We start from the raw sequence: 72,089 nt of genomic DNA, 5'->3' as shown, positions 1-72,089 counted from the left end.
TGTGACTTCCAGCGGCTTCTCCCAGCATGGCACAGTGTAGTGTGTCTGCTGTGCAAGGGGCCAGTGGTCAATGCTGTCCTCAGTAAGTCTGGGTCTTAGCCATTGTGCAGCAAAGGCTGCCTCTGCTTTGGGTGCTCATCAGGTTTTCAATATTCATCTTTATTAAATTACCCTGAATGCACACATGAGGTTTCTGAATCACAGCAGATTTCTTCTTATGCTCATGGCACAATCAACAGTCAGAATGACATTGGCACATTACTCTCTCTACATTGGCAATACTGCAGGCAATGTGATAAGAGCCAGACAGGAAATATATCCTACACAAGTGGCAGGCAGCTCTATATGCAGGACAAAGAAATATGAATGTTCTCTTTTATAAAGAGGAAAGAGACGATTTTTCTCCCTCTCCTGCTGGGAGAGTCTAGTTGGGGACAGGATGCAAAGGATCCTTACTCTAATCCTTTGTTATGTGAATAAATCTCTCCAGGGGGAGGATAACCCAATGCCTATGATTTTAACAACCTAAGTTTCTTCCTGGCTCCAAGTTTTGCCCCTTTTGAAACATACATAAAGAGGGAGATAATGCTTTAACTTAGGTGCCTAACCAAAAAAATGTCTAACCTTTTTGCTCTTGGGGAGATAAGAAAAGCTTTATTGTATGAAGCAATTAATTCCACTATTAGAAAAACAAGTGACTGCAGATTGAAATCCTCATTTTATATGGAAAGTAAAATGTTCCCTGGGGAAATAAAAGCCAGTATTGTATTCTTACAGTGTGTGTATTTCCATGGCTCAAGAAACTGAGATTTTCATAGGAACACTGAAAATTCCAGAGAAAAAATATCTTCCCATATTCCTCTTGCTTAGCCCTAGGGAAAATGGTGTTCCTTACATGAGAATTATCTTTATTAATTGTTACCCAATTTCTCTTTGCTCCAGGTCCTTGCTGTAGTTAATAATTCTTAATGGTAAACTCCCTATTCAAATTACTGTGTGGTTTTTGTTTTCCAATTGGATGCTGACTGATATAGATTGATAATTTATCTTCTCATTCATGTGTTTCATTAAGGCATCCAAAGAATTGCTACTTCATGTTCAATAGATCCATTTTGCACAATTTCATCAATATTGCTGATAAGCGTGGTGTTTTATGAAATGTCATGGCATGCAAGATGCCTGGGGTCAATATTATGAGACAGCAGCAGAGTTGTCATAACTTTAAGGCAAGACTGTGGAAACAGACAATTGACCCTCCAGGGGGAAAGCAACTGCTTCTGGTTGTCCTTAAAATTGGCATGAAGAGGATGAGAGTGGATCAAGAAGATGTGGTAAATATACACAATGATATATTACTCAGCAATCAAAAATGATAAAATACATGCCATTTGCAGCAATATAATGCAGCTGGAAGGGGTAATGCTAAGTGAAATAAGTTAGGAGAAAGATGAATACTGGGTGTGTCACTAAAATGCGGAAAATGAAAAAACCAAGCTAAGAATCAGAAAGAGACCAACTTAAAAACTAACCCCTGAAAGCTGACTATAGAACTGAAGCCTCCAGAAGGTAAGAGGGTGTTGGGGAGGGGTTAGAACAAAGAGGGAAGGAAGCCCAATGGACTATATTGGTGGACTATAGGTGACTTGATTGCAGGTGCCTTATAGTGGAGATACCTGATGGGAAAGATCCTAATGTTACCTCAATTAAAAGAATAAATTGATTTCCAAAATGTGGCATAGAGAAAACGGTTTTACCCAAGGCAATAGCTACATACCAAATGCCAGGTGCTATGTTCATTTGCCTCAGATGAAACACTACATCTGTAGCAGCAACGGCAATTGGTGCCAGTTGGTTAAGTTTACAATAGTCCACAGTCATTTTCTAACATATATCTGACTCCTTCACAGGACAAGCTGGAGGAATTAAATGGGATTGGGATGATATTATCACTGATGTTTCTTGCAAGTGTTTTACGGTGCTGTCAATCACTACAATTTTAACAGTAACATGATGCTGCTTCTGTCTACTACCTTGGTAGAAAGAGGACATTTTATGGGCTTCCACTTAATATTTCCTGCCAGTGTATCAGGGAGCCACCACTGCGGGAGGGGGTTATACCCATTGCTAAGAATTCTCATTTACATTCAAGAAGTGAGGAGATAGCTACAGAGTCTGTCCTTGAGTCAAGTGACCTGGTGTGTCCTTGAGTCAAGTGACCTGGTGTGTTTGCTTAGTGACCTGAGCAAACCCTGCATCTTTCACCTGACTTGAGTCCACACCCTGGGACATCAGAGTTCCTCAGCCAATTTCCAAACCTCTGTCAATTCACAGATCCAGAAACCCTTGATTGAAAGGGAGGCCACCTCTCCTGGGGAAGTACCCTGCAACCTTTCCCCAAAGGGACCTGTGCACATACCCTAGAGCAACTGCATTGAGGAATAAGAAATACAGGAACCTTTCAGGGATTACTTGACATTGAACCTGAAAAGATGCTAATATCTTGAGACCCAAAATCTCACTGTGGCCCCCTCAATCAAAATGAGGGTCAGGTTAGCAGAATGCCATGCCTTATAGATGTCAGTCTGTCTAGCATTACTCTTGAGCACCTAACCTTCCAGAAAAGAGCAAGAATAGGCCCCCAAAATGGCATCATTCTTTATAAGAACCAGTCTGGCAAGCAGGTTGATTATCCTGGACCTCTTTCATCATGGATGGAGCCGAAATTTGTCTTTGCTGGAATAGACACACATTCTGGAAATGGATTTGCTTTCCCTGCCCATAATGCTTCTGCCAGTACTACCATCTGTGGACACTCAGAATGCCTTCACCATGACCATGACATTGCCCCCAGCAATGTCTCATCTCAGGACCTCATCTCAGAGTAAAGGAGATACAGCAATGGATGTGTGGCTGTGGAATTAACGAGTCTTACCACACAGTCCTTCATCCAGAAATAGTGAATGTATTTGAAAGATGAATAGCTTGCTAGCAATTCTGTTACATCGCCAGTTGACAGATACCCTGAGGTACTAAAGTTCTGTTTTAAAGTAGGCACTGTATGTTTTGAATCAGACAATTATATAGTCAGAATTCATGGGTCTAGGAGTTAAGTAGCAGAAGTGACTTCTTTCACTGCTATTATGCCTAATAACTTACCTGCAGAATTTTTCTTCCTGACCCAGCATCCTTGAATCCCACTGGAAAATAATTTCACCAGGGAATACAAAAAAAGTGGTTTGATTTCATTAGCAGATAAGACTGGCATCTGCTGTTTGTGGCCCCAGCTGTCACTGGTTTCAATTTGTAGAAGGTTTAGAAGTTTATTAAGTCTTGTTTTATGATTTGTGACTTTTTTTCCTCTTGGTTCCATAGGCATTTAAAGGAAAGTATATTTTGCCATTGATAGTTGAAATGTTCTATAAATATCATTATGTCAAGTTGACTAAAACTATGGAACAGCTGTTCTATGTGCTTATTTTTCTTCTACTCAATCAATTTCTAAGAGAAGAGTACTGAAATCTCCCATCAGAATTGAAGATTTGTCTGTCTCTTTTTTTAATTTAGTTTTTATTTACTTTGGAGCTCTATTATTAGGAGCATGAACATTTAAAATTGTTACATGCTACTAATGAATTAGCCCTTTACTTTCATGAATAGTTATGGTAATATTTCTTGCTATCTATTTCTGACAATAATTTTTTTAATTTTTTTTAATTTTTGACATCATTGCTCATTCTTAAACAATATTTGCTTCCCCCCACCCCCTCAGGTATAGTCCCATAGAGTTTCCTTCCCCAATGCACCTGTGCACCATCACCTCAGTCCCCTGTGCTCCTCCCTCCCTCCCTCTGACCCCTTTCCCTCCTCCTCCCCTGCAGGATGTCTCTGATTTATAATTGTCTGACAATTTTTAAATGAAAATGAAAGACTTTTTTGATAAGTGAAAATTGATATAATTTCTTCACTACCAGAAATGCTAAAGGAAGTCTGGAAGGTATACCACTTCAGAATAATTACTTTATGTGATTTATCTTCCTCTATCTTTTTCTTTGTTTTATCCATTCTGACAATGCCTTTTCATTGAAGTTTTAATATATTTAGGTTGAATATAACTACTAATACAGTTGGGTTTAAGTCTACTGTCCTGCTATTTTTTTCCTATTTTGTCCCACTTGTTACTTGTTCTTCCCTTTTTACTTCTTTTGTATTAAATAAATACTTTCTAGTATTCTATTTTATTTCTCAGTTGTCTTCTTAGTTATGCACTGTTGGATTATTCTTCTAAAGCCTTATGGATTAACATGTGCATTCCAAATTCATTACAATCTTTCTTAGATTGAAATTGTACCACTTCCGGCCTCCCCAGTGACGCAGTGGGTTGAGCGCTGCCCTGTGGAGCTGTCTGCAGCCTCTGCAGCACGGGTTTGATTCCCAGCCAGCCAGGAAGATTGCCATATGGTGTGGCAGACCTTTCCCGTCTCACCCACTGCTCCCCTCAGCAGTGCTTTCAGTCCATCTGCCTGTTCTGCTTTCTGCTCTCTATCTGGTGAATCCTCTCACCCTCCAATGGCTCTGGCCTGTACCCCAGCTCTTGTATAAAAATAAATAAATCTTTAAAAAAAAAAAAAGAAGAATTTGTACTACTTCTTGTTAAACAAAGGCATCTCATAACAGTATAATTACATTTGCCTCTTTCCTTCTATACTTGTCATATGTATGACATCTATATATATATATCATTAACCTCATAATACTGTCATATTTTTCTTTAAATGATAATATATTGTTTAAAATAATGAGAGAGAAAAATCAATCAAGATAACCCATTATATTTACCATTTTCAGTGATCTTTACTCCTCTTTGTTATTCTTGAACTTGCATTGATGTCATATCTCTTCAACCTGAAGAACTTCTGTGAGCATTTCTGATAGTACATAAATTATTTCAGTTTTCACTTAACTGATAATATCTTTACCTTCATTTTTGAGCTATATTTTTGCTGGCTATAGAGTGACTAAAAGTGCCATTCAATTATTTTCTGATTTCCATTGTTTCTGATTAGAAGTCACATTATTATTGATATGTAATGTGTAATATGATACTATTTACATTGTCACTTTAAAAAATTTTTATCATTGTTTTTAAAGATTTGACTCTTGTATATGGATTTCATGTTCTTTTTATGTATCTTGCTTGAAATTCTTTGAGATTCTTGAAACTGTACATGCATATTTCTCAGTAATTCAGGGCTATTTGGTCAATATGTCTTCAAATATTTTCTGATATATTTTATTATCTCTTTTGGAGACTCCAGTTACACGGATATTAGAATTTTTATACTAATGCATTATGTAGACAGCTTTTATTTTGACTATGGGTCATATTTTTCTGCTTGTTCCCATGTTGAACATTTTGTAATTGCTACTGGGCATTATGGATAACATGTTACAGACATTCTAAATTCACTCATCTTGGACATTTGTTATCTCAGAGTAGGTACAATATCAAAAAGTCTCCCCATAACACAGTATTTTGACTTGTTAAATCATTAATAAAAATAATGCTAATAAGGTATTATTACCACTTACCATAGCACCCATCACATCTAAATTTCCCAAATGTTATCTCCCTACCCACAAAATTACACATACATCTATCTGTACATACACACACATTCACACATCAGCAGCAGCAACAAAACTGATTTGGTTCTTGCACCCTTTAAATACGCTCTTTTAGAAGTTAAGCCCCATGTGCCACTTATTATCCATCTACCTTTCACTTGATTTTCTCTCTCCTCTTTAGTATCTTCTAAATCTTCCTCCCTTCTCTCTATCCTCCCAGAAACATTTGTCTCCATTAAGAAAATGTTTTACTCTACTTGTGATTGGGAGTGCTGCAACTATTTTCTCCCCTAATCCATCATGCTTTGCAAGTAAGGAATGTAGAAAGACATCAAATGGAACTGGTCTTTCTCTAGAGAAACTACAAAGTCAACACGAGAAAAACCATATTTCAGCACCTTTCAGATCCGTAATCTGCTTCATCATTTTTCTTAAATGGTAAATTTTGAAATATCTTAATTCTAGCTTTATATTTCATGTTATCCAGCAATCAGTTTTAAGTTTGTTATTGTTCTGGTTATGGCTAAAACAATCTGGTGTTAATCCAGTTTCCTTCAAAAGAAGGATTTTTATCCCCCAGCCAGTTTTAAGTGGCTAATTAGTAAATAAATCAATAAATATAAACTGAGCTTATGGAGCAAGTGAGAACTGCTGATAGGCAACAACAATAATGTCAAATATGTTCCTAAGTTTGTAACCTCTATTCTGCTATTTTCTATTAGTTTACTTTAGCTGAGAGACACCTATAAGGAATGCAGAGGGAATATTATAGGATTGTTTTTACCTTATACTGAATATCTACACATTCATCTACCCAAAGGTATGTTAAATACCTACTATTTGCCAGGTTAATATTTAACAAGACAATGGCCATTGAGATGAATAAAATGCCCCACTTTCAGCCCTAAGCTTCCAGGCTGTCTGCTCAGTCTCCTCCCTGTTTCTTGCTCAGTCCCCTTCTCTCTGGGGCTTTAGTTGACCCAATATCACAATAAGTTAATTAAATATCATGTCTCTATGAATTTTTTTCTAGTTGGCCAGAAATTTAAGTATTATGAACAGATTACAGGAGACAGCAATAAAACACTCACTGTTTCTGATTCAGTCTAGTGGTGGGAGGGGTCTTCCATGACCAGAGGCCCACTCACTCACACTGTGGTGCTTCTGTACAGGCTGCTTCTTCCAATGAGTCTAATATCCTGCAAAGTGTGTCACACAACTGACATTATTAGTGGGAGTTCACGCGAGTGTTTGGGAGGAGGGTAGGGATGGTGTTTAAACTGTTAGGGGAGAAGGGATGGGAGTAGGCAAGAAAATCCTCAGTAAAAAAAGAGTGACTTCTGATGTCCACCTCTCACCCCTCAGCCTCCCCGCTGAGAAACACATCTTCATTTCTTAACTTAGTGAAAAAATAGCAGTGCCCACAGAGGCATAAATGGACAGGCCAAAGAGCACTTCTCTAAGAGAATGTAAGGAAATTTTGGGAGGAAAATGATCTGTGAAGGGGGGTCAGGTCTTATTTCATATTTCTGTTGTGATTTTTTTTTAAAGATTTATTTATTTTTGCACACAAGAGCTGGGGTGCAGGCTAGAGGTGTGGGGGGTGAAAGGATCCACCAGAGACAGAGTGGAGAGCAGAACAGGCAGACTGACTGGAATACACTGTTGAGGGGAGCAGCGGGCAAGACAGGAGAGGTCTGCTGTACCATGTGGGTCACTCCCTGGCCGGGGATTGAACTCATGCTGCAGTGGCTGCGGACAGCCTCATAGTGCTGTGTCTTAACCTCTTGTACCACCAGGGAGGCCCTCTGCTAGGATTTGAGGTACTATGTACACCAGACAAAATTCTTCAGGAATAGTATAGAAAAGTCACATTCAGACTTGTACTTGCAATTTGGTGAATAATTTTAAAATGTTCAAAACTCTCTAAAGTCCATCCATGTACCTTATAAAGACCATCAACCTCAGTTGAAACACATCTTCTAGAAGGATCTCAGAAGCTGGAAAATCAGGGTCATGAGGGAGACTGCAAAGAGCCTCAGTTTTCAGCCACTGACCTCCCCACATGGGGATCTGTGGAGCAGACCACTGAGCAGATGCACCAAGACGATTTCTGTGACTCAAAACTGAGAGAGAGAACTGACGGATAGAAACTGATGTGGGAATGGATAGCAAGGGTGCCAGATGTTTCCACATCTGTCTCTTAGTATCTTCCAGCTCTGGCTCAGAGTAGAGATAAACTCTAATAGGAAGATTCATAAACACAACTATTCCCACAACCTTCCTCACTACACATATAAAATAATGTAACATGGCTACACTTAGTTTGAAATAAATATCTGAAGAAATATGAAGTTTTCACTATTTACCGAAAAAAGGGATTTCATAGCATTTGCTTTAGATTCTGCCATCCGTACAGCCGACACCTAAGACAACTACTTAATGCCACTGAAACTGCTACATAAAAATTAAAAAGCTAAAAAGCTCCCATAGGTTGACAAAAAGAAGAGCTCTTGTGAAGTGTGCATCTGGATAAAAGTGCAGTTACAGAGAAAAGTCACCAGTCTGTTCTCTCCCTGCTTAGCCTCCAGCAAACTGTAGAAATGTTTGCTTGCTTGCACAGAAATGCATGCTGAAGGAGCTGACATGGCTGGATAATGACAGACACCCCCTTTTTTTTTATGAAGCTGTTCATTTTTCAGTCAGCAAATTAAGGAAACCCTTTCTGCAATGACTGTTACACGGCAAGTGATTTAACTCCTGAGAATGAAAGTCCCGCCCGCGCTGTCTCTGCAGTGTATTCTCCTAAGGTCTCCCACACCTGCTCCAAATGCCTCTCCCTACATCTCCTCACTTGACTAGGTCAAGGATGTGGCAGTCTGAGAGGAACAAGGAGAGGTTTCAAATCTGAAACCTCAGGCACGAAACGACTAGTCTTCCCCCAGCTTGGAAGGATTCTCACAGCCAGTAATGAAATTCACCAGAACAGAAACCTCACTTTCTGCCTTGTCCATAGAAGATGCCTTGTTCTTAGAAAAGAATTTCCATTCTGACATTATTCTTGACAAACATTGTATTTGGTGCATTTGTGCATGTGGCATATTTGTGAGTAGATACACTGGACTAGAAGTCACCTGACAAGATGATTCAATCTGTTAAGAAATACTTCTGCCCACAGCTTTGCTCTGGGCATCCTTGACCTCCCTGTTCCTCAGACTGTAAACAACAGGGTTTAGCATGGGGGTGGTGATGGTACATGTCCCACTCTACTGAGTTCTCCCACATGAGCTTGAAGTAGGTGATGGAGCCACAATTGTCAGAAAGAACACAATGAGGTGGGAGGCACAGGTGGCAAATGTCCTCTTCCCGCCCTCAGCTGAGGAGATTTGAGGATGGAGGAGGTGATCAAGAGGTAAGAGATGGAGATCAGACCCACAGGTACAAAAATCACAAATGAACTTATTCCATAATTGATGATCTCATAGATAGCAGTATCCACACAAGAAAGTTTCATGACTGGATAAATGTCACAGAAGAGGTCCACCACTGAGTCTCCAAAGGGCAAGTTGAACATGGCAGTGACATGGAGAACTGCCATCACCAGAACAGTATCAAAGGACCCACAGACTAATCTAACACACACTCCTTTGCACACAATGACTGTGTAGCTCAGGGATTTTCAGATGGCCATGTAGTATGCATAGCTCATTGCTACGAGCACGTTGTTAGCGGCCAAGAACATCTGGGTTGCACAGTCTGCTGAGGAGATGGGCTGGTGATGAAAAATGAGACTGGAGAACATCTGTGGGACAATGACCAGTGTGTATACAGTCTCCAAACTGGCCAGCATGCTTAGGGAGCACACAGGCATGTGGAGGGGACAGTCAACATAGATGATAGTTATACTGATGAGTTAACTGATGAGTTTAGCTGGAGTTAAAATGAGGATGGTCATAAAGTGGGCAATCTGATGCTTTCCAAAGCCAGAGAATACTAGGAAAATGAATTCTGTCACTTCTGTAAAGTTCTTTCTCTGCATGCTGCTACATCGATGTTTGAAAGCAATAATGACAGAATTCCCATCAGCAATTAGACTTTTCAAGGAGCAATGAGAGCAGAGATAGTGGTTCCAACTCACCCTTTCTGGCCTTGCACATAAAAAGAAGACCACCTGTGTATCTATGGGGCTTATATATGTGAACTTTCTCCCTGGAGAACAAACTACTTCCTGTGCATGAAGACTTTTGACAAATGTCCTCCTTACATACACGCTGATGCTAGGAAGGGGAAGAGGGTATCAAGGAGGAAGTCACATCACATCCAGTCAGTGGTGATATCCTCTTCTTAAAACACCACTTGCCAGGGCCTCCCCTGGTGGCACAGTGGTTGAGCACTGGGCTGCGAAGCTGCCCACAGCCTCTGCAGTGCCGGTTCGATCCCTGTCCGCCTGCGAGGGTCCCACATGGCACGCAGACCTCTCCTGCAAGGTCCGCTGCTCCCCTCAGCAGTGTATTTCATCAGTCTGCCTGTTCTGTTCCCTGCTCTGGCTCTGGTGAATTCTCTCACCCTCCCGTGCTTCTGACTGTACCCAGTGCTTGTACGAATAAATAAACAAATCTTAAAAAACAAAACAAAAAAACACTCGCCAGGGGGAATACTACTAATGTGTGTGTGAGGAAAAGCATGGAGATGAGAACTTCAGAGAGACATGACACAGCAAAATGAAGTATTCAAGGAAAAAAAACCTTGAATAGTCAGAGGATTTGGTGACATGGTAAACCAAGGACTTTTTTAAATTAATATTTTATTTTATATAATTCTTACATCATTTTTCATTTTTGCACAATGTATGCATTATCATTTTTGTTATATTCCCCATAAAATTACACCCCCCCTCTTATTTTGACCCTAGTCCTTCCTCTCCCCTTCTCTCCCCCCACCCCGTAGTGTGTCTCTGGTTTATAGTTGCTTACTGATTTTTATTTTTTACTCTGTACTAATTAGTCTTTTTCCTGGTCCCTTATTTAGGTTTTCTAAATTCCTGCTATGAGTGAGACCATCCGGTCCAACCACTATGGAAAGCTGTGTGGAGATTTCTTGACCTACTAAACATAGAGCTTCCATATGATCCAGCACTTCCACTCCTAGGTATTCACTCAAATGACACAGAAACATTAATTCCAAAGGGCACCTGCATCCCTATGTTTATAGCAGCACTATTTACAATAGCTAAGCTATGGAAACAGCCCAAATGCCCAAAAACAGATGACTGGATCGAGATGTGGTACATATACACAATGGAATATTGCTCAGCAATCAAAAAAGATAAACACATGCAGTTTACAGCAACATGGATGGAGCTAGAAGGGATCATGCTCAGCGAAATAAGTCAGAAAGAAAGGTAAACCAAGGACTTTTATGCACGCTTTCAATTAAGTTCTAGTTCTGAATCTGGAAACCTTATTTCAGAGATGCTATGGTCCAAACAAGTCATCATACCCCCAAAGCATCATCACATCACTGAAATTATTCACTCGAGTCCCACCAAAGAAATCTTTTTTGCTGATTCCAACAGTCCTTTCAAGAAATGAGTTGGGAGGAGAGGACCGTGATTGAGGAAGCATTGCTAATTTCCACTGTCTTGAAAGATTTAGGACAATTCAAGGTATGGAATATAGGTGTCAGAGTTAAGAAGAGGAGGAAGAAGTCCCCAGCTACTTGGGGCCAAACAGGCTTAAAGATTTTAAAATGTGGTGAAGACAGGCTTTGACTTAATTATGAGAAATAACCATACTAGTCCCGCCTGTCAAAAAGCAAGTCACACCAGTTGCATGGACAGTGTGCTGCTGATTCTGCGATTCTCCATATAGTGACTATTCCTTGTTCTCTCTTTTTTCATTTTCAGAATTACTGAAATAAATTTCCTCTTCCAACTCTCATCATTCCCTGAAAGTTGGCTCTCTCATGTTCACTCTTATGAAACTGTTCTCTCAAATCTAGCCAAAGAAATCACCATTGCTAAAAGCTGTCAGACTTCACTTTTTTCTCCTTTTTTCTTATGCTTCTCTGAATCATTTGACACTTCTGAAAACTCTGCCTCCGGGAAGCATTCTCTGACCTTGGTTTCCATGACACTACACTATTTTTCTCTCTTCCCAGAGCTCATTTAGCTACTTCCAATAAACTGCTCATTCCACCTACTGTAAATATATAATTATGTTCTGTTCTCTGGTCAAACTTTGCCCCCCGCTTTTTTTCCCTCTTCATACTTTCCTTACTTTTTTCAGTTATAATTTCCATGTTGATTCCTCTCAAAGTTCTATTTGCATCATCAATCTGTCTCCCAAGCTTATGGTGGATTTCCCTCTGGACTTTTCCACTTGCAAACATAATAAATCTTATGCTTTCAAAAGTAAGCTCAACATCTACCCTTCTTATATTCAGAAAAAAATATTCTGGTCACCGAATGTGTGGAGTTTCCCTATAACAAGCAATTCTCTGTGATTCTAGCTGGGTATCCAAAGATTCAACTCAATTCTGACACCATCTATCAGGAGGTAGCATCAGATCCATAGACTAAGGACTTACTCCTACAAAAACACCCACCCACTCTCCAACACTTCAGACATCAGTCTCAAGCCCAGGCTGTCATTGGTGCTCCTGACTAGCCAGCTATAGATTGGATGTTCCAACAATCCCCTCCTTGGATTTGATTAATTTGTCAGAACAACACATAGAACTCAGAGAAACATTGCTTATCAGACTACCAGCTTATTATATAAAAGGAAATAACTCAGGAATTGTCAGATGGAAGAGATGCATAGGACAGGTATGGAGAAAAGACACAGAGCTTCCATGCCCTCCCCAGATGTCCACATGTTCACCACCCTGGAAGCTGTCTGGAGCCTGCCCTTTTCTGTTAGTATGAAAACTTCATTACGCAGGTATGACTGATTAAATCATTGGTCATTGGTGATTGATTCAGCCTCCAGTCCCTGACCACTCTCTCCCTCCCCCAGAAATTGGGGGTTGGAGGCACTAAAAGTTACAGTCCTCGAATCACACTGTTGGCTCCCCTGGCAACCACCACCCATCCTTGAGTTATCTTAGGACTTTTCAAAATCACCACATTGACATAATAAAAGGGTACTTTATTTCTCTTATCACAGGAAATTTCAAGGATTTCCTGCCAGAAATCAGGACAAAAGAAGCAATTATGTGTATTTCCTATTACAAATCACATCATACAACACATATACCTAAACTTGTATTCAGAATACATCAAGAATTCTTACAACCAAATATTAAGTCACATTTTTAATGGAAAAATACTTGAATATTCCACAAAAGAAGATATGTAAACAGTCAATAGCATGGAAAAGAATGTTCAACATAATAACATCGCTAGCCATCAGAGAAACGTAACACACATACCACCGCACACCCTCCAGAACAGCTAAAATTGAAAGCTTAATAAGTGAACAAGTAACTATAAACTAGAGACACACTATGAGAGGGGGAGGGGGAGAAGAGGAGGGATTAGGGCCAAAATAAGGGGGAGGTGGGATTGTATGGGGAATATAACCAAAATGAAAATGCATACATGGTGCAAAAATGAAAAATGATGAATTATATAAAATAAAATAAAAAATAAAATATTAAATAAATAACAAAAAAAGAGAGAGAGAGAAAATAATAATAATACTTGGTACTGCCAAGTAAGTGAAGGACTGGAGCCCTAAGCATTGGTGGTGGTAATATAAAATGGGTACAACCAATTTGGAAACAAATTTGGCAGATCTTTAGGAAAACTAAATATGTACTTACCCCATGGCTCAACATTTTTTCCAAGGTATGTACACAGAGAAATTTAAGATTGTGACCCCACAACGACCCATAGATGCATGTTCCTAACAGCTTCACTCCGAAAGTTTAAAACTGAAAATAATTCACATGTTTGTGGTGAAGCCATACAATGAAATACTGCTCAGCAACAAAAGAAAGCGATAACTAATACAAACAGCAACACAACTGAGTCTTAAAACATCATACTGGAGGGCTTGGGATCAAAATAAGGGGGTTGTAATTGTATGGGGAATATAAAAATAAAATTTAAATAGAAAAATAAAATTAAATTAAAAAAATCATACTGGTCAAAGCAGACACAAAAGAGTGCAGTCAGAGTCTATTTATATGGCACTCTAGGAAACACAGCTTTAAAACTGCTAGAAAACGCAATATACTCAGTGGTTGCCAAAACAGTAAGGGAAGTGACTGCAAAAGAACAAACACAGGGGAACTTCTGGGGCTGAAGGAATTGTCCTTATTATGGTGGTGGTTATCAAGGTGTACAAATTAGTCAAAGCTCACCAAAATTTATACTTAAAATCAGTAGTTTATTGTATATATATTGCATTTATATTGTGTGCTATTGTCTCATGTAATTTTACTTTGTATTATACAATACATATTGGTCACAAATAAGATTCTATCCTAAATCTTTCACTGCTAGACCCTTAGATTGGCTCATTCGGTGTAAAAAAAAAAAAAAAAAAAAAAAGAAAGCAAGCCCAAAACACGAATGTCTGGGACCTGGGAAATCTGGAAACTGATCTGGTATTTGTTGATATCAAAACATGTCATTCTGGGCAAATCACTTAGAAATTACCCTTGGTGGAGCTCTGTGATAGGAAGAAGCCATACAAGAATTTTTTAAAAGGGAATAAAAACAAAAATAAAAACCACAGTGTGAGACAATGAAAGAGACAGCAAGCGAGGTATTTGCAGATTTGTCCTCTTGGGGAAAAAAGAAGACTGAAATAGGCTGACAATTCAGAGTTGGTGCAGCAAATGTGGTGGTCATGAAGACTGTATTCCAAATAAAATAAGAGATTTAAAATTTTGAAGATGCAAAGAAAAAACAATTACAGAATTCATTGACATGTACAAGAAATCACATGTCTATTACTTAAATCTAAATAAATGAACCTGTTACGAAAAAGGACAAAGCTCAAAGTATGTGACTCAGGCTAATCTCCTGAAAATTGATCTTGTGTTAAATTCCCCTTGCAGAAAACAAATAAACAAACAAAACCTTATGGCCTCTTCTCCAGAGAACTTGAAACAAATTCTTGGAGGAAAATTCTTATAGTGAATTAACTTTGTGGTTCTCCATCCCAGGAGTCCAAGTCCTGGCCATACCAGACTCCGGAGCAAGTGGGAGCAAAGCCTGATTGAGGAAAGATGGGCATGCATTGGTCTCCAGCACCTGTCAATTCTTGTCCAACAGCACCTACAAAAACCTGGTGCCTCTTAACATCACTCCCTCTGTCCAGATACACAGTAGCTTGGGAAAGAGATGTGTGCCATGTACATGGGCCCCTACTTCTGGAAGTTCCGCACACAGAGGAGGAGCAGCTCTTACCAACTTAGACATTGGCATGAATCTCCACAAAAAACCAACAGATAGTCCTGCTCTCCTAGGTCTCTTCCTTAAAAGTTCCTGAGTGTCTTAAGGGAACACACTACAGACAGGTGTCAGGGGGTTCTTTTTGAAAATGGGACTTCTTTATTTTTTCCTAAGTGATTTGTTCTTTGTGATTCCTGTGACCATCTTCTAGGGTGTTTTCTTTCCTAATCCTTGACTTTGTTGATGGAAACATCATGGACAGTTGTATAGGCAAGAACCATCATCTTTAAAAAACGGACTTATTCTCTATAGTATTTCCAAGATAGAGGGCATTTGTGTAAATAAAATTTAGTAATTCCTAGGGACACTCATATGTTAATAAATTCCATTTCATTAGGATAGATTTTCATAGTAAATCATTGCTGGAATATTACTAGTTAGGTTCCTTCTGGGAGACTTTCCAATGGGCATATCATGTTCCTGGCATCTAGAGTTCCCTCTCTTTGCCCAAAATGATCCTTTTCTGACTAATGCAAGTCTTTTTTCCTTGATTCCTTGTATCAGGAAATACTGATTTCATCAGGATTCTTCTGAGATTATAACAAGTGATGTTTTCATTTTTTCTTTGGATACAGGCTGCTTCTTCTCTTCCCTCCATGGAAGTTATTATGGAATGGTGTGAAGACTTTGATGGAGTTTTCCTTCCTTGTTATGCCATAAGCCCATTCCTTCAGCCTAGGGCTAGGTTCTTGATTTAATACACACCCACACCCCAGGATCCTAATCAAGAGGTTACATGGCCTTTTCCCACACAGTACAGCTAAATGTATTTAAATCTCACAGCATTTCAAAAGTCAGAGTAAGGAATTCTCGAGAACCAAAATAAAAATAATTGGTGAGTCTAGAAAAGGGGTAGGCAGGAGACCATTTTCCTATACCCATAACTTTTCTATAAGTTTGAAATCTTGTTAAAATAAAAATGCTTTAAAAAAAAAAAAAAGTTAAGGGACTAGGAATCAGTGATGGCATTGCCCTTTCAGATAAGCTGAGATTGAAAAGAACTCTAGTATCTAAGCCAAAATGAGGAACGTAGACAAAGAACTGAAAAGAGGAAATAGATACAACCACAAAATAAAGGACAGAATAGCAGCAATACACTTTCATATAATCAATAATTACTCTAAATGTTAATGGACTAAACTTATCAGTTAAAAGACTCATAGTATTTGGTTGAATTAGGAAACAGTTTAGCCAAGAGAAGCCTTGATCGAGATAAAGGAAGAGGTCTTGGAAATGACTGATGCTTGGCTGAAGAATTTATGAATGTGCTTCAGATAATTTGTAGAGTCAAGAGTTATGGAAGATATGCAGATCACTATAAACTCAGGGAAAGACTGAATCATTTGAAACATGAGTCAAAATAGAATTTGGGAATTAGATTTACTTTGTCATCCCTAACCATAAATTAGCTGAGAGTAAGATTGAAACATACTGCCCCTTTCATCTTAAGTACCTTAGTGAGTGTTTCCTAAGGAAAAAAAAATTCTGATATAGCACGACAAAACTACAAAGACATTGAGGGAAGAATCACACCATCTCTCTGTTGACCACTTATTGGCAGGAAACAGAAATTAAGACCTAGAATTCAGTTTTCTACATCACAATTCCAGTGCCCTATTCCTTCTCTGATACGTTTGACACTGTTAATGAGTTCCCCCAAGGTCTGAGAAAGACTTCTTCCAGAAAAGTAAAGAGGAGAATTAGATTTCCTTGCCTCTGCTCTCCCTACCTCTCCTTCTTCCACCTGATCAAGAACTTTCCGGAGAGGGCTGTCTCTTCCAGCTGACTTTTTATACACATCCATCTAGAAAATCAGCAAATGCTCATCCCCTTTTTTCCTATATAATTTATATAATTTCTATATAATTTCTATAATTTATATATATAATATATAAATTATATAATTTATATATAATTTCTCTTCTTTTCCCTTTGACCATGGGACACCTCTATCTTCCCAGGCAACATTGAATATCCCTTTTTCCCTCCAAATTCATACTTTATTTTTCTCAAACTAAAAAAGAAAATGGAAAGTTTAGTACAAAGAATATTTTTCTTGAGCCACTGAGGTTAAATTGCCAAGACAGGGTTAATCACCTTCAGTATTCCCTACAAACAAGGATCTTCACTTGCATAACCACAAAAAGCCAACAAAAAAAAATCAGGACATTAACATCTATTCATTTTTGTCATTGAATATTCAAACCCCATTCAATATTTTCCCAGGGGTTCTGATCAATTATTGGAATCATTAAAACAGAAGAATCCAGTTCAGAGACTGGCTTTGCATTTATTGGCTTGTCTTGTAAATTTTCTTCAATATGAATAAATCTTCATCTTTCCCAACCTGGAAGGCTCTAAGGATTACAGTCCAATTATTCTCTTGGACCTCCCAGAATTTGGTTTGTCTTGTGTTTTCTCTGACTCAGGTCATGAATTTTCAGCAGCCTGGAGATGATGCTATGTCTTTTAAGTGCATGTTGTCAGGAGCTACATGATTTGAGCTAACCTATTTCTAATGTCGTCCATGTATATTCTTGATTAAAGTGTTATAAATCAAAATTCTTTACTTTGAAATAATTCTTTTTCCTTCTAAATTAATAAATATCTTGCAGTAAGGTCATTTGAAACTCTATAAATATTTTGTTCTTCATCAAAACTATATATCCACCTATATAATTTTGGACTTGTTTGTTATGTTATTCAGTGGGTTATACTTGTTTTCATTATTTATACTGATTATCTAATTATTTCCAATCTAGTCTGTAGGGTGCTCTGGCTTTGGTGCCTTTTTGACAGTTCCCTATTATTCTTTGATCATTTCTTTCCTTTCTGGCACAAAAGCAAAGTGGTCCAGACTCATTGTAATTTCTCTGCCCCAGACCTGGAATTAGCCATCTCTCTAAGGATCCCTGCTTCCTTTCAGTGCAATATGGTATCTGGAAGGCAAGATCTGGATTTTTTTCTAAGCACATTTGCTGAAAATGCTAACACATGCACACACATGCTGACATACATACATATACACATATGCACATGAACACACATACATTATGTAAACATTCACAAAAACAGCATCTTCTCTAGCTCCCAGACCAAAAGCAAGGAGATGACCATCTGTGAGCTCAGAAATAGAGAATTCAGTGCTAGCATTGGGGTGACAAGATTTCCTCCAAGGTCGAGGAGGAGTCCCCCTGGGTACACAACTGCACCAGCTGGGAGTCTGCCTCACCATTGCTGAGATTGGGATCAACACAAGTGTCTTGGAAGGTGGGTTTGAGGCAGGGCTACTATGTGGGTGCTCACCCCAAACTCTGCTGGGGCAGCAGAATTTTGTAGAGGCAGATTTGATCAGAGCCAGTCCTTTGCAGAAGGGATTGGGGACACGTGGACTCTGGGTTGTCTCCAGAGGAGATCTTGGTTCTGCGTCGGGGTATCTCCTTCAAGCCCAGATCCTGCACTGGCAGGGTCTGAGCTGTTAGGGGGGACATGCTCAGAAGCTCCAAACAGAGTTGCAGTTTTGTTCCAATAGCACAGAGTTACTGGGAAGGCAAGACTGGCTCTGAAAACAATTACACTTGTGCCCTTCAGCTACTACTGTTTCCCTTGAATTTCCTACCTAGTGAACTGCTTAATTTACAGTAAAATACAAAGCCTCCTAGCATCTGCTTGGTATTTTCATGGCCCCCAACACCTCTCATTTGGGGATCAGATTTTGAGTTGTGCTTTCATTTAGATACCGGGGAACAACCAGGATGTAATAAAAAGAAAACTTGTTTTAGGTAGGGGAGATGGGGTGGTCAGGGAAGAGGCCTAACACTTGATACTAGGAGAGTTTTTGAATTTCCCATTCAGTGAAGGTTGTTCCACAACTATGTATGTGTATGGAATTTAATTGACGGCCTGCTAGGTTGGGTTTCCAGGTCACATTTAACAGAAGAAGAAAGGTGGAACAGGGCTGGGGTGCATTACCCATTAGGCTCCTTCTTCTTTGGCAGCCCACCCAGACTGATTCTAACAAAATGCAAGCCTGGAGCTAGGAGAGCAAAGCTGTCTGGGACCACATGTCCAAGGCAAATATTCATCACTGCCAGTGGCCCTGGGACATTACAAAATAATGGGTGATCGTAACAGTGTCCCAAAGTCATCAAGAAAATACTATGTTCTGAAGAATGCACATGTCACCTTTGCTTAAAAGCCTTGTAAGAGTCCCATACACTTATAATAGAAGCTAAACATCTAGGAGCCTGCAGGATGTGAAGGCCCTCGTACAAAACCTTCACCTGCTGACTCGCATGCAGTAAATGCCATTTACTACCATCACTAATAACATAAATGTATACACACATATGTCACTGTTCTTGTCATTCAAGTGTGTGACACACTTCCTGCTTTTAATTGGTGATTAGGGAGAGTAAGTTTCAAATCTCCCTTTCCAAACAGAAAAGCCCCAAAGCTGTTGAACTTCACAGGGCTCCCAGCCAAGCACCACTCAGTGCTTTAGTCCTGGTTTGTACAGAAAGGCGTCAATAAATATAAGAAATGAACCCTGGAGGGGGCCTCCCTGGTGGCGTAAGGGGTTAAGACACAAATTATGAAGCTGTCCACAGCCTCTGCAGCATGAGTTCGATCCCTTGGCCGGCCAGGGAGCAACCCACATGGCACAGCAGACCTCTCCTGACTTGCCCTGCTGCTCCCCTCAGCAGTGTACTTTAGTCAGTCTGCCTGTTCTGTGTCCCACTCTGTCTCTGGTGAATCCTCTTACCCCCCACACCTCTGACCTGTACCCCAGCTCTTGTATGTATAAATAAATAAATCTTAAAAAAAAGAAATGAAATGAACCCTGGAATCAAGATGAATTCAAGATTTTAGTCAAAAGAACAACAACAAGAAGATTTGAAACAACCACAGAAAAATTGATAAGAACAGATGAAAGGCACAGCCATAGCACAGCACAATAACAATGTAGCAACAACAGAAGATTCTAGAAACAAGTGATGAGGCACTCCAACACTTGTTGAAATGATGTCCAAAAAGGCCCAATATGTATGGGAATTTAATATCTACTGGACGTGATAAGCCCCCTCCCCTGAGATGTTAGTGAGGACCAGGTGGGGAGCTTGGACTTTAGCCTTACGTGGTGATAATAATACAGGGCTGTCATCCCTATGTGATGGAGGGGCGAGTGAAAAGTCAGGCTCCTCCCCCGACTTAGCAGTAATAAGGCCACCACTTCAGTCAGCTCAGATCACTTTGGGGCAGTGCCTCTCCCAGCAGGAAGAGGTATCAATTCAGCTCTGGTGAGGTCCCTGGTCCTCACCCCATCCAATAGTGACAAAAACCCTATCACCCCATTGTCAATAGAACCCCATGAAGGGCCTGAGCTCTCCCTCCTTCCCCTTCAGAGCAGTGTCAGAGAAACTGCAGTAAAAACATTTTAAATAAGATCTAGAGTTTCTAATAGTCAAAATATCCAGATTTCCATGAAAAACCATTCATCATACTAGGACCCAGAAAGACTTTAAACTGAAAGAGAAAAGGCAGCCAGCAGATGCCAACTCCAACCTGACATAGACATTAGAATTGTCTGACAAGAGTTTCCGAGGAGCCATCCTCAAACATTCCAATGAGCAATTATGCACATGCCTGAAACAATGAATAAGCACAGAATCTCAGCAACAAATTGGAAGTCTCAGCAAAGAAGCAGAAGGTATAAAGCAGAGAAATTTACTACCACAAAATACAATCACGAAAATAAAAAATGAAAGGATTAGTGTAACAGGATGAAAAGAACAGAAAGAATCAGTGAATTTCAATATCAAACAGTAGAAAGTGTCTTGTCTGAACAACAGAGAGAAAAAAACACTGAAAAATAATGGATAGAGCCATAGGACAGGTAAGCTTATAATTAATGATCCAATGTGCATGTCATTGGGAAGAGGAAAACGAGAATGGAACTAAATAGTATCAAAAGAGATAGTACTGAAAGTTCCCCAAATTTGTCAAAAGACATAAACCTACAACCTCAAAAAATCTGCATAAACTCCAAACAGAATAAACCAAAAATTATCCACATGGAGACCTAGCAGTCAAATGACGTTGGGGGCCTGCTGCCCTCAAGGGAGCTGGAGTTCTCTGAGAGCAACTGTTTACTCTGCATATGGAGTTCCAGAACCTTAGAAGTTCTGCAAACAGAACTACTTCCCAGAACTGACTCCTGAGGACATACCTGCTTGTGCACATGCTCCCCACTAACCAGAAAAACTTGTTTTCAGCAATAACTTATTAATCTGTATAAGCAAAAATGCAATTGCATGCTATTTTCTTGTTTCTTTGTTCATATCTTTAATAAAATCCTGGGCTGGTAGAGTGAAAGGCAGAGCTGCTCTCGATGGTTCTCTCCCCAGTCTCCCCCTGCTGCAAATTCACTTAGACTCTGAGTCTTCGTTAATGGCAGAGAACTTTATAAGCTGTCTGGCTGCCCATGGCAAAAAGACAAAGAAAAAAATTGAAAATAGCCAGTGAGAAGTGATGAAAACAATTTGAATGACAGTGGATTTCTCATCAGAACCATGGACAGGAGGAAACTGCTCAATGTTTTGCAAGTGCTGAAAGAAATGAACTGTCAACCCCAAATTCTGTATCAGTGAAAATAGTCCCAGGAATGAAAGAGACATCAAGACATATTCAAGAAAGGAAAACTAAGAGAAACTGTCACCAGCAGACTTAACTCTAAAAGAGCAGTTAAAAGTTTTGTAAATGGAAAGGGAATAAAAGAGCCTTTGGAACACTAGGAAAAAAAGGAAGAACACAGTTGGCAAAAATGTGGGTGAATAAAATAGACTTTCTGTCTCCTCCAAAGTTTTCTGAATGTGTTTGAAAGTTGAGACAAAGATTATAACCTTGTCTCAATGATTGTCAGTGAATGTATATCGTGAGTGGAGAGGGTCTTAAAGGGGTCTCTGTCAGAGTTACAAGAATATATACATGTGATGAGATGACAGGGGACTACACACCCTCACACACTCACATGCGCCCATACCCACATGTTCACATACACATAGTCACACACAAACACACACTGCATCTACATCAAATTCCTGAATTTGATAGGGTCCTATAAATATATAAGATGCGACCCCCAGGGAGAGCTGGGTTGGGGGTACACCGCCCTCCCTACTGTGTCTGCAACATGTGTCATCTCATTCATTGAGGTTATTACCCTGGTTAAAATCCAAAGAACTCAGAAGACAATAAAAACTTCAACCAATAGCTCTTCTGAATATAGACAAAAAAGTTCTTGACAAAATATGAACAGACCAATTCCAGAGCAATTAAAAAAAAATTGCACACCATAATCAAACAGGAATGATCCTAGGAATGCAAGGCTAATCTAACATCCAAAGATCAGTTAATGCAGTGTGCCAGACAGTGGAACTTCATTCAGTCATTAAAAGGAGTAAAGTACTGGGCGTCCCCTGGTGGCGCAGCTGTTGAGCGCTGGGTTGCGAAGCTGCCCACAGCCTCTGCAGCGCCAGTTTGATCCCCGGCCACCGGGAGAGGGTCCCACATGGGGCGCAGACCCCTCCTGCCGTGCCTGCTGCCCGCCTCAGCAGTGTACTTCTTCGTCAGTCTGCCTGTTCTGTTCCCCGCTCTGGCTCTGGTGAATTCTCTCTCCCTCCCGCGCTTCTGACTGTACCCAGTGCTTGTATAAATAAATAAATAAGTCTTTTAAAAAATAAATAAATAAAAAGCAACTTCCACCCAGCCTTTAAAAAAAAAAAAAAGGAGCAAAGTACTGATAAAGGCAACAACACTGGATGAACCTTTAAAAGCTCAGGCAAGATGAAGAAAGTCACATACAGTCTAATTCCACTTACCTGAAGAGTCCAGAAAAGACAAGTCCACAGAATTATGTTTGTTTAGGGTTGTGAGTGAGGAATGAGCAGTGACTACTCCTAGCACAAGACTGCTTTTAGGGATATGAAAAAGATAAAAGCAGATCACGGCAATAGTAGAGATGGTAGCACAACTCTACAAGCAAACTGAAATCCAGTGAATTAAACACTTAAACAGTAAATTTTGTGAGGTGTAAATTATCTCTCAATAAAGTTGTTTCTAAAAGTCATGAGCGTGTGTGTACATGCATGCATGCGCACGCACACACACCAGCAGCATCAGCAGCAATACAGATGGAACTGGAGTCTGCTCCCTTTTAAATCCGCTTTTCTGCATGCCAGGTTTGTCCTTTACTCCCTTCGCTCAGGGTCATCTCTTCTTGCACCTCCTCTTCTTTCTTTTCTTGCAAAGACATTTCACCACTTCACTAAGACTTTACTTGACTTATTGTTGGATTTCTGAAGCTATTTTCTCCTCTAATCGGTTTCTTATAGGTAGCAAAAAGGGAGTAGGAGAAGAACATAGCCCAAGCTACAGAGCAAGCTGATGAAAGAGACAGCCCGTGGGATTTTGCTTTTTTAGCATGCTGGGTTTTTTCTTTCTTTTCACCCCTAGATAAAGCAAGACTGCAAGGAGGTCAGAGGAAAAACTGGCCAGTCACTTCTGCAAGCTACAGAATGCTTAAAAGGACAGGCAGTTTTCCTCCATCCAGGGCCAGACTAAAGGCCTCCACTATTCAGGCCCCATGCTGGGTCCCCAGATGAGGGATGCAGGGATGCGGTAACCATGCTGTCCTTCTAATAACCACACACTTTCAAGTTTCTGAGCTAGCCACACTATTCCCTTTGCTTCCAGTCATTCTCACCTTACCCAAATTCAGCTCACTGAGCTAAATACCCTAATCCTCCATTCTGGCTTCTGCCTCTTTTGAACTACAGGCATTACTTCATGACCACCCTCCCGCAGCAGCTCCCACCACATCACCTCCCTCCCCATGTACCTCGCCCAACCTCTGCAGGTGCTGTCACTTGTTAGTCTTTCTCAACATCAGAGGTCCTTAAAGCCACAGGTTCACCCTGCCTTAGGATAGTGATGGGTATATTATAAATACTCACTGCTTACATTTTGAGTGAAAGTATGACAACATTTTCTATTAAAAAGAAAAATGCACTTTTTAAATGGAAATACACATGGCAGGCCAATACCCTGTCTAGCTCATTCCCCTGGACACCCTCCCTCCCTACTGTTCCCCATGGTAACCATTAAATTCTTTTACTAAGTCCTGATATATTTTTTCCTGTTTATGTTTTTTGGTTATTTATATCCCACAGATGAGTGAAACCACCCAATTGCAGTCTTTTACTTTCCAACTTACTTCACTTAACATAATCACCTCCATGTCCATCCATTTTGTCCCCAAAGATACTATTTCATCTTTCTAAATAGCTGTGTAGTAGTCCAGTGAGCATATATTCCACAATTTGTCTATCCAGATGTATTTTCTAATGCTCACTTTTTGTCACTCCTCTCTAACTACACAGGACTTGTCATTTATCAAATATTCTGGAATTTTCTTGACTTAAGCCTTTGCATTGTTTTATAACCATTTTGATTAAGACATATTTATATGGCTCCATGTGCATATATACAGTGCTATAATATAAAGTGTACTCCTTACTGTGAGTTTTGATTAAAATAGTTTATAAAACCCTAATGCACAGCAATAGATTTTTATCTTAGGCAGATCAGAGAGTTCTTAGAAAATCTGATGAAAAAAATACATATGTGCTCACACAATATTTTGCACACAATTTCAGAGAGTCCCCAAACCCATGGAAATCCATGTAGAACCCCTATGAATTTGGCTCCAGAACTTTCCCTGTGGTTTGGCGGGTGCTGATCCTCTCTGAGATAAGGGCACTCCCAATAGCACACAGTCTCCTACAAGAGACAAGAGAGATTCCAGGGGACATCACCACCGGGACTCATGACCTTCAGTGTTCTATTGAAGGGAGAGCAGAATATGTCTTAGTTCTACTTTTGAGGTTAAAAAAAAATGACTAAAGTGTAAGCTAGAAAATAAATATTGACCCTGAAGCAGAAATAACAATGAGTCTCTTCTTTCCAAAATATAGAAGAGTGAAAAAACAGTTGATGACTTACCTGGGCTTTTGCAAAGTATTTTCAGACTGTGTCTCTCAGTGGAGATAGCTAAGGATTTCTTAATTAACCACCCATCCAAGAGAAAAGTAGAAGGTATGAGGAGAGAAGAACACTTCCAATATAGAACTCTCATGGGAAAAGATATGTGGCAAAAAGAAAATTTCAGCTCACCACCCAGCAGAAGGGAAAATAGGCTTTGTTGGACTTTATTGAAAAGTGCAGGTCACAGAATGGCAAAAACACTTGCCCAGAATGAGCCACTACCACCACAGAGGGTGACCACGTAGCCACGATGGAATTAGTAATTCCCCAAGGCTTGTGACAAAAAGATAAATGTTTAAAAAGAATTATAGATAAAGGCACAATTCCTTGAAAAGATCACCCTCTCTCCTTTCTTTCCTCAGCGTTGAGAATGCAGGCTAAAAAGAGTTTGTTTCCTTCTGCAAAAGTAAAGAGTGTTCCACCTAAATCACAATATTCAAGAGGTCAGTGGAGAATTCAAGGGGAAAAGGGCTTCTGTTTGCTGCAGCTCTTTTTCAGTCTGCAAATGATAAGGAAAGTCTGAAATGCCTATTCAGGGTCATATCACTGAAATCACTATTCAGGATCACATAACTGGGGCACGTCCCAGGTGGTCACTTGGCTTCTTTGAAGTCACTGCTGTTATCATCACCAGGTCTGTTCTACTCAGAGACAAAAGTCAGCACCACATGGTCAGGTGGAGTGGGAGCTAGAGGATTTTTCGATCAAAGTGCTCCCTTGTGAGAACATGTCACCGAGAGCTCCAGAGTGTCACCGTCTCTGCAGGGAGGGGCACCAGCCCAGAGAACCCCACTTCTGCCTTCCTTCTCGAGCACACAAGGAGGGCAAGATACGTGCTAAACCAGTTCACAGCGAAATTTTCTATCTGGTCTACTTGAGAGATGTGAAATGTTCGTAAGCAGGAAAAACACTGGCCAGGACTAAAGGTCTCCTGATGAAATGAGTCAATCTGTTAAGAAATGTTTCTGCCCACAGCTGAGAACACAGCATCCTTGGCCTCCATGCACCTCAGACTGTAAACAACAGGGTCCAACAGTTCCCTGAGAGGTGATCTATTTTCTACTGTGCTAATCAGCTTGGAATAGAGGCAGCAATGGAGACATAACCATGGTAAACACAGACCACAGTGAGGGGGGATGCACAGGTGACAGAGCCCCCAGATGAGGCATTTCTTAAACAAGGCGGACGTGAGGAGGATGTTGATATTGGAAATGTAAATAAAACCCACAGACCCCTGAATGTCTGTGTGGGAAATAAAAAACAAATCATTTATCTCATGAATAGTCGTGTCAGTGTGGAGTGCTTCGTGGCAGGAAGGATATCACAGAAGAAATGGGCCACCCAGAGTCACAGAAGTACGATTGCAACATGGATGACTTCCGTATAAATGCTATGAAGGCCTCATACCGACTGGGCACAGCTCTCATGTTCACAGACTGTACACCTCAGGGATTTTCAGATGAGCACACAACAGTTGGTAAAGGTCTAAATAACAAAGAATAAGGAGGCTGGTTCGTTCTGAGATATAAGACTAGAGAGCACAGTGCAACTATGACCAGGGTACCCCATCTCCAAACTTGCCAGCATGCTTAGGAAAGAGCCAGGTAATAGGGGGGCCATGATGATGGCATCCAAGCTGGACCCTCAATATGAACAACAGCACCCCAAAACTGGAGCCACCCAGAAGTAAACTCCGCCATCTTCGGCAAGTCTCTTTCTCTATATTCTCTAGTTTGAGAGATACACTCAATGGCTCAACACGGGAAAACCCTTGTTCTGACTTGAGGTCATGGGCAGAGACATGGTATAGGAAAAGACAAGATGAAGAATGAAACAAGATGGCACCTGCTGACACGTGAGAGGCCTGCCCTGCTTCTAGAGAACTTCACTGTCATACAGACTGAGGAGCACATTCCTATTCACGGGAAAGAGAACTTCTCTCTTCAACACACGCAAGTCAGAACTGGGCTGAGTCCCTGCCATTGTACTTCTTCTTTTCTTGTCTCTCCCTCCAGATGTTCTCACAAAGGCATTGTGGATAGGATGGAGATGGCTGTGGTCGGTGAGTTCCAATGAAGGTAAATTTTATACAAACAATTCTATTCTAATAAATGGATAAAATATTCATTAACAATGAAGATAAATTTTATAGCTACTAAAAGGATGTGTGGTTCAAAGAGGAATGATTTAGGGATACAGAGGATAAAGATTGAGAACTGGATACTGCAACACGCAAGAGAAGAGTTTCAGCTGCAGTCTGAATTCGGAAGTGAGATTTCATTGATGTAGCAAGGATGGCACCCAAAAGTAGAAGAAAAACTTGACAGGAATTTTCTTTAATAAATTAGCCCTGAAAGTGGGAACAGAGAACTGAGGCCAGAGAAAAAGACTTTGCTATCAGAAGGACCGGGAAAGCTCTGGGCCATTTTGTAACTGGGAGGTTTGGGAGGGAAAGGAGGAGTTGCCAGCAGCCTGGCATTTAGAGTCTGAAATAGCTACTTTTGTAGAAAGGTCAGTCGTAATCTCAGGTGGACACTGATTTTTCTCTGTCAATGAGTGAAATGTTATGGAGCAGGAAGTAAAGACAATAGCTTGTCGACAGGAGACCATCTATAATCTGTATGGGAAATACATATTGGCTCCTGGGTCCCTTAAAGAGACTTGTGCTTCTTCCCTCTTTATCTTGTCAGAATTACTGAACCTTAGGAAACAGACTCCCTTCTGTTTTCTCCCTCCATCATCCCCTGAAACCTGCCTTCTGCCATGCTCACTTTAAGGAAATTGCTCTTTCAAAGGTCACCAGTGAAGTTTTTATTGCTAAATCCAGCATTCTTTCCACTTAGATCGCTCTCACACATTTGATGCTGCTGGACACTGCCTCCTGGAAACCAACGCTAACTTAGTTTCCATGACACCGCACTCTGGCTTTCTCTCTGCCAAACACTCATTTTGTCTCTCTCCCTGGCTCTTCTTTTACCTCCAACCCCGCAAACACAAATGGCCCCCAATCGGGGCTGGTTTCCCTGGACTTCTCCCTCATCCCTCCACCGCTGGAAGAGATCGTGTGTTTTTGTTTCATTCCACTTGAGTGTAGATTCCTCTGAAACCCATATTTCTAATCCCAAGTGGCGCACACATATTTCAAATCCTCCCTTGGCCTTTTCTGTGTAGGTCACACTATCACTTCAAATTTAGCATTTTAGGAACCAAACTTATCACCCATCTTCCACCTCCTCCAAATGAACTTCTTCTCAACTGTCTATATGCACCAGTAACTCATTTTTCCAAATCAAAGACAATTGTAATTTGAAGTAAAATCTAATTTGGTTCCATGTTTTATATTTTTAATAATTTTGTCTCTGCTCCTTTTTTCCTTTACTTCAGAACCTGCCTTTGATTCTATGCAGCTGCATATCAGGGGGGTAATCAGTCACTCTCGATGTCTCCATTGCCTCTTTTCCATCTATTATAAATAAATGCACTTAAATTTCCTTATGGCAAATAATTCTTTATTGGCACCAAATCTCATTCTTCCCCTTGTTCTCTTTCAGTCTCTGCTTCCAGTCTTTTCCAATGTTGCTATGACTTTGTCTACCCTCAACACCCCAGGCCTTGGAGACATCTCTCAAGTATTCTTTGGTCCCTTGGGTCATCTTCAGCCATTCTCTCACTGCTGCCTTTCCCAGATCTGGGCCTGTGCCACACCCTCTCTCCGACCCTGTGATGTCCTCCCATCCCCTCAGAAGACAATCGTCATTGCCTGCAACCAGCACAGCCAGGAAGACCACCTGAGGCAGCCGGTGGTGCTGCATCTGCCAACAGGCCATGATCTTTCCTTCCTCCCCTTCATCTTCCAGAGCAACCGAGACAGGAATCACCTCCTGCCTGAATGTTCACAGGCAGGAAGCCCCCAGGAGCCTCTCAGCATCACAGGGCTCACCTTGAGAACACCAGCTGGGATTCAGCTTTGAAAGAGACTGGAGTTGCTGGGAACAGAAAACAAGAAGGAAGACTTGAATAATGTAAAGAAAGGGAATTGTTGGGGACAGTTATTGTGTCTTCAAAAAGGCTGACAGGTTTACAAGTGCTGAGAGAGGAGGGAATAAGCAGGCACTGGACATAGGGCAAGAAGGAGGAGATTATGGAATGCAGAGAGTAACACGGCTAGAAAGGGGAGCTCCTATCTGATATTTAGAGACAGAGCGTGTTTGAGGAGTAACTAATAAAGTGACATTTTAAAAAGGAGCAGAGGGAATGAAGAAGAAGGTCAGAGGGATCGTCAGGTGAGTCTCCACTGCATCCCTAGTACCTAATGCAGTGCTTGGGAATTAATAAATAAACATGAGTCTGATGCATTAATCAGTTGTCACCAAAGACAAATGTAGATGTTCCCTCGCTGGCCTCAAAGAAGAGAGGTAACGAGTGAGCTGGCATCTCTGCAGACAACAGGCAATAAGTCACCAGGAAATACGTCACACAGAGAAATGGGGACATCTAGTGTAGGGAGCCACCAGGATGTGCAAAAGAAGAGGCTGAAAACACAAAGCCTCAGAGAGACAGAAAGAGTACAAGCTGATTCTCCTTTCCCTCAGCATGGCCTGGACATATTTATCAGTATTAATTAGTCAAAGGTGAAGGGGCTTTTCGGGGCCTTCAGCATAAGCAGCGTCCCAGATGACCTGCAGAGACCACTCTCAGAACGATGAAAAGGGCCTGAAAGAACAGGCCCTTCTCCCACAGCCCAAGTACAGGGAGACCCACCATGGCTCAGGGGTTCCTGCGAGCAGGGATGAAACAGCATTCCCCACCCCCACATGTTAATGTGGCCTCTCTTCTCATCAAAACACTGCAGCACTCCAGCCTCCCAATTCCCGGAGCCCTGGGCTGAGGTGTGGGCTCTGCCTGTCACTGTAGCTAATGAATAACTCTCATTGATTTTGTAGCCTGAGGCCCTCCCCTGCCTCTGATTGCTGCACAGGAAACTGGGCTGGACAGTCACTTCCACACTGTTGAGCTCTTCACCCCCAACCCTCATTCATTGGTGCAGATACAACTAGAACAGCCTGAGGTCCAAGAGTGTGACTCTCAAAGCTGAGTGGACAGTCCCCACATTGCCTGTCCCCACAACCTAGGCTTCTAGGCCAAGACATGGACAAGCTACTGCTGTGGGTCTCTGTCCTCACCACTCTCTCTGGAGTCCTTGCTCAGACAGGTAGGGAGGTGAGGGCATGGGCCAGGAACAAGGGATGGAAAAAGAGGTTGACTCTGGGGTGCCTTTTCCCTGCACTTATGATGAAGGTCATTATGTTGCTGTTTCTGTTCCACAGACCTCAACAGAAAGGTGTTTGTGTTTCCTAGAGAATCTTCTAGTGACCATGTGAGCCTGAAAGCGGAGCTGGAGAAACCACTACAGAACTTTACCTTGTGTCTTCGAGCCTTTAGTGACCTCGTCCATGGCTACAGCCTCTTCTCCTACAACGTCCGGGGCAAGGATAATGAACTATTAGTTTTTAAAGAAAAAATTGGACTGTATAGTCTACACATTGGAGGAACCAAAGTCACTTTCAAAGTTACGGAGGAGTTCCCTGCCCCGGTGCACCTCTGTGTCATCTGGGAGTCCTCCACTGGCATTGCTGAATTTTGGATCAATTCGAAGCCTTTGGTAAAAAAGGGGTTGAAGCAGGGTTACTCTCTGGGAACTCACCCCAAGATCATTCTGGGCCAAGAGCAGGATTCCTATGGAGGTGGGTTTGATGAGAATCAGTCCTTTGTGGGAGAAATCGGGGATGTGTGCATGTGGGACTCTCTGCTGTCCCCAGATAACATCAAGAGTTTGTATCACAGCAGCACCTGCCTTAGCCCCAATTTTCTTAACTGGAAGGCTCTGAATTATGAGACGAAAGGCTATGTCGTCACCAAACCTCGGGTGTGGAACTGAGGTCCTCAATCAACAAGAACACTTGGGGAAAAAAAAAAAGAACACTTGAAAATGAAATGACCAACTACTAAGAGATCTACTCAAGGCAACCAGACATTCAATCTTATGTCCATCTCTCTTTCTTCTTTCAATTTCCTGTCCACATGTATGCTTAATTAAAAAATACTATTTTATGCCACCTGCATTTGTTTAGTGCTTGATGGTCCCAAACATTTTCTCCTCTATCTATTTATTTGGAAAATGGTGCTTCATTATCCAAAATAAATAAATAAGTGAGGTGACAAAGTATGGGGAGGGAAAACTTTAAGTAACTAAAAAGATGCATCCCAAAGCCAGAGCACTCAAGGAGGGGGCAGTGGCTACACTTAGAAGCTACTCATAATTCTTTTTTTTTTAACCAATTCAAAATGTATGTAGAATTGCAACAGAAAGTCTTCTAGATGGTTTTCCAGCTACAAATCAATGAAAAAGAGGTCTGAGATTATGCCAACGAGAAAACTAAAATGAAGTAAGTAAGCAATTGCTGAGAACCTGAGAACAAGTAATGAGACAGGGAAAAACTAAAAGCAGGAGTGAACACTAAAAATATATCAGTCTGGGATCATTTTGCATAAAGGCAAACATGACTTTTCTCAACAATACCAGTGGCAGGATAGATGAATTTGATCATCTGTCTTGAAGACATAAGATGACTCACCTCTATGAAAAACAGTATGGAGATGCCTTAAAAAACTAAAAATAGAAACATCATAAAATGCAGCAATACCACTCCTAGGTATTCATCCAAAGAACATGAGGACACTAATTTGAAAAGATAGATGCACCCCTATGTTCATAGCAGCCTTACTCACAGTAGTCAAGACATGAAAACAACAGAAATGTCCATCAATAGATGATTGGATAGAGAAGTTGTGGCATATATAATGGAATATTATTCAGCTACTTAAAAGATGAAATCTTGGGCCTCCCCTGGTGGCGCAGGCAGTTGAGCACTGCACTGTGAAGCTGTCCGCAGCCTCTGCAGCGCCGGTTCTATCCCGGCCAGCCAGCAAGGGTCCCACATGGCAAGGCAGACCTCTCCTGTCTCACCCGCTGCTCCCCTCAGCAGTATATGTCATCAGTCTGCCTGTTCTGCTCCCCACTCTGTCTCTGATGAATCCTCTCACCCTCCTGTGCATCGGGCCTGTACCCCAGTTCTTGTATAAATAAATAAATCTTTTAAAAAAACATTAAATCTAGCTTTTTTCCGCCCGCTCCCCCCTCCCCCCGAGCGCCGCTCCGGCTGCACCAGGCTCGCTCCGAGCTCCGGGCTCCTGCTAAGCTAGCGCCGCCGTCGTCTCCCTCGAGCCGCCATCATGATTATCTACCGGGACCTCATCACCCATGATGAGATGTTCTCCGACATCTACAAAATCCGGGAGATCGCGGACGGGCTGTGCCTGGAGGTGGAGGGGAAGATGGTCAGTAGGACAGAGGGTAACATTGATGACTCGCTCATTGGTGGAAATGCCTCCGCTGACGGCCCCGAGGGCGAAGGTACCGAAAGCACAGTAATTACTGGTGTTGATATTGTCATGAACCATCACTTGCAGGAAACCAGCTTCACAAAAGAAGCCTACAAGAAGTACATCAAAGATTATATGAAATCAATTAAAGGCAAACTTGAAGAACAGAGACCAGAAAGAGTAAAACCTTTTATGACAGGAGCTGCAGAACAAATCAAGCACATCCTCGCTAATTTTAAAAACTACCAGTTCTTTATTGGTGAAAACATGAATCCAGATGGTATGGTTGCTCTGCTGGACTACCGTGAGGATGGTGTGACACCATATATGATTTTCTTTAAGGATGGTTTAGAAATGGAAAAATGCTAACAAATTTGGCAATTACTTGGAACTATCACCTGTCATCATAACTGGCTGCTGCTTTTCATTGACACAACACCAGGACAGACAAATGGGACTGATGTCATCTTGAGCTCTTCATTTATTTTGACCTTGATTTATTTGGAGTGGAGGCATTGTTTTTAAGAAAAACATGTCTTGTAGGTTGTCTAAAAATAAAATGCATTTAAACTCAAAAAAAAAAAAAAAAAAAACATTAAATCTTATCTTCGAGACAACAGAGATGGAACTTGAGGTGATTCTGCTAATGAAAATAAGTCAGAAAGTGAAAACATTTACCAGATGATTTCTATCGTATGTGAAATATAAATAACCACAGCCACCAAACTAACAAACCACAACAAAAAATACTGAGACTCTGAAAAATATGGTGGCTATGAGAAGGGGAGGGGGAGAGAAGTGAGGGGAAAGGGAATAGTGGGGAAGATGACACGAGAACTTTGCTGGCAGGTGAAGTGAGACTTACGTCATAAGGCGATATGAAGCTATACTCCCAAAAATTATAAGTCAATAAAATTGTATTTTAAAAATATTAAAGAATGACATAGTCAAATCAAAAATAAAAAATTCATTATTACTTTTTGAACAGAATATTGCTCAACAAAGCCCCAGTTTAAAAGCCTTCTGTGTACTCCCACCTCATATATAATTCAAACACTTTACTGTGACATTGCCCTCCAAAAACAGACCCCACCAGTTACAATTCTTAGCACAGTAACTGCCACTCTAATAACAACTCCACAAAATAATTGCCAGGCACTATTAGTGGTCCTTATTTCTAGTATTACGAAGACAATGGAGTATAGTGCCTAGAACAATATATGAATTACTTTCTCCAAATGCAAGCATCCCAAAGGGAATTTCACTGCATCTAGGAAATAAGGCAGACTTTGCCAACCAATAATGGAGCCAGCATCCAGGAAATCAAAGAGACAGCATCCAGGAATGATTCCGGATGGCAATCAAACTCATGGGCCACTCACCGAGGAGCAAGAGAGGCGGACACCAGTATAGGAAAATAGGGATGAACTCCATAAAGGATCAATAGGGTCAGGGCGGAGGAGAAGGTGGGATCTGGGGAGACTACTGAGACACTGAAGTGAAGCTGCAGGTGCTTCCTAAGAACTTTCAATCTCATCTCTATGGCAGCAGAAACCGTGCTGAACATCAAGTTGGTTAAACAGAGGTTTCACCAACGCAGGAAACTGGTTTCCAATTGCCAGCCAATTGCTTAATGGTGTCTTCAAGTACTTATGTTCTCGTCAACACCAGCCTCTCTAGGACAGCACACACCCCCAATAGAGCACACAGACATGCTGCTTGCCCTCACCCTGCTCAGTAACAGACTCTGCTTTAGTTTAAGAGCCCCTCTACTAAGGAGCCTAAAACAAGCTTGAGAAAGGAAGCCGGTGTACCCACAGTGACATCATCCCATCACTGAATTATTTACTGAGCAAGTGCTCTGTACCAGGCTCTGTGCCAGATGCTGAAAACCCACATTGATTGAGATCATGATGATGGCTTCTTTGGAATTTATATTCTAATACGTCTGTGTCATCTTAACATGGGTTCCTCCAACAATAATCAGTCTGTGCTGTAACCCTAACTCACATCGTCAGGCTTTCTTCTAGCTCAGGTTGCTATCATACACACCCTCTCAACTCTACCTGACTTAGAGGTATTGCTTATTTTTGGTGATACTTTACAGCTTTTTCTGTGGCTCTTACAATCTAGTGTTTGTGTCAAGACCCTTGCTTTTGCGACTCTCTGCCCCTTGGGATGGCTCTCAGGGACAAAATCCAAGATGACCACATGTTAGCTCTTTCTTCTATATGACCAACCCCTCATTCAAAAGAAACACTCATGCATCTGTGTCCCCACAAATGCTAGGGGTCCAAGGTGACCTTAATACAGACATCTTCCTACTTCTTCAGTAGCTTTAGCTTTCTCATGTCTTTGAGTCTCCCAACAGCAAGGAGGGTATGTCAAGCTTTCTGAGCAATTCCCTGGAAACCCCCTCACAAGGTTTGAGGTGAAGGAAGCAGGAAAACCAATACTTACCCTCTCAGGATGTCAGGAACATGATCCATGACTTTCCCAAACCAAGAGCAACAACAGCAACAGCAAAGCAGTTTCTCCAAAGTTCTTTAGAGAAGTTCATTCTTATCCCCACATGCTGACTACTCTACACATCTAGTTCTGGCCAAGGATCTTGAGCTGATTCTTAATTATTTCCTTTGAGAATTCTTCACACAAGTGGATCTGTGTTGTGCTCTTTTTATTATCTAATATCTATCATATCCATGACTGTTCCCGGCTATAGATAGAACAGTTTCATTTTAACATCATTAAAATAGAAATGGGGAGCATCCCCAGTGGTGCAGTGGTTGAGCGTTGGGTTGCGAAGCTGCCCACGGCCTCTGCAGCACCGGTTCGATCCCCGGCTGCTCCCCAGCCACTGGAGGAGGGTCCCACAAGGCGCACAGACCTCTCCTGCTGCCCACTGCTACCCTCAGCAGTGTACTTCGGTCCTTCTACCTGCTCTGCTCCCTGCTCTGGCTCTGGTAAATTCTCTCACCCTCCCGTGCTTCTGACTGTACCTAGTGTGCTTGTATAAATAAATAAATAAATCTTAAAAAAATAAAATAAAATAAAATAAATCTTAAAAAAATAGAAATGGGATTTCTGGTGACTTGCTTTGGGCATTTTTCTGAGGTATAGTGGTTGTCACAACAAAGAGAGCAGCAAAAGTCATGGAGGAAACTACTTGGGTCATTCAACATCCAGAAGGAAATGGAAGGGCCTGGAAGGCATAATGACCCAGGAGCATGATTGGGTTGTGATTTAGAGCCAAAGACCAGGAAGACTGCCACACCCCGTGCACTTATCACTGGGCTGGTGGAAGCTGGAAAGCAAGAATTGCACAATATTGCAAAAGTGGTTAGACCTGGAGTCATTTCTAATAAGAAGGGCAATTTTTTAAAATAAATTTTATTTTTATATTCCCCATACAATTGCAATCCCCTTATTTTGACCCCAATCCCTCCCCTCCCCACACCCCACCCCCCAAAGAGTGTCTCTTATTCATAGTTGTTTGTTGATTTTGATATTTTCTTTCTTATAGTTATTCTTTTTCCTGGTCCCTTATTTAAGTTTTCTAGATTCCTGCTATGAGTGAGACCATCCGGTATTTTTCTTTTTCTTTCTGGCTTATTTTGCAGAGCATGATCCCTTCCAGCGCCATCCATGTTGCTGCAAATTGCATGTGTTTATCTTTTTTGAATGCTGAGTAATATTCCATGGTGTATATGTACCACATCTTCTTGATCCAGTCATCTATTTTTGGGCATTTGGGCTGTTTCCAAAGCTTAGCTATTGTAAACAGTGCTGCTATAAACATAGGGGTGCAGGTGCTCTTTGGAATTGATGTTTCTGTGTCCTTTGGGTAAATACCTAGGAGTGGAATTGCTGGATCATATGGAAGCTCTATGTTTAGTAGGTCCAGAAATCTCCACATAGCTCTCCATAGTGGTTGGACCAGTTTGCACTCCCACCAACAGTGCAGAAGAGTTCCTTTTTCTCCACATCCTCGCCAACATTTGTTGTGGCTAGTTTTTTTAATATGTGCCATTCTCACTGGTGTAAGATGGTATCTCATGGTAGTTTTGATTTGCATTTCCCTGATTACAAGTGATGTTGAACATTTTTTCATATGCCTGTTGGCCATTTGCATTTCCTCTTCAGAGAAGTTTATTTTTAGCTCTTCTGCCCATTTTTTGACTGGATTATTTACATTGTTTTTGTTGTGTTTCATCAGCTCTTTGTAAATTTTTGTGATCAGTCCTTTATCAATAGTGTTGTGTGCAAAAATGTTCTCCCAGTTGGTGGGGTTTCTCTTTGTTTTTGTTATTGTCTCTTTGCTGTGCAGAAGCTCTTTAATTTGATGTAGTCCCAGCTGTTTATCTTTGCCTTCACTATCACTGCTTTGGGTGATGTGTCTGTAAAGATGTCTTTGATGTGCATATCACGTAGTGTTTCGCCTATATTTCCTTCTATGTATTTTATGGTTTCGGGTCTTATGTCTAGTTCTTTAATCCATTTTGAGTTGATTTTTGTGTATGGTGTGAGGTAGTGGTCAAGCTTCATTCTTTTGCATGTAGCGACCCAGTATTCCCAGCACCATTTATTGAACAAACTTTCTTTGCTCCAATGCATAGTCTTTGCTCCTTTGTCAAAGATTAGTTGACCATAAATCTGTGGGTTTATTTCTGGATTTTCTATTCAATTCCATTGGTCTGTGTGTCTGTTCTGGTTCCAATACCATGCAGTTTTGATGATTATGGCTTTGTAGTATAGTTTGAAGTCTGGGAGTGTGATGCCTCCATTCCAAGAAGGGCAAATTTTGAGCCTCCATCTCACATGAGGACCTGGCTCTTACCCATGTAGCTAGAGAAATGCAGGTTGGAGCATCTAGCCAGAGGGCTATAGGAACTGTTTAACCAGAAAAGTCTGGCAAGGACTTTTCCTTGGTGAGAGGGCTGGCAGCTTTCTTTGTTTTAATTGGGAAATTCTGTGGAGAGCTCTGACCTCAAAGTAATGAGGTATCCCTGATTTGGGACATGCCAGCTTAGATTTGAGTTGGGATAAGGCTGAAAAGATGTTTCTGCTAATCTACTTTGGACAGGATAACTATGTGGCCACATCAACCACCTCTTAGGTCTTTGTGGCACTTTCTATACTTTAGAAAGAAAAGGTACCCAAGTTTCTTCAGAGAACAGAAGTGGATCATGACCAGAGTCATCTTTAATCCTCACCTGGATGGGACTAAAGAGATGATTAACTTATAAACAAAGCCTCACTTGTGTCCAGAATTTCTCATTTAGATTTTTTCTTGCTGTGTCATTATCATGTAAGTTCAATATGGAAGATGCCTCCAGCACCACCACAGAGTGCCAACAGCACTCAAGGCACATGGATTGTCACATACAGGCACAATGTCCAGACCAAAACTGATGTCACTCATAGATTGACCAAGACCCATTGTCTCCAAGGGAGGCTCTAACAAGGTCTGGAGTGAAGGGGAAACATCAGACATATCACCTAGATCTCCAGCAGTGTGCAGCAACTTCTCTAGTATGCTGGTGGCATTCTAAGGAGGGTTGAATGTGGAGATGTGTACGAAGCACCCACTTAACACCTGTTCAGGCACAGTGTGACTGCTAGCTGGGGTGATGAAGACAGTGAGAGTGAGAATGATTGCCTGAAACTTCCAAACATCTCTCATAGCTTCTTGGTATAGTCTTACAAATGAAAAGAAATACCCATATTCCATTTTGAGCCTATACCCCTAAATCTAATCCTTACCTTACCAAACCATGTAGGTCTCCTGCTGGCAGGAAACAAGACATAAGTTCTTCTTACACACATTGAGGGGCACCAAAAATGACTTTTATACAAATGCATTTTCACCAATAATCACTAAGCAACACTAACATGAATGAAAAGAACAACAGGGGGTACCGTATGACACTCAGCACATCTTTATCTGAGCTCAGCCATCTTACCCTGAAAAGAACAAAGTAGGTACCAGCCTATAGGAGAGCAGAGCTTGAAGGTGTTCCTTGCATGATTCAAGTGTAATGAGATCTCCTGGCTTATTTCTGGCCTCTCACTCCATGCAAACCCACAGAAAGCACAGTAAGTCTCTTAATAACACACAAAACAAGAGTACACAACAGAAATCCTCCCAAGGGTCACTTTCAAGTCAGAGCCTAAAGGAGCATCTCCTCTAAAGGCAAAGCTAATAGGGCCAGGGTGCCTGTGTCACCTTACATTTCAACCAGAGTCCAGTGAAATTTAAGTGACCTAATGATCTAACATGGCTGACTTAGAACCCAGTAAGACTGAGCTTTGAAAGATACCAAGATTCTGCTGTCCCTTTTAGCACAAAATAATGTCAGTTTTCTCAGCATTGCAGTGATCTTTGGTAAAAAGTCATGATCAGCTGATACACTCTCAAACCAGAAGAGCACAGGCAGAGTCCATAGATTCAAGAAGGACTCTTCAGGACATGAGGAGGCTTTTAGCTCAAAGAAGGGCATCATTCCAGTGTTTATTCCAATAGTTCATTATAACCATCTGTTTCTTAAGAGTCAACCCCTTAATTCCTAGTTCCTTAGATCTACTTAGAAAGGAAAGAGAAGGAAAGGAAAATACAGTAAAGTCTGGCAAGAAGAAATTGTCATTTTTCTTTTAACTGCATACAAAATATAACTACAGATGCTTAGTCCACCTTGCACACGTAAATTATTAAAGCAAAGATTCTGTTTCTAGGCACAGATTTTACTTATGAAGATTTAGATATCTACAAGGGATTTTGTCATCATTTCCTCCTTTTGCAAATGGTGTTTCCTTTACACCCTCAAACTGTGTTTTTTCCCCTCCATTTTATTGTTCTTTTTCCTCTAGTAGGAATACTGGCTTCATGACTGAAATTTTGATGCATGAGCACATTTCAGTATTCTCACTCCCCCACGGGGCTTTGTCCTTCTGGAATGTATAAATCATTTTGAAAGCTCCTTTCTGTTCTGTACGGTGCTTTTGAGATCATCTACTGGTGTGTCCCTTACACAGAAAGCCTTCAGGGTTCAGCCACAGAGAGGGGCTAGATTCGGGACATGGAAAGGCTGCAGCTCCCCTGCCCAGCTGTGGTCACTTCTGCCTAGGCAAATTCAAAACAGCAACCAGTCAGAAAGGAGGAGGTGGCCATCTAGTGCTAAACCAGTCCTTAAGTTCATTGACATACATCCCAGCTTCTGAGAACTCACCCCAGCCAATCGCCACCGGCGGCACCAACCCACCCACTGCTTACGCCTTTGGCTGCGCAGCCTGTGCAGGATCTTCTCTGTCTTCCCAAGGTCAACACAGGCATCCACCACACCTGATTTCGTCTAGTAAAGTGGAAGATGTCCAGGGAGGGCTCAGAGGGTAATTTACTTCTGCATCCCATATTTCCCCAACTCTTTCACTGGGGCTCTCCCACTTCTGGAGAGAGTGACAGTCCAAACTTGTCCTTTGAGTCATAAACTCCTCTATAGTAACATCTCAGGATTGCTTCTGTACTTCAAAACGAGAGAGCTTATCCAGTGAGATGGGTTGGTAATCGCACTTATCTATGAGGGCTGCTGAAGGTCCCTGAAGAGGTAACGAGAGAGTTGCACGCACAGTAAACTCCTGATGTGAGGGGAATGGGGCTGAGAGGCACATGGAGAATTGGGGGTGAGTGATGACCCCCCACTCTGGGGGTGTGGCTGGTCAGTAATCACACCCCATGGGGAAGACCCCAGTTATTGCAGGACTTCTGTTAGTTTTAGCTAAAGAGAATGCTGAGATTTCAGGGGTGCTGGAGAAAGACCTGCAGTAATCCCATGCCCCCCACCCATTTCCCCCCTACACTGTGTCTCACCTCCCTACACCACCCACCTTCCCTACACAATTAAAGAAACAGTTCTGCTCTGAAGGGCTGTTTTGAGCTGACCTGAACTTCTTTATGCATTTGTTTCCCAAGTTTTAAGAATGTTTTGTCTTCATTGTCCATTCAGTCCAATTCAAACGAGTGCCCTGAGCAATCAAGTTACTCTTTTCTACTTCTTCCACCAGAGCTTATTGGTCCATGTTCCTTAGTCATCAGCCATTCTGCTGTACCTTTTAATATATTTGAAGAAAGTAAATTCATATTTCATGAAGCAGGTGTACAAGTCTAAGACTGGGGTGAGAGCAGCACTTTTAAACCCTTATGTGAGGTACAAGGATTTTTCTTTCTCTGACTCAAATCAGTTTAGTGCTTTCTTCCACTTCCCTATAGCCAACATGTCTATGGTTTTTCTGGCTCCATTTCTCCTTAACTGCTTTTGTCATTCATTGCAATAGGCTCATGGGGAAGGGAAAGCACAAGTAATGGATGGCATGTTAGCAGAGTTCTTCCCCATGTACTCCCTGTACCCAGCCTTTAGAGCCCGTCTCTATAGAAACCGTGGCCAGCCTGTGATTCATCGTTCAATCTAACATCTATGCTCAGCTGTCTTCCTCCTTGACTTCTGCAACTACTCATAAGTCATGCTTTTATGCTCAAAATTAAAATATGTTAAAATAAGTCATAATCCTCACTATAAATAAAACAGTGTAAGAAATAGAAGTCTCATAGACTCTAACCCCTACTCCAGTCTAGCTAGTGACCCCTAATAGTAGACATTGTACATGTACAAATATTTATATGCATTCATACAAACACACACACATACAGTCACCCCCCCCCATACACACACACATACAGTCACACATTGGACACATACATGCCACATACTCATTTTATCCATGGACAGAACACCATGTCCCTGTTCTTTGAATAGTTTTCTTGTTGTTGAAGGACCCACACATCTGGGTGCATTACAGGAGTATAATCCAAAAGAACTTTTACCGAGAAAGGAAATGTGGAAATCTGTGCCAGTCCCATATAGTAGCCACTCACCACAGTTTGCTCTTTGGCATTTGAAATGTGGCTAGTGTGACTGAGGATGTGAATTTAAATTTTAGTTAATTTTAATTTATATTTAAGTAGCTACAATTTGATAGCTCCATCTGGCCTTCCTATAAAACAGCATCGAGTTGCATTGCCACTTAAGAGGTCTTCACCTAACATTTACTTGTCTAATTTGTATCTCAGTGGTCCTCTCATGTAAATTCCTTTCACAGTTACAGACTCATTTCTATGTTTGCATTCTTATTTTCCATTATGGAGTATTTTCTAGAACATCCATAAAGTTTTCTAGATTGTGATTCCTAGAGTGATAAACCATATAAAATTAATAATCAGGACACTTAGCATAATGCCCTGTGTGAAATACATCAGACAGAGAAATACAAGTACTGTGTGATCTTACTTATACATGGACCTAAAAACAACAAATTCATAGAAATCAAACTGATAAGTTGTTGCCAGAAGTGGGGGAAAGAGAGGATTAGGTGAAGGTGGCTAAAAACACAATCATCCAATTGTAGAAAAAACAAGTGCTGGGGATTTAATGCACCACATGGTGACAATAGGCAATGTATATATGAAGTTGCTAAGACAGTAGATCTTAAAAGTTCTCATTACAGTGAAAAAATTGTGTAACTATGTAAACTAGACTTACTTGTGATGGTCATTTCACAATATATATATACAAATATCAAATCATTATGTGTATACAGGAAATAAATATATTGCTATATGTCAATTATATCTCAATAAAACTGGGGGGGGAGGGAAAGAATCAGATTGCTCCTAATTATACTTTTAGTAAAATGACAAACAAATCCTTCCACAGATTTAGATTTTCAATCTAAATTGAGGAAAATCTCAAGCCCCTATGTTCCTAAAGCATCTCACCACCTACTAGGTGAGAAGCTCTCTCACTCCTGCCATAAAGGTATTAACTAGGGATGAAGCAGAAGTGGAACTATCAATCATCAGCAATAAAAAAATAAACTCCACCTTGGGGGAACAACCAGCTCTGGAAAACGAGAGCAGAGAAAGAGGCTGGCGGTGACACTGAGGGACAGATTGGTGCAGCATGTCCATGACTCACTCACCAGAAGCACATTCTTTGGACAGGAACCCCAAACAGCACAGCATGTGGGTGTGATGCCAATGGCAGATTCCAGCTACTGAGGGCAGGCACCAAGCTAGAGGTGGGTGGCATATTCTTTCACCGAGTAAAGGCATTTCAACTTTCAGTACTCTGCTGTTCACACAGTCTTCGAAGATAATCTCCTATTTGATCCTTTCAGTCATCACATGCACAATGCATTTTTATCCCCACTTTTGAGGTCAATGGCAGAAATGTTAACAGACTTGCTTCAAGTCACACAGATAGTAACTGACAGGATGAGAGTAAAACCAAGACCCACCAGCTAACTTCAATCTAAATCTTCTTTTTTATTCACAATCATTTTCCATCTCTAATCTATCCAAGGATATTATATTGTCCTGTTGAAGACACTATGTTCTTTGAGTCATTCTGATCTCATCCTGGACCTCATTTCCTCCAAAGAAGCTCCCTAATGACATGTGCAGGAGTTGTCCCACCCATGAACACTCCCTGGGCTGGTCTCTGCCCAGCAGTGTGTTGAAGTTGCCCATTTCGTAGTCTGCCTCTTGGCACACAGCACACCAGACAGAAGCACTGCTTCTGTGCACAGGTATCCAGCATGGTTCTTTGCACAGGAGGTCTCCATAACTGCTAAACATAACACTGACATGCATAACGAGCACGTTGCCGTCTGCTCCATGGGGGCTCAGTGCACTGGCAGCACATGTCCTCTGCTCCCTGCACTTGGAACACCCAGGTTCTCAGGGTCATGACTTGAACATATGTTGCAGAGTCCACAGGCTCTTTTGCTCCAGATCTTGTGTTTCCTTGGGGTGGTCTTTCTGCTCCTTTCTTATTTTCAAGACACAAGATGTCACACCTGAGCTTCAGCATGCTGGACTCCAGCACAATCTTTCTCATTTGCTGTTTCCAAACTGCAGTAGAGAAGAAAAAGCCAAGGGACTTTATACAGTTACCTGGAGAGACAGACTCGCACAGGGGACGAACAGGTCTGGAATTGGATTGCTGCTCTGACTTTACCCTGCCAGTCACTGGATGTTTTAACTCTTAGTCATCTACTCCCACTTTGTAAATGGAGCAGTGACAGTGCCTAGGGAGGTAGCATCATTATTCCCATTTTTATAGCTGGAGTTTAGCAAAGCAAATAAAATGTAATCAACTTAGCAATGGCGTACTGCAGGGTAGAAGCTCCTCTAGACACTGGAACTTGAGTAATGAAGATATCACAACCCCACCTCATGGAGCTCAGAAGGGAGCTGCAAACTGATGCAAGAAGTTGCAACAAAATGTGATAAATCTTAAAATGTGAGAAATATGGGAGTTACAGGAACACATATGGGTGGGTCGAAACAAGTATCAGGGTCAGGGAAGAGCCACCAGAGGAAGTAGAGTTTAAGTTAAAGATCTTAAAAGCTCAGTACATGTCATTGTTTGAAAGATTAAGGCAGGACCAAAAAAAGGAAACTTAAAGTATATTCCAGATAAAGGAGGCTGCATTTGCAAAGGTATACCAGAGAAAATTGTAAAAATTATACCAAGTTTCATACAGCATGGGTATAAATGGGATATTGAAGAGCAACGTGGGACTTTGGTAGCAACTGTAAGATTGCTACCATTGTAAGATTGTATAAATCATGCAGAAGAGTAGGTGTCCTGAAGACAATAAAGAGTATTCTGGGTTGAAGTAAGGCAATGACAATTTATCTGTGATTCACAAAGTTCATTCTGTGGCAGAAGGTGAGTTGACTAGCAGGGATTAGGGGGCAGTTCTGGGATGACAAAAACAAATGTGGGCAGCTGTCATGGGGCCGACTGATGGGCAGAAAAAGATGAGAGGTCTCTGGGGGAAAGATTGCATTTCTTGGTTATAAATTTAGCAAGGACCAAATTTTGGCTGTGGATTAATATAAGGGGGATGGAGTCACAGATGACCCTGAGACTTCCAACTAGGGCAGCTGGTGCCCTGAGGTATCTGCACCAATGCAGGGAGCCCTGGAAGATGGACAGATCAGAATGTAGAGGAAGAGACTAGACTTTTAATATTGAACTTCCAGTTGGCCAGATGCACCTCAGCCAGTCCTCAATACTATTTCACCAACCTGCCAGGTTGCAAAACTATTCAAACAAGTCAACCATATATTCCCATGGAAAATAAGGCCACCACAGCCTCTCCTCACTGTGAAAGATCACAACCAGCCAACAAACGAAAAAGGGTGATCTGACCCAGGGAGTTGGCATGACAAGAATGCAGGAATTTCTTTCAGTCAAACAGACCCCATGAAGCTAGAAGGTGCAAGGTCCCCCTGAGGGCAGCCTGCCCAAAGGGGTCTAACAAGTATTCCAGGCTGCACATGCAAAGGCCTGGAGGTTCCCACAAGCTTGGTGTGATGGAGAAGCATAAGAAAGAGCCCTAGAGGGGAAGGGACTAGTTGGGGACAGTTATTAGAGGAGTGTGGGAGTAGGTAGGGTCAATTCAGGCCATTATCTGGTGTGCTTTGGTTCTAGCCTGGGCTGGTGTGAGGTTCAGTATGCAGGGGACCTGTTACTATTTCACAGCTTCAGTGGACACTTGCTGAATGAAGACAGAGGTGGGATGAAGTTGGGCCTAGCTCCAGGGTAGAGGCGCACTCTATGTAAGTCCAGGCTCCCAACGGGGCCAAACAAAGTTTTCTTACAGCTGCAAAAATTCTTGCTCTCAGGTAAAAAATGGCATTCTCCAAGCAGAGCTGTAGGAAAGAGGGAAGTAGGGAGAGGTATTGAATTTATCTGATAAACTAAACTTGTTCTCTGGCACCTGTATAAACAAGAGAATACACTGACCCAGGTTTAAAACTTCATGTTCTCCCACACATGTACAAGAATAAGCAACATGGAAAAAGTAAGGCACAATTATACATATAATATCAGCATTCTATAAACTTGAAAATGCATGCATATAAAACCAACAAATTTCTAAGAATTCATGCCCCAAAAAGATCGACATTAGAATAATTATGGGAAAGTGTAAGATGGCTAAAACACCTGTTTTATCACAAGAAGTTAAAAGATTATGTACATTTGATAAATTAATAAGTAGCATGAAATAGAGAAGTAAATATAGTAAATCTAAAAGTCACTATATGAATTGTTGCTGGGAAGTAGGATTTTGGGTGAGAAGGGGAAAAAAGAAGGAAACTGCTATTTCTCTTTATAAGTTTTTGAGTGTTGTTTGATTTTTAAACTAAGGGCATGCATTACCTTAACAAGAATAAAATTGGAAATAAAAGCAATAAAAGTCAAAATAAAAAAATAGCCCTAAGGGCAAAGATATGGAAAATAATGTATTAAGATTTTGAATTTCAACTCCAAGGGAACTTTTTAAGGTTTAAATGTATATAAAATTAAATTTCCCTCTAGGAAAATTATATTACCACAGTAAAAATGAGACTGTCTTTTCCTCATATCCTCACTAACATTAGGAATTAACTTTTTAAAAAGTCTTCATGGAAGAAAGTGAGGCAGTGCTTACTTCTTCGAAATGGATATTTATGATATTACCCTCAAACACACACACAGAGGCCCAGCCACCTAATCTTGAAATTTGCAAAATAAAAATTCAGGATCCCTTGTTCAAAACTTTTGTACAATGTCAAGGCCAGCAGACATTGCTGAGCCAAGTCAAGGGCCCTCTAATCACAGGCCACACCACCCTGACGTCAACCCTGAACAAGCACATATAATCTACTCTGTTATGGGGCTTCTGAAGGTGCAGAGCCTGGGACGCACCCTTTCCCTAAAGCTCAGGTGTCTTTAATCAGGCCCTCAGGACTGCACTTTGGGCAATGCTCTACACCCACCTAAGCTGTCCCAAGCAGTGCCAGGGACCCAGCAAAGTCAGAAACCAAGTAGAGCTGGTCTGAAGAAGGGACTTTGCAGTCTTGACTCACCGCTGACAAGAGATGAAGGGGTCAGGTCTTACACCAAAGCAAGGGCAAGCCTGCTTGCACAAGCAGGAGGTCTGGTGCGTGGCTATCACAGAAGGTTTCCAGTGGGCAGGAGCAAGACAGGCTCTAGTTCTTACATCTGAATGGGACACATGAGTCACCGGAACCAAAATCAGCACCAGGACAAGAGACTCAACAAATTATTCAACTAGTATTTCCTGAGCTTTCCTGCTAAATGGTCTGGCTCCAAAAGGCTCACTGCCCAGTCCCCAGTGAATGACTTCCACAGATGAGCATGCAGGGACAAGGAATCCACAGTCATGTTGGTTACATTGGGGTGGGGCGGAGAAGTGGAAGCAGAACAAAGGCACCTGGTAGGGGAAGGCGGGGAGGGACTTAGAGGTAGAGGGAAGAAGGGAAGGAGGAGGGACAGAAATACTGAACAACCCAGAGAGGGATCTCTGTTTTGTCAGCAGAGCAAGGAGCAACTCAGTAACCTGTTACCAAAACAGGGGTACCATGACAAAGGTTACAAATTAGGGGTGTCATGCAGGCAACCAGCCCTCTAGGAGAAAAAGGCAGTGAAATCCTGCTAAGACCTTGTTGCAAGCCCAGAATCAAGCTCTTAAATTCCCTAGGACTCCCAACTGGGGCCAAGATTCTAAGTGGGGAGTCAGGGTCCATTATAGACATCAAAGTAGGATGTCAACAGTGGAAGGAATCTGACAAGGAGGGATGACTGACAGCCTCTCCCCCAAATTTCCCTTTGGCCCTCATGGCTGAGCTGACCTCCATGTGAACATGCCCTCCAAGGGGGGCCAAGACAGGCTGAGCCCTTATACCAGCCTGTACCAGAGGCAGCGCACATCCCTTACCAGATAGAAACAAGCCTTTTATATTCTTCCCCTGAAAGCTCTGGAGAGTTACTGTTCTTTTTTTTTTTTTCAGTTGCATACTTTTCTGTTAATGCCTGATTATCATAAATTACTTAAGAGATTACTTAATCCATTACTGGCACCCTAGAACGTATTTGTTTTGTATTTGTTTTCAGAGACCGCAGGGTAAGTGGCCACAGGTTATTATACTGCACAGTCATCTATACGTAAATCATATTTAGAGGGGATTATCCTATATCACCTATTTGAATTTGTTTCTTTACAAAACAAGCCTCCCTCCAGGCCTGGGGCACATGTATAAATGTGTTTTGTTCCTTCAGCCTTCCCTCCTCTTCGGTTTCCCATCTTTCTAAGTTCATTGCAATGATGTGCACATCATTTGGCCTATTCTTGACAAATAGGAATATTTCCATGGCTCTTCATGCCTACTGAGTATCCTTCCTTGTGGTACTTTGAGTTCTAGCTTCACACTGTTTTTGCTTATATTTTTTAAGACTCTTTTCTTAATGTGCTGTGAAAAAGTTTCCTTGACAGCATCATCTTTGCACAGAACTATGTCTGGCCTCAGAGAAAGGAAAGTTCAACATCTGGACTGGTAGCAACAGCTATTCGGGGTAGGGAAAGGATGTGAGATGGTAACTGGTCCATAATAAACCTGAGAATCATTTACACAAAGAAATCACCACCCAGCACTCCCCCGATCAGATGAGCACCTGCCCCCAGAAGGCAGACTCTCACATGTCCCATGTGGTAGAAGAGGCTGGGAGCTCCCCAGAGTCCTATTATGAGCACTGACCCCTCCTGAGGCCTCTACCCTCAAGACCTGAGCGCCCCCCAAAGGCTCACACCTCTACCATCACCTTAAAAGTTAAGATTTCAACACATGAATTTGGAAGGAACTCAGACATTCAATCTACCATGCACTACAATCACTAGACATTCGCCAGATCGTTAAAATTTACATAACAGACAAGCCAACACAGACGAGGTGGAGCTTCGTCGTGCTCCTGCTAGTGTAAGAGTAAAACCATGAAGAAGCACTTTAGAAAATTATGTGGCGTTTCTTCTCTTATTAGTTACATATCTACCCTGCAACCTGGCAACTTCATTTGTAGGTATGTACCCAAAATACATATATATTGACACCAAGAGATACATATGATGATGTTCATGAAAGCAGTAATCATTGGAGCCAAATAGTGGGGACTTCCACAGGTACATTAACTGCACAAGGGGTGGACTATACTGTATTCACATGGGAACGCCATGGCAAGAATGAACAGGTTCCTGTTGTACAGAACAATGAATGATTCTCACAAACATTATGCTGAGGAAAACAAGTCAGACACAAAACAGTGCACACTTCTTGATTCCATTTGCTATAAAGCTCAAAAGTGGGCATGACCAACCTGGGGAACTCTTCTTGGATCTTGGGAAGATTCTACTTTTCCACCTCAGTGGAGATTACAGGGATGTGTTCCCTCTAGGAGAAGGCATTAGATACTAATGATCTACGTGTGTACTATTTACATGTATATTATGTTCCCATCACACACATGCAAACTATACACACATTATCTTATTCAGTAAAAGATACAGCACTAGATACAGTGATTGCCATGTATTAGACACTTTACAAGCATTTACAGCTGAAGATACTTTACAACTATAAGTTATAATGAATAAAATGATGAGAGCTGGCAGAGAAGCACTTGTATTTGGCTTATCCATCAATTCCCTTATTAACACCCTACAGCCCTGGCAGGAGTAGAGCAGTGGTGGGGGAGACTGTTAGCTCCCTTGCCACTTGAAAGAGGAAGGAAAACGCCCCTTCCTGTCACTTTCCCTGAAGCTGCTGACCCTCTGTCATTTCCTCATTGTGTGTAGAGAGGGAATCCTGCCTCGGAGAGTTTTGCTTTGTCTTTGGGGGCACACACAACCTTGCAAATACCTTTTCCCTTTTCTCTAATTCCCACCGGTGAACAGTCACCATCCTGTGTATGATACACCCATTTCATTATAAATGTTAAAAGGATCCCACTCCAGTGAACATGCCTCTTTTACTTCTTAACAGAGAGGGGGGTTCCACACTTTCATGTCTGTCTGTCGTGCTCTGCATGAGGCTTTGCCCCTCACATCATTACCTCCTGGTGTTGGAGCTCCTTAGGTTACAACTTGGCCAGAAATCTTCAGGGCCATCCGAGGTTAGTCAGCAGATGTCTGGGGAGAACTTCCCTCTCATTTGAGCATCATAATTGGCGACCTCGCCCATGCCCATCTCGTTAGAGTCATTTTTTGTACAATAAGCACTCTGCCTCCCTAGTCAGGCCTCCTTATGTGAGGAGATTTTTACAGTCCAGTCCAGCACAGCTGCCTCCCTTCCCCAAACCCATTCCTTACTCCAGGGCACACTTGAGCCACATTCTAACTGGTCTGGGCCTTTCAGCCCTGAGTGCAGGCAGTACTTCCATGCACTCTGGGCATTCACTCTCTATTTGAATATTGCCCTCTCCCACCCCTGTGCCAGAAAATCACTGTCTTGGGAAGTACAGCCTCTCTAGTTCTGTGCCTCAGTGGGTTTTGAGCTAACAGCCTGTGGTTGGGACAACAGATGTCTTAAGCACAATGTCACTGCATTGTCACTTTGCTGGAGACACAAAGAACAATAAGCTGAGCTGGCAGGATGCAGAGAGAAAGGACAGAAAGATGAATCTCACTAACCCAGTGCCAGCTCATAAGGCCAGAGGTAGAATTAATTCAATACTGAAGAGCATGAGTGTAAGTCACATGTCTACAAATATGCAGGTGAAGCTAGTAATGCCTAGGGCAGGAATTAAGATAACAGGAGCAGAATTGAGAAGTTCTAGAACTTAGCACAGAGCAAATATATACCACATGGATTAGTTAACTAATGAAAGAAATAGGACTCCCTGGGAATAAAGGAAATTAAAAGCCAATGATGAAAATTACAGCAGGCAACTGTAGACCTCTACGGCACAATGTAGACTGCTCAGTCCATTGCACTGGGTCATGTTACAACACAGTAGCATCAGAGTTGTGTGTGCTGTGAGATCTGGTCACAGAACTCTGTCTTCTTTATATGCTGGAGTCTGGACTCCCCTCAGCCATTCCCTTGAAATTACAATCACAAAATCTGGTGAAACTCAAACCCAAGGGCCATAGAGAATGTAGCAATTTGTTCCTACAGCAATAGATGAGTGCCTCTTTCCTACATGCTTGCCAACACAATGTTTTCAAACTTTCGATCTTGTCAATCTGATTGATGAAAATTAACATCTCAGTGAAGTTTTCATTTGCATTTTTATAATTACAAAGGAGTTGCACATCTTCCACAAGTTTATAAACTGCTTGTATGTCCTTTTCTCTGAACTATTTATTCAGGTCTTTTGCCTTTTTGTCTAGAGGGTTATTGGTCTGTTCCCAACAATCTATAAAAGTAATTATATAACACACAACTGAGTCTTTTGTGATATGACTTGTAAATATTTTTCTGAGATAACTTGTCTTGTGACTTCGCTTTTGTCATAAATTCAACTATATCAAAAAGCTTTTATCAATATTTTCATGACTGTTGTATTTTGTGGCATTATTAGATGGGCCTTCTAACCAGAATTATTTTTGAAGACATCTTGTTTGTTTGTTTGTTTTCAATACTGTCTGGCCTTTCATCCTCCCAAAAGGAATATACAGTTTCGACGCTATTCCAATAAAAATCTCAATGACATTCTTCAAAGAAATAGAACAAATACTGATGAAATTCATATGGAACCACACACACACACACACACACACACACAACAAAAAAAAAAAAAAAAAAAAAAAAAAACATGAATAGCCAAAGCCCTGCTGATGAAAACAAAAGAGAAAGGAGGTATCATACTTCCAAACTTCAAGCTATACTATAAAACCATAATTAAAACAGTTTGGTATTGGAACAAAAAACAGTCAACAGATCAATGGAACCGAAAGAGAGCCCAGAAATAAAGCCACACTTATATGGACAACTAATCTTTGACAAAGAGCAAAGAGAATGCAATGGAACATGGACAGTTTGTTCAATAAATGGTGCTGGGAAAACTGGACCACCACATGCAAAAAAAATGAAACTAGACCACTACCTCTCACTGTGCACAAAAATCGACTGAAAATGGATAAAAGACCTGGACATAAGACCCAAAACCATAAAATATATAGAAGAAAATATAGGTAAAACACTACTAATCATACATCTCAGTAACATCTTTAAAGACTCATCACCCAAAGCAAAGAAAGTCAAGGAAAAGATAAACACCTTGGATTACATCAAACTGAAAGGCTTCTGTGCAGCAAGAGACATTAAGCCAAACAGAGAGACACCCCACTGATTGGGAAAATTTTTTGCACTCCAGTCAACTGATAAGAGACTGATTACAAAGATATATAAAGAACTCACATGACTCAACAAAAACAAAGTAAACAATCCAGTCAATAAATGGGCAGAAGAACATTAAAAGACATTTCTCCAAAGAGGAAATGCAAATGGCAAACAGACATATGAAAAAATGTTCAACATCCCTTATCATCAGGGAAATGCAAATCAAAGGCACACTGAGATACCACCTTACACTACTAAGAATGGCACATATTAAAAAAAACTAGCAATAACAAATGTTGGCGAGCATGTGGTGAAAAAGGAACTCTCCTACATTGCTGGTGGGAGTGCAAACTGGTCCAACCACTATGGAAAGCTGTCTGGAAGTTCCTCAGTCTACTAAAAATGGAGCTACCATATGACCCAGCAATTCCACTCCTGGGGATCTACCCAAAGGACACAAAAACATTGATTCAAAAGAACACCTGCACCCCTATGTTATTGCAGCACTGTTAACAATAGGTAAATTGGAAACACCCAAATGTCCAAAAATAGATGACTGGATCAAGAAGATGTGGTACATATACACAATGGAATATTATTCGGCAATCAAAAAAGATAAACTCATGCCATTTGTAGCAACGTGGATGGAACTAGAAGGAATTATGCTCAGTGAAATAAGCCAGAAGGAAAAAGAAAAATATCAGATGGTTTTACTTATAGCAGGAATATGGGGGAACCAAATAAGACATCAGTGTAAAAAATAATAACAGTACAAAACACAACAAAGCAAAACAGACAATTATAAATCAGAGACATAGTGCAGGGGAGGAGGAAGGAGAGGGGAGGAGGAAAAGGGGTCAGGGGGAGGGAGGGAGGGGCACAGGAGACTGAAGTGATGGTGCATTGGTGAAGGAAATTCCATGGGGACTACACCTGAGGGGGTGGGGAGAAGCAAAATTGTTTGAAAATGAACAATATGAAAAAAAATTTAAATTAATAAAAAAAGACAAAAAAATAATGTCTGGTCTTTTTTTTGTACTTACTTCCTAATCCGCTGGAAATCTATTTGGTCTAGGCTGTTAGGTATGTACTATGCAACTTTTTTTTCTAGATACTCTTTCTGGATGACCTGAATATCCTTTTCTCACCACTATTTTAAAAAGATGGCTTTATCAGAGTTTAAATTCCCAGATGCATTTGGACCCAAAACTGGACTTTCTATTCTGATACTTTGGTCTATTTATGTGCTACCATAAAACTATTTTAATATGTATAATTTTATGTTTAATAGTAGAACATTTCCTGGCAATCTTGCTTTTCAGAATTTTTCTAGATGAACTTTAGAATCAACTTGCTTTATTGCAAAGTAATAAAAGTCCTGTTAGTAATTTAAGAAAATAATAATTCATAAATTAACTTATAAACCATCTAAGGGCATGAAATCCTTCTCTCTTTACCATCTCTCCCTTCATGTCCTCAGGGATGCTAATAATGTCTTCTTTAGCCAAATCTCACACATTTCTTTAGATTATTCTTAGAAATTCTACTTGTTGCTACAATTGGATTCCTTGCCATTTTGGTCAGGTTGTTATTTGTATCTATGAAGGCTATCGCTTTCTTTACATGGATTTAACATCCAGCCAGCTTTCTAAATTCTCTTATCATTTAAAAAAAATGCTCAGATGATAGAATAACCCAAATTCTCCCTCTCTCCTTCCCACCCTCCCTTCCTATCCCTTCCCTCTCTATTCTAACATCTAGTACCTCTAGAAGGATGTTAACAAATTCTCATGATGAAGTTGATGGACACCATCTAGACATGTCTTTGCTATTGACCTCTTAATATGACAAGTCACATTAACAATTTCTTCTCTCTGAATCATTTATAATGCTGGAATAAACCCCACATGGTTTTTATATATTATGATTTTGAAGTGATACTAGCTTCCATTTGATCATTTTATATAATGTGTTTATATTAATTTCTATATTAATTTTGTAAGTTTTTTACATTAAATCTTTATTATTGTTTATCATTTTATTTTTTTAATTCTATTATTTTTTAACTCTATGTATAATCTCTGAAAGATTCTGGAAGCTTTCCTTCTATCTCATGCTCTAGAATTCCTGTAGAGTAGTTAATAGCAACATGTGATTATTTAAAATTAAATTAATTAAAATTAAATTAAAAATCAGCCCTCGGTACAACTAGCTACATTTAAACGCTACACAATCACATGGACCACCTTCCATACTGATCAGCAGAGTTAGACTATTTCTGTCATCATGGGAAGTTCTGTTGGACAGCAATGCTATAGAAGAATTTTAAAGGCAATCAAACCATTAATGAAATTTAATGCTTTCAAAGTATTTCAAGTATTTCAAAATAGTTTTGATGCTCCTGGAAAAAAATGCTTTTATATTTTTGATGGAAATTGATATTCTGATTTTTCTAGAATTAGTTGTGATTGCTTATATATTTGTAGAAAATAAACAAATATATAAACAATCAGTGTTTTCAAATTTCAGTGCTTCAGTGAGTTCAAATTTATTTGAATAGAGTAGAAAAGTTAATCTGTTACAATTCTAGTTTTCTTTTAATCGAAAGCTGTTTCCTCAATCATGTTTTTTTCTATGAGGAAATGGTTCTGCCTTCCTGTTTTCTCGGTTAGATTAAGTGATGGTCACCTGCAGGCCCAGGTTACTCAATCAAATACTAATTTAGGTGCTGGGATGAAGTATTTAAAAACAAAATTTGAAAATCTAATTGTCTTTCCTCTAGCAAGGAGAAAGGTGCTCTGAGAGGTTGTACAAAACCGGAGGTTTTTATAGTCAGAAAGAGGGTGGGACAAGAATTTTCATTACCAAAAGAAAATGGATTAGTCTGCTTAAGTCCTTCATTCCAGGCAAAGTTATCTTTCCCTAAAGGGAAAACAGGAGATCCTTGTCACATGCCATTACCTCACTGGTGCTTTGCAGGAAACTTCAGACTGATTGCTTTAAAATTCCACTCCTGGGAGAGGTTGAAACTTCAATTAAGTCAGGTATTAAGTTTTAGGTTGGTGACCTGGGGCTTAACACAATGTAAGGGGCAGGACTGGATACAGTGCAGGTTTTCTGATCCCATGCAGACCGGGTAAAGGAGGAGTCAGAGTCCTCAGTAGTTTTGCAGGTTTTTTATTTGGGGTTCACCAGGCATATGGCAGGCAGGGGTGCTGGCTGGGGGGCTGGGAGGCTGGCAGGCCTCCCAGCCCCCAGCAAGTCCTCACTCTATCTGGGCTTTCTAGCGTTCGTTCTGCTGCTTCTCGGCTTCGGCTTCGGCTGCGGCGGCTGCTGCTGCTGGTGCTGGTGCTGCTGGCGTCCCCCCGTGACGCCGCCCTTAAAAGCACAGTCTTAGCTCAGCTGAATCCCATCTACCTATGCCCACACCCTATTCCAGGTGCCCACCATCAGGCATGCATTCAGGACAAGGATCCATCATCTATCCTGATGGCGGAAGGGCAGAAAAGCCTGATATTTTCTTTACCCTACAGTCCACCCCCTCAGGGTTTTCTGCCATATAGTCCACGTATATACAATTTTTTAAGCAAACATAAACAGTGCAGCCATGGCCCACAAAAGCAAATACATCACATATAACAAAATACAACAGAACACAAATAAGTCCAGGCAGGGCACCAACCAAGTGCAAAAGACAATTATTGGTACCAGCAGATGAGCCACCAAATCTGCTGCTGAAGGCACTGCTCATACGAGGGAGGGGAATCACTCACGGCATCTACTATAACATACCAGGAGCCGTCAGGCTTCCTGGCCTTCTCTGGCTGTAGTCTCGGCTACAAGGCGCACACAGCATCCACCCCCAGGATGCACTAGCTCTGGGATTGGCAATTTTATTCTGTTGGGGGTAATCGCCAACCCTCAGGGTTTCTGTCTGCAGTCGCTCCAACACTCGGCCTTCATGGCCACCCATGCGACTCGCAGACCCCTGCACTCAAGCCAACCCACTGCACAAGCAATGGGTCGGGGATCCAAACTCTGCATTTGGCTTGGGCTCCACCCCAAGCCACATTCCCCACCGTCCCCCAAGGACGGCCTCCTCAGCTCCTCACCCTCACTCAAGAATGAGCAGGGCATCACCCATAGGTGATTTTACGAGACTCACAGGGCTTCAGCATACCCAGGCTGCTTAACAGCCGCTTTAGGGCTTCTCAACTTAGCATCAGTACCAGCTTTTGCCACCTTAGTTGGCTTTTCTCCTCCACCTGGCCACTGGGCATACACAGGCTGCTTTTGGCCATCTAGGCCCACTGGCCACCCCCAGATTCTCAAAAAATAAACATAACCTGCTAAGGTCCTCCGCCTTCTGGCGGAATTGTCAGTCCAAAATCATCAGTTCATCAGTCTATCAGTCCATTGGCCTCTCCCTGCTTCAGCAATGGCCTGCTGCCTCAGGGTCATTGGCTGGTCCTTTCCGGTGTCGTTGGCTGGTCCTATCCGGTGTCGTTGGCTGGTCCTATCCGGTGTCGTTGGCTGGTCCTATCCGGTGTCGTTGGCTGGTCCTTTCCGGTGTCGTTGGCTGGTCCTTTCGGGCGTCTCCTTCACGCCAGGTCTCATCCTGTAGCTCGTGGACGTATCCATCTTCTATACCGCCATGGTGCCTCCAGCGTCGTCACAGGCAAAGTCTGTTCTCCTTAGTCCCTCCAGGTCTTCGGAGGGCTCCAATACCCGTCTGCATGGATCCTGCCGACATACGCCAATTGTAAGGGGCAGGACTGGATACAGTGCAGGTTTTCTGATCCCATGCAGACCGGGTAAAGGAGGAGTCAGAGTCCTCAGTAGTTTTGCAGGTTTTTTATTTGGGGTTCACCAGGCATATGGCAGGCAGGGGTGCTGGCTGGGGGGCTGGGAGGCTGGCAGGCCTCCCAGCCCCCAGCAAGTCCTCACTCTATCTGGGCTTTCTAGCGTTCGTTCTGCTGCTTCTCGGCTTCGGCTTCGGCTGCGGCGGCTGCTGCTGCTGGTGCTGGTGCTGCTGGCGTCCCCCCGTGACGCCGCCCTTAAAAGCACAGTCTTAGCTCAGCTGAATCCCATCTACCTATGCCCACACCCTATTCCAGGTGCCCACCATCAGGCATGCATTCAGGACAAGGATCCATCATCTATCCTGATGGCGGAAGGGCAGAAAAGCCTGATATTTTCTTTACCCTACACACAAGAAAATCCATTTTGGGCCTGCTGTCTCCTTTTTAGCAGTAAGTATCATATAGGTGTGATAAAGTCTACAATCAGTACCCATTAACTAAGGAAAATTTTCCTGCATAATCTGAGTGGACTGATGTAATCAGTCAAGGCAATCAGAAGAAGACATTCTGCTCCTGACAGCATCTCCAGCTTGTCTGAGTTCCAGCCTGCCCTTCCTGATGGCCTGCCACATGGATTTTGGACTTTCCTAGGCAGGTCCCACAATGGTGGGAACTATAGGTTTCTCTAAAGATACCCTGACTGGACAGCTTTCATGTACTTGTTGGTTCTATCTATCATTTTCCTAATTCCTGGACCATTAAATTTTGAATTAATCCTTTTTTTTTTAATAGAGGCATGTTTTTATTTATTTATTTGTTTGTTTGTTTTGTTTATACATGCACTGGGTACAGTCAGAAGCACGGGAGGGTGAGAGGATTCACCAGAGCCAGGGCGGGGAGCAGAGCAGGCAGAAGGACCAAAGTACACTGCTGAGGGGAGCAGCGGGCAGCAGGAGAGGTCTGCGCGCCATGTGGGACCCTCCTCCGGTGGCAAGGGAGAAGCCGGGGATCGAACCGGCGCCGCAGAGGTCGCGGGCAGCTTCGCAACCCAACGCTCAACCACTGCGCCACCGGGGAGGCCCTTGAATTAATCCTTTTAAAGTCCTTCATTCTGCTTTCCATGTGACCACTTTATTGGGTTTAAAAAAACAACTCCAGATATATGACTAAGGCACTTATTTTCATTCTTGTTTATTGTATAAATTTTGAAATGATTTACATTTCCTTGAGTATCACCTTAGCAGTATTCCACAGTTGTTATAATAGAATTCTAACACCATTATTAACTTTTAAGCATTCTGCAATCAGGCTCGCATTTTTTTCCTCTGAGCTATCTAGTAGACTAGTTGGAGAATGTTTTTGTAAGAAGCAAGCTGTTCCCCCATAATTCTCCAAATTTGATGACTCTCATTGTCTTAGTTTTTTCATTATTTAAGATCTTTCTTTCTTGACTTATGAGCACTTATCTAGTTTTCTTTATGATTATTTAATAATTACTTTTATTAATCCTTTTGCTTGTAATTACTGTATGGTCAAGATTGCAGGCTATGGCATGGCCTTGCTGGCCTAACTAAAATAAGGAATGCACTTGCTACATTTTATTTCCTGGACCTATCAGCTTAACATTGGCAGAGTAACCTGCACAGTGAATTCCACCAAAATAAAAAAGGACCTGTCATTTCAGAGTGGGCAATCCAGAGCCTAAATACATTTGTATTCTCACAGAAGCTCCCACTTTAGACAAGATTCATAATACTCAGGGCACCAGAAGAACTTTTTGTTGTTGGCAGTCACATTTCTTCTCTGACCAGCACTGTACTTGCTAAATAGACCAATAGACCAATAAAGTACACGGCCAAGGGGACCAGCAGGTGGACATGCTCAGGTGTGGACTTCACTCCCAAGTCTCACTTTGTTACCCCGGAGTGGAACTCCCAGAGCTCCAGTGGAAAGTGACACCACCATCTAACATGAAGGAGGCAGCCATTTGTCCTCAAGAAGCAGATATCTTCAGAATTTAGATTTGCGTCCTGCAAATATTCATCTCGCTTGTGCACTCATCTCTCACGTGTGGTTACAGCATCCCACATCAGAGTTCTCAGACCATGGGACACATTTCAAATGAAGTGACACCCCTGGAAGGAACCAGCCAAATCATTTTCTAATTAGTTTTGACTTATGAAATGCTTTCACAGTGATATATCGTTCTTGTGGCTCCTGTAGGAATTTTTTAAATTATCTTTTCATTTTTGTATAAAATATGATAAATAAGTGATTACAGGTTTAGAAATTATATCACTATATTATTAAATACTGCACTTAAGATTCATTTTTATACTATTCTTAATAATTCACAATATAAAAAGACATTTTCACATTTAACAAGTGACATGCTATTTAATTTGCTTTCAGGTACATATGAATGAATATTTAACTGCATTATAAGTAAATTTTAAAAATCAATATTACATCATGCTCAATTTGCAACCCAAATGTAGCTCTCTATAAATAACACATTGTTAGACATAATTATGACAAATTTTCTCTCCTAATACAGAGACTGCTTAATGTGCTCCTTAAGAGTTTTAATTAGTTGAATGTCATTTAAAGATTTGGCAAGATCATCTTGAGGTGAATTTACTGAATTATGGTCATTAACTTATATTTCAACATCAAGTTTCATTATCTGTCTTGTATTTCTTAACAGTCTATTATGTGGATGAGTTCAATAACATGCAACTATGAATAAAAACATTTAAAACAATGCAATAATCAGATAATAAGCATATTTTCTGAGCACATCTGTCTGAGGGTGGTTAGCCACAGAGTATGCTCACTCTGTCCACACACAAGCAGCCAAACAGTTCCATTCCCAAAAGGAAGACTGAAAGGTGTTTAATATTTTAAGAGTTACTTTATCAAATATGATTACTGTCTTTAACAATGAAACTTCCTTGGATACATTATGACCTGAAAATCATAGACTATCACTGTGGAGCCAACTCAGAAACCAAGGCCACCACTCTCTCATGGAGGTGGGCAAGCTCTGACCAGTAACCAGGTGAAACTTCCCTCTCAACTGCTTACTCGTCACTCATCTGACAACCAAGACAGGAGCTGGGTGTCAGCTACTTGATTTCACTCACCTTGACTAATTCCAAAAGGATTTGAAATGGCTTGTAAAATTTAAAAAAAAAAATCAGGGACTATTTGTTCAAAAAATAAGCAAATGGGGGGCAACGAGGATAAAAGAAGAATAAGAGTAAATACCTGAGTATTCTAGAAAATTTAAAACTAAGAGGAGAATGCTTACAATATACAATTATGGTTACTTATTTCTTAATAAAGATAGGGAGAAAAGGAATTTTCCTGATTTGGTACAGTCAGCCACTAGGCCATGTTGGAATCCTCATACTATTAAGAGAAGAGGCAAAGAAGTTTGTCAGCTGGGGTGGTTAGACATAGCCAATTTCCAAAAAGAAATAGAAATTTCCTCTCCATTGGAAATAAGGTTGCTGTTCTGGAATGGAAAAGTAAATGTTAAAGGGAGTTTGGGAAACTGAAAAATGCTGTACCATGTTCCCCCCTATGTTTCTGACTCTCCTGTTGAAATTGGTGAGCCAAGCTGGATATATTAAACACTCAACATCAAAGATCATTTGCATAGTGAATCACAATGGCCTTAAGCTGCCACAAACCAAGAGCTGCCAGAAAAATTCTATTCCACTTGTCCCAATATTGCAGACAAATAGAAAAAAACTCAAGTCCTTATAACCAGGAGCACTAGTGTCTTAAGACACCCCAGAAACAAAGATCAAACCACAAAGGTCAATCAGTTGAAGTCCAAAGACAATGAGAACACAGAATTGCCAAAGTCAGAAGTCAAAATTCAAGACTATAGCCTTAATGAGGATGGTGGCTTCCTTCTATTTTTTTTCTTTACTAATCTTTGAAATGTAATTATCATTCCCTTTTCTTTCTTTCTAAGTTAGGTTTATAAGTATTTTCTCTTTTTCTTCCTAGTTCCATCAATCATTGTAGGTAGCATGTGTTGGTGCCTGAAAGATTAACATGGTAATTTCATCAACAATTACAGAATGCTGATATGGAATTATAACAAATTAGATAGATAATGGCACAACCCAGAGTGCAGATTCTGGGAAGCAGTAGCAGATGACAGGCCTCCAGGGCAGGAATGGACACAACATTGGATTTGCTACTAGAAATCAGCCCAGTAGTGACACCTATACTGTCCAGTCTGCTACCTGATCAACCTGATGATGTGAGGCAGGCACAGGACACAGGCTGAGACAGTAAAACTCTCTCCTAGGAATCTGGAGAGAAATCTAGGGAGCACAAGCTGAGATTTCCAAGTCACCTTATGGCAAATACCTACAAGCAATCCAGCTGCTAAGGGAACAAGAACTATTTGCATATTACCCTTCCTTGCTCAAATCAGCCAACAGTTCTTTCTGTTTTCTCAAATATACCATTTTTCTTTCCCTAAACTCCTTTTTTGTTAATGTCACTTATATTTTGGGGGGATGTTAAATGAGTAAGAGCTTATAACACAATTTTCTTTTTTTTTTTAAGATTTATCTATTTATGCATACAAGAGCTGGGGCACCGGCCAGAGATGCAGGGGGTGAGAGGATTCACCAGAGACAGAGTGGGGAACAGAACAGACAGATTTACTGAAGTACACTGCTGAGGGGAGCAGTGGGTGAGTCAGGAGAGGTCTGCTGCGCCATGTGGGCTGCCTCCTGCAGGCCAGGTATCGAACTCGTGCTGCAGAGGCCACGGACCGCCCCACAGTGCGGTGCTCCCAACCCCTTGCACCACCAGGGAGACCCCTTATGACCCAATTTTCAATGTGAAATATAATAAGCTAATTCTAAAATTCACCTGGAAAATCAAATTCATAAGAATAACCAATAAAAAATGGGGAAGGTGAAAAAATGAATGGAGAATTTGCCTTTCAAACATAAAAATACACTAAAAAGTCACAATAATTTAAATATGTATTGTTGTTTTATGTATTCACCACTAAATGAAAGGCAGGGATGTTCCAGAAACAGATTCACTTACATGTGAATTGAAAATATTGTAAAGGTAAGAATTATTAAGACAAAGTTCTCTTCACACAAGAAAAAAAGTTGTTAGATCCCCTTTCACCAATGTATATATTTTAATCCAAACTGGTTTAATCTTTAAAAAAATATCTAGCAGCAAAATTAAAAAAATGCATCTAGCAGCAGAAAATTGAATTCTCTCAGAGGAATTATCAGAGGAAATTTTTAGAGAACACATTTATAATCTTTGAGTTAGTGGAGTCATCTTACTAAGACATTTTAAAAATCCATAAAAATTTTACACGTTAAGAATCTGAATCAATTGCCCTACTTGGAAAAATATTTTGTGCAGACAAAACAAAACAAACAAAAATCAATTGCTTTAATATACAAAGAGCTCCTAGAAATTATTGAGAAACAGATAAATAATATGGTAGGAAAATGGGTAAAGGATTTGAAGGGCTGCTCCCACTAGAAATACCAGCTACCAGGAAGCATAAGGAAAGATACTCACCGTTGCTGGAGAGATGCAATATGGGAAACACGGGAAATCAGAGAAACAGGCACATGTAAGCCTATTTGATGGGAATGTCAATTTTTTATGGTCTTTATATATGATAATTAAGCAATAGCCTAATAGAAAAGTTATATAGCAATTTCACTCCTAGGTATTTGTAATAAAATGATACACACCATATAAATGTCAAATGATTATTTTGTATACCTGAAACTAAAATGCATGTCCACAATAAGCTAATGGGGCGGGAGAGGGAGGAGAAGAAATAGGACATGCATACACACAAAGATAGTTGTTTAAGAATATTCGGTATTACATGTAATAGCAAAAAAATGAAGAGACATAACACATCTGTTGTATAAAATTAAAAGCACCTTAAATACCAAGTATGACAAGCTACAAAGGCTGGAATGGAGAGAGAAGGCTGTAAAGAGCTACTCAGAATCCCACAGTGTCCATTCCAACTAATGAACTCTGTAAGATCTCTGCTGATAGCAAAACCCAGGTCTGCAAGGGGAGCTGGCAGAAGAAATAGACAGAAAATGGCCGCTTGCCGAGTCCAGGCGGGCTGGTGCCTGGGAACACGATATTGACTATGGGAGCAGTAATGTGGGCAGGATACAGTTTGTAGGAAAAAAATAAACCTGAAAAAAGGAAATAAATAATCTTAAACTTCAGATGGGAGATCCATCAGCCAGCAAAATTGCTGTGACCGGAAAAATGCAATGGTTAGGTTAGGCAGCAGATAGAGAATAGAGAGGAAAAAATTGAAAGACTTGCCAAGAAGTCATTAGCATCCAGAAAGGGGAGCTAGATGATAAATTTGACTTCTGTGTTAGTCTGCTAGGGCTGCCATAACAAAGTTCCATAAAAAGCGACTTCATTCCACGAATGTGTTTCCTCACAGTTCTGGTGAATGCAGGTGCCAGGTGAGGTGACCACCAGTTTGGTTCCTTCTGAGGTCCCCTTCCTTGGTTCATGTGGTCATCCTCTGTGTGTCAGTGCCCTCACCTCCTCACCTCATTGGGACACCAATCATATGGGATTAGACTGGATTACATCCCACCATGTGGCCTCATTTAACCTTCTTAAAGGCCTCTCTCCAAATATCGTCACATTCTGAGATTCTGAAGGTCAGAACTTCAACATACAAATTATTTTTCAGGTAGAGATGAGGAAGACAATTCAGTTCCTGACTCCTCTTCAGGGTTCCAGATCTTCTGCCTGGAATGTGCCTCTGCCTCTTTGCTGCTAGACCTTTCCTTGTGAACTCGTGTTACTCATGCTACATGAGTCAGCTCAGATGCGATTTGCTCAGGGACATCTTTTCCAAATCACAGAGCCCCAACCTACATTAAGCTCCTATTTTACTTTCTGTTATTATTTACAGTTTGTGGAAGGTGCTTATTCCTCATATCAGTTATGACAATAAGGATACAGCCCTAAGATTGGCGTGTTTTGTTGTTATTCAATCTCCTGGAACTGCCCCATTGGACTTTGGTGCCATGAAACTCTAGCTCACTAGCTTGCCAACAGTGACAGACCCCAACTCTGTATATCAATAATAGTGTCTTATTTATCGAGAGTTTACAACATGCCACTTTGCTAAGCACTTTATATGCATATTAATCCTTATTCCTCTAAAAATCTCTATAATATAAATACTATTATCATCCTTATCTTACAGATACGGAAAAATGAGAGATTAATAAACGTGCTCAAAATTACACAACAAGCAAGTAATGAACTAGAATCTGAAATGCTTGGTAGACATCTGTTGAACCATGAGCAAATGAATAAGTAAACCTGATTGCCCATGAATATAGGGAAAATAAATTATGGTTTACTTATATTGTGTTTTAAAAGGATGAGGGAGATTTATATGTAGTGACATGGGAAGAAGCCATTTTAATTTTAAGGAAAGAAGTAAGTCACAAAACAATAGTAACTTTGCACGTTTGTGCGTGTGTGTGTAAATACACTCCCAGGCTACTTTGGAGAATGGTAAAAGGAATTTAGGGGAAGGGAGATAACAAAGGAGAATTTTGCTCTAAAACAATATTTTACAGGAAGTCTCAAAGTATCTTAAAAATAAAAAAATTTGAGACTTCCTATAAAAGTTATATTAAATTTTATAACTATTAAAATGTATATAAATAAATCACTGAACTATTTTTGCTAGCTTTATAGTTAAATTTTTTTAGAAAGTCTCATGAGCGTTTCCAGGAGGCTAACTTTACAAAAGCCTTCCTCTTCCACCTTGTCACTTTACAGTAAAACAAAGAGATGAACCACTCAAATGCTCCAGAATTCATTTTAAGTCACTGATTTAAAAAAAAAATCACAAAATTGAATATGGAAAGCAAACCAGAAGCCAAAATACATACAAAGTGATACTGTTCCATGGGGGCACACGCCAAGAGTGTGCCAGCATGAGTGAAAAGCAGAAGTGTTCAGGGTCACACAGGGTGTGCCTGCAGGAGCCGTCAGAAATGAAGGCCCCTCTGCTCCCCTTCCTGTACAATAGCAGGAAACAGCAAGATGAGAACATGGAGCAGAGAGACAGGGCAAAGATCCCAGGTGTCTTATGACACTTTGGAATGATGAGGAATCTCCACTCCTAGAAAACTCAATGAAGAACCCACACTCAACAGCACAGACTTCACCTCTCCTCCCTCTACAGTGCCATGTGCTACCTCTTTTCACAATCAAGAAGCAAATTAACACAACAGGCAGACTAAAAGGGCACTTGAATTTCAAGGGTGAGTAAACAACCAATAATCTTCAAATATTTACAGAAAACAAGCACATGGAAGACACCCACCCGACTCAGTAAATAGCACTTAGACCCAAGGAAACAGAGCTAATAGGAAGAATAGGATTCAACATAAGATTATGAGAGCCCCAAGAATGGCAAGATTAGATTGTCCCCATAAAAAAAAATCAACGAGATAATGGAAATTTAAAGATTAGTTGTTGAAAGAAAATATCACAAAATATTTGAGCTGAATAGTAAGTTGGGCACAATCAAAGAAAAATTCTAAGCTATAACACCAACCCTTAGGGCTTACCAGAAAAAAACCACTGAAAGTTATAAGAGGTAAGAGACATGGCTCATTCATTTCAATATCCACACATAAGACCCACAACACATTAAAGAGGTAATGACACAACCCAAAGAGCGAGGTTCTGGGGAACAGTGATGGATGACAGGCCTCCAGGGCAGGAAACTGGACATGACAATGCATTGCCCCAACAATGGGCCCAGCAGGGGCATTTGTACCATTGTCCTGCTTCCTGATCACCCTGATGATGTGAAGCAGGCATAGGGCTCAGACTGGAACAGTCAAGCTCTCGCCCAGGAATCTGAACCTGGAGTCAAGGGCACAGGCTGAGATTTCCAAGTCACATTGTGACGAACACCTCCGAGGAGCCCACAGTCCTGCTGGTAAGAACCCAAGTCACCACCACTGTCCTTTCTCACTGGAATCAACAACATTTCTTTCCATTTGCTTGAGATGTTCCATTTTTCTTTCCCTAAATTCCTTTGTTGTTAATGTCACTTATGCTTTTAAGAGGCTAAATGAAGAAGAGTTTTGAACCTTATTTCTTACATATATAGTAAAATAGGTACAAGGTCAATACAAATGTAACCAAATTTTCAGCATGAGTTTTTATGAACTGGAACAAACAAGCCAATTTTAAAATTCATCTGGAAAAGCCAATGCCCAAGAATAACCATTAAGCTGTGGGAAAGAGAAAATAATGAGTGGATTAACTGACATATCAAACTTCAAAATATAGTTTTAAGCTACAATAATTCAAACATGTCATTGGTATGATCAAAGAGCAGTGAAGGAAAAAAGAGAAGGTCCAGGAACAAATGCATTTACATGTGAATTTGGAAATGTTCCAGGGTGTATTTTTCTAGGAATGTCTGCTGTCACCTTCGTAGTTGCTGCATATGAAATTTGAGGTGTCCTTTTTTCTTTCAGCACTTTGTACCTGCATACTCCCTCTCTGCTCCATTGTTTTTTATAAGGAGTCAATTAATTGTTGGAGCTGTTAATTGTATGGCTGGTTCTCCTGTGCATGATGAACCATTTTTCTCTTCCACTTCTCAAGATTTTCTTTTTGTCTTTGACTTCCAACAGTTTAATGATGGTGTTCTAGATGGAGGTGTTTTTATGTTCATCTCATATAAGTTTGTTGAGTTTCTTAGATTTGTAGAGTCATATTTTCAAAGTTGGAATATTTTCAGTCATTAGTTGTTAAAACAGTTTCTGCCCATTTCTTCATATTATTTTTCTCTTCCTTTTTTCTCCTCTTGCTTTTCTCTCTTGTCTCCTCTGAGATTCCCATCCATCCAGTGTATTTGGTTGCTTTATATTATCTCATAGGTCTCTTAGGCACTTTTATTTTAGCCTGAATTCCTAGAGGTTACCCTTGAGTCTGTTAATTTTTCTTCAGTATCTTTCTCTGTCATTGATTCTTTCTCTGAAACTCTTTTGTGGAAATCTGTGGTGAATTTTCCCTCTCAATGATTGTATTTTTCAACTCCAGAATATAAATTTTTTTTATAATATTTTCTATTAAAATATTCTGTTCATTGAGTAGTCATGCATTCCTTTAACTCTATAAAGATATTTTCCTGGGGTTCTTCAATTACATTTATTAAAGTTGCTTTGACTCTGCTAAATTCAGCATCTAGAGACACTCTGAGTTAGACTGTTAGCTACTTTTTTCCTAACATAAATCAGTTTTGTGTTTCTTTGCATATTTCATAATATTTGTCAAACGATTGAAATTTTAGATAATATATTAAAATGAGACTAGATTCTGACTCCACCCCACTCCAGTTGCTATTGTTTTTGTTTGCTTAGTAACTTGTAGGTACTAAATCCATAAAGTCTATCTACCCAGCCACTTTCATGTCTGCTTTTGTATTTTTTGCTTTTACATTGTTCCTTGTTTTCATTGTTAAACCTGAATCCTAGTGGTTACCCCTATCTGAATATTTTGCCATTCAGACAAAAATTGTTCAGGGCTGTTTTCATACACCTTGAGCCACTAAAGCTTGCTGGTGGGTCTGTGTGTGGTTAGGAAGCATAAATATCACACTCCCAGGTGCTTTGCCTTTTACTATCCACTGGGCTTGCTCACAGCTATTTCACCTAAGCCCACAGTCTCCACTGGTCAGAGACATGGGGGGCACGAACCGGTCCAGTCTCAGCTGGACAGTCACAGCCTCCGCTCAAACTGAGGTATATGGAGACTTTATCGAGCCCTCCATGACAACTCATTTTCCAGCATTTCCACTCAAGTTCCTGAATAGTCTGTTGGTTGCTCTGAGCAGGAGCAGAGCTCCAGCTGGTGGGGACCAGGGCCTCCCTGTTTGCTTGTCTGTGACATGCCACAAACCAGCAGGACTCTGGAACACACAGCTCCACTCCAAAGGCAAGGATCCTATTCTTATGGCCAGCCCTTACATGCCAGAGTATCCCAGAGGGGGCAGGCAAGTCCCTACACAAGAGTGCCACAGATTGAGGTTGTTCTTATAGAATTCAGTAGTTTTCATTAATAAAAGTTTTTTTTTTAAGTTCCTAAGTCTGTTGTGTGCTTTTAGTGAATTTTCAAAGTGCCAAAATTGTTGTTTTGATAATTTTATCCAGCTCCGTAGTTGCTTTTTAGGGAGAAGATTTCTTAATTACCTATCTCCATCAAGTTGGAGATTAAATCATCTAAAAGTGTTTAGTCAAATGTTTTTATTTAAAAAAATGTATTGAGTAGTATCTGGCACTCAAAACCCAAAAATATCAGTAGAGTAGAAGTGGTTGGAGTGTTTAAGGGATGAAAACTAGTTAATGTACTTGACTGATTAATTCAAGGATATTAAATAAATATATTTTTCAACATATTTATTAAAGTATAAAAGTCATGTGAGGAATAGAAAAGAATTCTTCTAAATTACTCAACATAAAAACTAAAATAAAATCTTGTCTAGCTAATAAAAAGGCAGCAGAGGGAAGCAGGGAATTATACAGAATGCTAAATAGCAAACCCAATATCAGTAATCACATTAAACATGATTATGTAAATCTAATTTATTAAATCTCAGAGATTCTTTGATTATGTTAATAAAATAAACTATATATTGTTTTACAGAGATGCATTTAAAATAGAATGACAAAGAAACAGACAACAAAGAAAACAGCATTAAAATAGAAAAGGAAATACTATGCAAATAAGACAAAAGAAAGCTAGTCCAACCAATTTAGATCACACAATATAGAGCTCAAAGGCATTTAAAAGAAATGGATACTTTGTACTAGTAAAAGAAAGAAACTGACACATTTATCTTAAAATGAATATTTTATTCAGAAATAATAAACATTAGCCATAAAAGTTTATGTAACTAGCAACAAAGCTTTGAAATAAAGTAAAATAAATATCACAATAATAAGAAATTAACAATCCAGATTCATAGGACTAAGATGCAGTTTCTCTGAATACAGTAGATTAAGTAATTTTTTTAATAGAGAAAGATACAGAAGCATTAAATAGAACATTTGTCAATATCAATCATACACACACAGACACACACACAGCCAAGAGTTGGTGACCAGTCACAGGAAACAGAATTTATTTGACCAGATATTAGCAGTAATGTACATTTCAACCAATTCCAGAAAGCTGACATCATGTTTCTTATTTACTAATCATAATATAGTTGAACTGGAAATTAAAAAGTAACAAATGTCACTTTCCTCTTCCTCCTCCTGGTAATTTTAACTTAGAGTGAATAAGAGTAACATAGCAACAGTGGAGTTGTGAACAGTATACACACACACACACACACACACACACACACACACACCCCAATTTTAATTATAAAGTTTAAAATAAACAAACTGTAAAACCTAAGAAAAACATCCCCCAAAAAAATCTCAAAGAAAATGGAATAAGGAAACAATGAAAATAAAGGCAATTATTATTAAAATATAAATAATAATATATCAGAAAATTCAAGTATTAAAAGCAAAGGCTGGTTACTGGAAAAGGCCAATAAAATAGATCATATGTTTCATCAGAGAAAAGACAGGAATAAATCACAATGAAATGAGAAAAGGCACTATATACTAACCAAATGAAAACCTACATAAATTGTACAATTTCTAGAAAAATATAAATTTTCAAAAGTGGGGGAAGAATAAAACTAAAATGCTATTCTTAAAATAAAAGGCCAATATCATAGAATAAATTGAAAAGTCTACAAGATCAATTCCTCCTTAAAATGCACTCATCCCATATGGTTTATGGGTAAGTTTTAGCTTATTATGAAGAAATAGACCATTCCCAACATATACCAACTGTCTCCATGCAGAAAAAAATAAAAGCTGAATAACTCACTTTACAATGGTAATATAACACACAAGTTCCAGACATGAAGAGTATAAAGAAACTGTACAGTGCTCTAATTTAATAATATATATTTTTATATTTTATATTTTATATAAATATTAAAAATCAGATTTATCAATACTGTGTATAGACTAGAAAATACACTTACTTCTTACAGCCAAGCAGTAGTTAGCCCAAGAAGGCAAAAATTGTTTAGTAATTAAAAAAAAGCTATCAAAATACTGTACCAAGACCACTACCTCTCACCGTGCACAAAAATCAACTCAAAATGGATAAAAGAACTGGACATAAGACCTGAAACCATAAAATATATAGAAGAAAATATAGGTAAAACACTACAAGACATACATCTCAGTAACATCTTTAAAGACTCATCACCCAAAGCAGTGATAGTGAAGGCAAAGATAAACACCTGTGATTACATCAAACTGAAAAGCTTCTGCACAGCAAAAGAGACATTAACCAAAACAGAGAGACACCCCACTGATTGGGAAAAAATCTTTGCACTCCATCCAACTGATAAGGGACTGATCACAATGATAAACAAAGAACTCACACGGCTCAGCAAAAACAAAATGAACAATCCAGTTCAGAAATGGGCAGAAGAACTCAGAAGACATTTCTCCAAAGAGGAAATGCAAATGGCCAACAGGCATATGAAAAAATGTTCAACATCACTTATAATCAGGGAAATGCAAATCAAAACTACACTGAGATACCACCTTACACTACTAAGAATGGCACATATCAAAAAAACAAGCAACAACAAATGTTGGCGAGCATGTAGCAAAAAAGGAACTCTCCGACATTGCTTGTGGGAGTGCAAACTGGTCCAACCATTGTGGAAAGATGTCTGGAGTTTCCTCAGTCTGCTAAAAATGGAGCTACCATACGATCCAGCAATTCCACTCCTAGGGATTGATCTAAAGGACACAAAAACAGTGATTCAAAAGAACACCTGTACACCTATGTTTACTGCAGCACTATTTACAATAGGTAAAACCTGGAAACAACCCAAATGCCCAAAAATAGATGACTGGATCAAGAAGATGTGGCATATATACACAATGGAATATTATTCAGCAATCAAAAAAGATAAACTCATGTCATTCGCAGCAACATGGATGGAGTTAGAAAGAATTATGCTCAGTGAAATAAGCCAGAAGGAAAAAGAAAAATACCAGATGGTTTCACTTATAACAGGAATATAGGGGAAACAAATAAGACATCAGTGTAAAAAAATAATAATAATAACAGTACAAAACACAACAAAGCAAAAACAGACAATTATAAACCAGAGACATCCTGCAGGGGAGGAGGAGGGAGAGGGTGAGAGGGTGGGAGGGAGGAGCATAGGGGACTGTGGTGATGGTGCACAGGTGCATTGGGGAAGGAGATTCTATGGGGACTCAATCTGAGGGGGTGGGGGGAAGCAATTATTGTCTAAAAAATGTAAAAAATTATAAATGTTAAAATAAAAAATAAAAATAAATAAAAATAATGTAATTCAAAAAAAACTGTACCATATTAACTGAGCAAAAGAAAAAAAATTATTAAATAGATGCACTTAGAATTTAATAAAATTTAAGTCCTAGCATTTAAACTAACAAGTTAGTAATAAACAACTTTATTTACTATTTCATAGTAAACTTGCAAATATCATACCCAATGCTAAAATATTATGTGATACAAGTCAGGATTCAAACAGATGCCTTCTCTCACATCTACTATTCAAACTTTTTTGAGGTGTTAGCAATAAGCAATAATACAGCAAAAATTAGCAATCATAAACTTTAAGAAGATATAAAACAATAATCGCTTGCAGAAAAAAGTAGTATTATTTATCCAGAAAATTTAGAAGAATCAATTGACCATTAGAACTAAAGGAGGGACCAAATACGTGATCAGTATGAAAAAACAATCCTGTTTAAAAGCAATAACTCATTAAAATAGCATAGGAAGCCACAAGATCTTCAATAACAAAAAGCAAAACAAAAATAATTAAATGTTATGAAAATAAGAGGGTAGGGATGCATTTTACCAGTCATCAAAACATATTATAGAGTCTATTATCTAGCTCAGCATATTGCTGGGCTGGGCTACAACAGACTGCAGAGCAATGACCAAAACAAATCAGCATAATTGAATGTAGGATAGAGGCTGCATTCAGATTTATAGGGAAAAAATGATATATTGTTTAATAAATAGTTTTCACACAATCAGAAATCAATTTACATATAGAATACACATAAAATTATAATTTATAACATTTTCAAAAATAAATTATGGATAAATTATAAATATGAAAAACAATTTTAATTACAAGAAATATGTCTGAGACTATTATATGATTTGCGTATGAGTTCTTTAACAACAAAACAAAATAATAAAA

At 40.4% G+C, this 72,089-nt stretch overlaps 3 protein-coding genes across 3 annotated transcripts; 2 read left to right on the top strand and 1 right to left on the bottom strand.

Annotated features, from left to right (window-relative positions):
* Positions 1 to 8,780: 8,780 nt before the first annotated feature.
* LOC119240112 (olfactory receptor 10J5) lies at positions 8,781 to 9,664 on the bottom strand. Its single transcript, XM_054693943.1, is given in 2 exon segments — positions 8,781 to 9,016; positions 9,019 to 9,664. Coding segments are annotated over 2 exon segments (882 nt in total).
* Positions 9,665 to 30,346: 20,682 nt separating this feature from the next.
* Positions 30,347 to 31,136, top strand: APCS (amyloid P component, serum). Its single transcript, XM_037508032.1, has 2 exons — positions 30,347 to 30,410; positions 30,526 to 31,136. Exons 1-2 carry the CDS (start codon positions 30,347 to 30,349, stop codon positions 31,134 to 31,136), a joined length of 675 nt encoding a protein of 224 aa, XP_037363929.1.
* Positions 31,137 to 32,384: 1,248 nt separating this feature from the next.
* Positions 32,385 to 33,219, top strand: LOC119240111 (translationally-controlled tumor protein). Its single transcript, XM_037504474.2, has one exon. It carries the CDS (start codon positions 32,492 to 32,494, stop codon positions 33,008 to 33,010), a length of 519 nt encoding a protein of 172 aa, XP_037360371.1. The 5' UTR covers positions 32,385 to 32,491; the 3' UTR covers positions 33,011 to 33,219.
* Positions 33,220 to 72,089: the final 38,870 nt, after the last annotated feature.

This window comes from Talpa occidentalis, unplaced genomic scaffold (genome assembly GCF_014898055.3).
Source record: "Talpa occidentalis isolate TD23 unplaced genomic scaffold, MPIMG_talOcc4v2.1 talOcc4.12, whole genome shotgun sequence".
Lineage (NCBI taxonomy): Eukaryota > Metazoa > Chordata > Mammalia > Eulipotyphla > Talpidae > Talpa > Talpa occidentalis.
The sequence above is the reverse complement of the archived record's forward strand: the minus strand, read 5'-3'. Positions and strand labels throughout refer to the sequence as shown.

Bases quoted from the DNA above. Each gene is read 5' to 3' on its own strand.
- APCS (XM_037508032.1), top strand. From the start codon at position 30,347: ATGGACAAGCTACTGCTGTGGGTCTCTGTCCTCACCACTCTCTCTGGA. The intron at 30,411-30,525 runs GTAGGGAGGTGA...TCTGTTCCACAG, and splicing joins TGGAGTCCTTGCTCAGACAG to ACCTCAACAGAAAGGTGTTT.
- LOC119240111 (XM_037504474.2), top strand. From the start codon at position 32,492: ATGATTATCTACCGGGACCTCATCACCCATGATGAGATGTTCTCCGAC.